The following is a 70,881-nucleotide window of genomic DNA, read 5'->3' on the forward strand; positions in this document are numbered from 1 at the left end:
CTTCTGGACTCATGTCCAGTACAATTTTGGAAGTGCGTGGCTTGGGCTTTGCTAGACAAATTCAAGACTGACCGATTCATCAATGGCCCTTGGCCATGATAGAGAAACGCAACCCCTCAGAAGCACATTGCCTCTGAACGCTAGTTGCTGGGAGGGAACCATGGGGAGTGGGGAGAGGCATGGGCCCTTGATGGCGGGCCTCGCCTGCACTTTTTTACCATTGAGGCTGCTGGCAGAATGCTTCACGCCAGCACTGCTGACTTCAAGCAGCTTTACAGCCTCCCCTCCATTATCTCACAGACAAAAACAGGGACGTATCACCCACAGTTGTGTAGAAAGCTGCACTGCCCAAGCCTCGCTTAGAGGGTAGGGAGCTGTTCCTGTTGGCAGCAGAGGATAGGACTCGCAATAATGGTTTTACATTGCAGGCGGAGAGATACCGGCTGGATATTAGGGTGTGTGGAATTTTTACAGTAAGAGTTGTTCGACAGTGGAATAAGGTACCTAGGGAGGTGGTGAGCAACCCCTCACTGGCAGTCTTTAAGCAAAGGCTGGACAAACACTTGTCAGGGATGCTCTAGGCCAGCAGTTCCCAAACGTTTTGAGTCATGGAGCACTTTTCAGGAGAGAAACTTGTCACGGAGCACTAATTTTCACCAAGCACCTATATACTAAACTGAATGACAGTAGTATTTTTCTTTCCAATCTCTTTACGGAGCACTAGGAGATGTTTCGCAGAGCACCAAGTGCTCCGTGGAGCACAGTTTGGGAACCGCTGCTCCAGGCTGATCCTGCATTGAGCAGGGGGTTGGAGTAGATGGCCTGTATGGCCCCTTCCAACTCTATGATTCTATGAAGGCAGGTCACATTGCCATCTCTCTTGCAAAAGCAAAGTGACCATTCCAGCCATACTGAGCGCAGACAGGTGTGGCACGCTAGCAGAACTGCCATAGAAAGCCCAGCCTCCTCTAGGAATTACTACTACTCAAGACATAAGTAGAAACCAGCAGAATCTGTAACTATTAGGGAAGAGCCAGAGGCCACCCAGACCACACCTACTGACCCAATCTAACTCCCGGTCTCTCAACAGGGGGGAGGGGGGAACCAACAAGCTAGACTTACCAAGCAGCTCAAGTCCAACATCCATGGCTTCTCCCTGGGATCATTGCTGTTCTGACCAAGGGCGAAGTCCAGGTTTCATCAATCCCCAGACCAAAGACCCAACTCACGGCATTCCCCCACCCACAGCAATCAAAAAGGGGAAGATTTAAAAACAACAACACTAAGACCAGGAATAAAGATTTACAAACATCTTGCGTTTTTATTAAGCCAGTTGATGCATTCCAACCAATCACAGTCAAGGTGTGTTATGAAGTCAGGGGGCCAGAGTATATTGCTTCCTCCTCCCGCCATCCCACTCTTGAAAGAGCTTCATGTACGCTCACGTACGGCAATTCGTTGAGCCACGGTGCCTGGGCCACAAACTCACAGCGCACTGAGCGGCTGTATGCACACAGGTGTGCGACCATCCCTCCCACAGACCACGGTGCCATGTTCATCATTTCCTGTGAAGGCCAGGTCTTTGGAAGCGGAGTCATGAGTGGAAGTCCGTTCCCTTTCCTGTAGGGAAACCTGGACTCGTGGCCACTTCTCTCTCGTGGGCTGACAACGAACACACCCGCACCTAATGCTTCAAAAGCGGGTTGGATCCCACAGCCCTGCTCTGCTGCGATCCTCTCCCCTGCAGAAGGAGCAGTCCTCTGATTCAAAAGGCTACCTTGCACCAGGGAAAAGCACCACGGTGAGTGGAACAGAGCCGAGGGATCCAACCCATTGTTTTCACCCATGGCTAATCTCATGCAAAAAGGGCACGCACTAGGTTCAGATGTCAAGGCTTCCAAACGTCACAGCAGCAAATCACCAACCTGACAAGGGTTATGGTCTAGGTAAATTTAATCATCTCAAAATGAAGACAGGTTACCTGGCAGGCAACAGACCCCACGCCCAAAACCAAAAAACCGCTACTCAAAAGCATTAAAGGCGGATAATTTAAACCAGATTTTTTTTTAATTGGTTTGTTTTCTTCCGGCTATGCTAATTACTGGCGTTATTGAACCCTCAGGAGGAAGAGCTTGGTAGCTCTACAGCAAGTACTGCATGGCTGCTTACAGGGATATTTTTCAAAAGGGAGGATCCAGATGTTTTCCTCCCACATGATTTTTAGAACCTAGTGGTTGCCATGTGCTCGCATCAAAGGGAACCAGCTTGTCTAAAAGGGGCTTCTCACACACTTTATGGCTCCCACAGCTAATGCTTCTGAGGATGAATTAGATGTTCATCATTAGTCATACAAGAATCAGTCGTAGACTTCAGCCAGCATTAAAACCAGATGAACAAATCCCCACTGATTCCTGGTGGGGTGGGTGGAAAAAAGACATAGGAGTGTGCCCAGAAAGGCCTTTTCATTTGAGGCAGACCAAAAAGTTTGTTTGCTTTTTGGCTCCATTGCAGGGCAAGCTAAGGGGAGAAGAGCAACAGAAATTCCCTTACCAGCTACCTACTTCCCATCTCAGTTCTAGGAAATGGAAGGTTGGATCCCTGCCAGCATCTGTTGCTGCTGACTATTTGAGGAAGGCCTGCTGAACTGGATTTGAAACTGGAGGGCCAAAAAATGACATGCTGTCGGAAACCAGTGTCGCTCACACGTGGTGCTAGGGAAGCTGCTACTGGCTGAGAATTTGGTAGGATGCAAGCAGAAGAGTTCAGGCGACCTTCGGCTCCTAAATTGGTCACCCAGCAGCCGTAAGGCCCTTTCCCCTTTTGTGCGGAACGCTATCGCATCCTCCAGTAAGCGTTTAGGATTTGAAACGCTGCCAAGGATCACCAAACTGACAAGAGGCATGCTCTGGGTAAATTCAATCATTTAAAAAAATGAAGACTAGTTTCAAAGTCATAAAGGAGTACACATCCGAAGCACAATTTCCAAGGGTTGCGATTCTCTTTTTAAAGTGTATAGCCCAATAGCCCCCACTCCAAAGGAACAGAGAAGACATGTTCTTGTGGGGCTGCCCCAACCACAAACCCTTGGGCAGACTTTCCTATCAGAAGGGTTAAGAGGAGCCGTTCAATTGCCTCCTCACAAACCCACACTCTTAATTTAGCAAGCGCTGTCAAGCCTGTATTTCTGGAAAGCCCCACCCACTCCCAATTAAGCCCCACCCATGGGCGGGGCTTCCCCCGAAGCCACAGCCAGGACAAACTGAGACCCTCCTGGAATGGCTGTACCAGAGAGGTTCTGCCAAACTGTGCGCACGGAGGCCTTTCTGCCCACCTTCCCTTTAAAAGAATCGTGGCTTTAGAATGGCAGGAATTCGCATCAAGGAGGCTTGCTGCAGGCATACCCTTCACAGAACCACCCCCCTCATTTACGTCTCTTAAAGGTATAACATTTATTATGGCAATACAGTTTTTGTTTTTAATAAAAAAGAAAGATCCGTGAACTCTGCAAACGCACACACCAGGCGTGACCTACCAGGCCAGCCAGCCGTGAATCAGGGCCCGCCAGGTAAATCGCCTATTTTTGCTGACTCAGGCAGGCAGCCAAATACAGGAGACCTAATGGGGGCCTCTGCACATGGCTAAAGGGGCTACACACAGTTTGCTAGTTCACGAGTTGTGCAAGCCTTTTTATTTTACTCTTAAATTCCCTTTCCATGTTTCCATGCACGCGCACATACACAACACACATATCCCCCCCCCCACGGTTAACTCTTCAGCTGAACTCCATTTCAAGAAGTCTCTTTCAACTGAGGCCAAACCTCACATTTATCACCCATTAATTATGCCCAAGCAGCTGCCCTGGTCAAGCTTTGCATTTCTGCAGCCTGAGCTCTCTAGATGTTCTGATGGGCATTTCCCCTCCTCTTGCTACTCTTAAGGAGGCCACGCAAGCTCCCACCCTCATCTCCAAGGGCTTCTCCCCCCGCCCCCAGAAACCAAGCCAGGAGTAAATACTCTTAATGTTGAAACAGGACAGGTGACACAGCTGTGGAAATCCCATGGATTTGTTTTGCCTTCTCCTGGGCGCAAGGAGACTTCCCTGCTTGCGTCGGAGGAAAGGCGTATTGAATGGATCTACAGGGCCTGAACCTTTGTGCTTTCGGCAAAGCCTCGCCGTGAGTTCTGCAGGGAAAGAAAGCAGCGGAGTTCCTGCTCTCATATATCTCTTTGTCAGATGTGGACTGAGGGACTGCCACATCTAGAAATACCACACAGGGACAGGGGATTTAACTCCTGCTTTGCATCAGAAGCGCAGGGAACCAAGCCTATTAAGGGAGAGCGACAGAAGTACAGGGCCAAATGCCAACGCCACAGGAATTATAAAAAAGTTTTGCTGCTGTTCAAAATGGTGCCACTGGATGGCGCATGATGCCGCCCAAGGCAGTCTCCCTCCCCACTCACCCCCCAAGAGCCACCTGCAAATTCTGGTCCCCTCTCTCTCAGGATCACAGACTCTACCTGCCTCTCTCCCCAGAATAACTGAAAGTGGGGCAAGTGGAAACGGAGAGAAAATGCATTTTTTTTAAAAAGGCAAGTAGTACACCTGGTTTGCGCAAGGCAATTTGGCCTTCTTTAACTGACTGGAAGGGGAATCTGACTGAATATCTTCTTGGTAGAAACCAGTATCATCGTCGTTCTCTCAGCATCTTCCTATTGTAGAGACGTTAGAGGGAGAAAGGGCAAAAAGAGCTTTGCTTAACGTGTAGGACAAGTGGTATTTGGCCCCAGGACGCCCCCCCACCCCACTCAAGAACCTGGCTTCCTGAAGGAATGATTTATTGTGCCTGTATCACCCATTCCTGAGGTGCACTTCCCCCCGAAATACTGACACTAGCAAAAAGCCAAGATTTGATAGAAGAAGGACACTCGGACACGCTTGCGGGTATTTCCTCCGCAGACCCATTGACATGAGGAATCCCCCCTCCGGACCCTTGACTGCAGGGCAATGCTCGTCCTGTCGGGATCCTTCTCTCCCTTAAGGAAACAGGCACAGAAAGGGAAAGACCCCAAAAGGTTCTCAGGTAGCAGAAGACACCCTTATTCTACAGGCTACTTTCTTTCCTCCCAAAAGCTCGTCCCCGAAAGGACTGGGGTTCACTCTTGTCTTTTCCTGGTGGCAGGAAGCCACCTTAGAGAGGTTTTTTGGGGGGGTCAAAACTGTGAGGGGTCAGGACCATGCTTACATTTTCATTTAATCCCAGGGAAGGAGAGGGGTAATGGGAGGTGGGGGGTTGTCTGCACTCCCTGTCCAAGCAGCCCAAGCCAGATCTACATCACCACTTACAAAAGATGTCAACAATTTTACAAGGAAAGCCAAAAAGGGAAAGAAAAGAAACACAAGAAATTTTTGGACAGAGAGGCAAGGCGCGGAATGGGAGGCAAATGGAGAAATCACTTTTTTTTTTACACCGAACTTTTCTCCTTCCCTCAGCCCCAATAAGGACAAAGGAAATAAATAAGTTTTCTTCCTAAAACTTCCCATATAAAGAGCCTTTTTTATCGTCGCTTATCGTGGTTTTCTTGCTGCCTTTAAATCTTTCAAGCGTTTGAAAGTCCAGAACCCTTTTTAAAGGGGGAAGAAAAACCAAGAAGGCAGGCATTTCTTTGTTTAAAAGCGGGGGGTGGAGGGGGAGAGAAAAAGAGAACATGTCCACTTCCCCCATCACCAGTTTCCCCCCCAAGAGCCATCTGCAAATCCTGGTCCCCTCTCTCTCAGGATCACTGGCTCTTTCGGCCTCCTGTTTCTGCAGCATGGATGTGACGGCGAGTATCGTGAAATTCTCTCTTTTGTGTAAGCGCAGGCAAAAAAAACCCCGAAAAAGCAGCCTGCGGATTTCCAAAGGTGAGAAATCGAGCAGGCTTCATGGAGATGAACGGACCCCCTCCCACTTGCCAACCTCGCCTGTCTCCATCAGCTGGGAGAAAGGAGACCGTCTCTCCTCCATCCGGCCGAGATACGTCTCTCTTCTCAGAGCGGCTGCGTTGTCCACCACGGACACCACCTGTTCTGTGAGAGGGGGAGGTGATGGCGGGGTGCGCACGCGCGCCTGTGATCCATGCGCACGCCCCCCCGGATTGCTCGTTTTCGTGGGTTGTTGCTGCTGCGGCTTCGTGTCCAAAGAGCGCCCGTGTTTTGACTTCTTCTGTTCCAACGCTGCGCGTCGCAAGACGAGGAGACAAAGCTTCAACCAACCCAGCGGCTCCTGCGTCCTCAGCCCATTTCCTTCCACTGCTTGAAGAATTCCAGAACGTTTTTCACCTCGACGCTGGCATTGGCTGCCGCCTGGACTGCAGACTGGGAAATAAAGAACAAGGCAATTGGAGCCCCAAGAGAAGAAGCAGGACTGCTCTCTACATCACTCTGATTCCCATCACTGGCACAAGCCAGTGCTAGACTAAGAGTAGGCTGAAGCCCAATGATCCAAACCACCAGGCTGGATGAGTTCAACCCATCCAAGTCAGTGCTCTTCTGGAGCCCACAAGGGAACACTGGGGAAAGGTTGAGTGGTAAGCTGCTCTGAAGACCTTAAGGACAATAAGTGGGATATATATCTAAAAAACAAACCACTCATTAAGTAAAGGGCACAGTTGGGGGTTTAGTAGCCCCCCTCTTATCAAAAAACCCTAAACGATTTGGTTCTGGAGCCTGCCCACCTGCATGGGTGCTGAAAGTTTGCTCGGGTCATCCACCTGCAAGCCCGTGATGATGGTCACCATCCCAGTGGTGTCGTCTTCGCTGCACCCTTGTGACGCTGTCAGCTGTTTGCAGCTGTCCAGTATTTTAAAGAGGTTCCTGAGTTGGCGTCGAAGAAGGAAGGGGGGGGAGAAAAGGACAAAGGGACGGGTCAAACGTCACCACCACCTTGGTAAACTAACCCTTCCACATCGGTAGCAAGGCTAGGTGTGCACAAACGTGGCTGTGAAGAGCAACCTTGCCGGATCAGGTCTATCTAGTGCAGCACCCTGCTGCTAACAGTGGCCAGGCAGAAGCCCACCAGCAGGCCAGGAAGGCAACGGCCCTCCCCACTGACTGTCCCCAAGCACCTGGCATCCAGAGGTATACTGCCTCTGAGCACGGAGGCTCAATTTAGCTATCAGGACTATCAGGTCCATCCACGAGAATGTGATCTGAATTTTGCTTCCCAAAGGTGGTGAAGGTTGGGAACCACAGTGCAAAGGATAGTGAGCTAGAATGAAAATCACGAGAGCAGCGGAGGACAAAGCTCATACGGAGTTAAAGTGCAGGTAACCTCCTGCAGCGTTTCCCCAAGATTTCTACATTCATGGAGCTCTTTCCACACATTGAACCCATCTTGGAAACCCAGGGGTCTGCTCCGTGCTTCACAACACAGAATGCCCACATAGGCCTCACGATTAGCCACACGGGCGGAGAACTTGAGAAGATCCCAGGTTCAATCTCCAGCATCACCGGTTAAAGGACCTCAGGTCACAGATGGTGGGGAAGACCTCTGGGCCAGAAATCGTGACAGTAACTGCCAGAGCAGACGATACTGGGCTAGATGGACTAACTGCCTGGCTCTGTATAAATACAAAGTGGCTTCCCACCAGTGACTATTTTAAAAACGTTTGGAAAGCAGAAGGTGAGGAGCAGCCAATATTTCATTGTCGCCTACTGAGGACAAAGCAAGGGAGGCTTTTCTTCCCCTTTAAGAACAATTTTCTGACATCACAGTCAAGAAAAAGGCTTTGCAACAGCATCACAATAACACTAGTGAAGTCTCCGAATCCAGAGGGGAGAGCAGAACAGGATTTCCATGGGGAGTCTGAGCCCCGCTTTTGCTGGGGAGGGCAGGGCAAAAACTTGATAAAATAAATAAATCCCCTACATCGCTCACTGCCCCTCCCAATAGCTAAAAAAACTGTGTGAAGCGTACTTTGCTTGCATAATTTACTTTAATAAGATACTGAGCATCGACCTTACCAAGCATCCAAATCCTGCCTCTTCAGCTTATGCCTCTCAAAGCTCTTCCCCACTTCTTTCTGGCAGCGAATGTACCTGGAGACAGAAAAAGCAGACTCAGTCTCAGGAGGCAGCAGGCATCTAACCCCTTCAGCAGAACTTATTTGAATTTGCAAGAAGAAAAAGAAAACTGTGCTGAACACTTGGTAAAGCACAAACAGCAACAAAACAGTACAGGAAGCCAAGAATGTCTCAACCACAAAATAGTCAAAAATAAACTTAGTTACTATAGCAACATGTCTGCGGTTTATGCTGAATGCTTCTGAGTCTAGGAAACAAATTACTAACAAATACCACTAAAGTAATTCTAAACATCCAGTACATGTGAAAACAACTGCTGTGTAGTATACAACCAAAATCAAAGAAAATAAGCATTTCACCACCTCATTAATCTTCACGCTTATGGACTTGTGGTTAGATAAGGACTTATTTAGGATATGCTCGTCTATAAGAACTGCAATTCAACTATTTTTGAGCTCTTTTACTCTTGGGCAGTGACTGTACCCTTGTTTTGATTTTGGTTGTATTCCACATAGCAGTTCCAATTCCAGCTAGCTCAACATAGGCACACTCCATTTTTCAAAGGATAAGAGAAAGATGAAAAACCTACTGAGTCATGACACTTGAAGAGAGTCCTTTCTGACACAGCGCTCTACAGCTAATTTTGCCCTGACTCAAAAAGAAAAGCTTGCCATTTCGCAAGGAATACCACCCACAGGGGAAGGCAGATCAACGCACCTGTTTCCCTTTTTGAACTCTGCCTCCAAGTATCGGATACTGTCGCGAGCTCCTGCATTCTCTTTCTTCAGGAAGTCCAAGCCATCGATTACTAATGAGGAAACAAAAGCAAGCTCCTTACCATTTCCTGCACATGCACCCCCCCCCCAAGGAGCTATGGCCGCTTTCTAAATACATACACACTTATTATACCCTGGTGTGAATTTCATCTTTGCTCTGAATCCACTAGGTCAGAGGTGTGAAACATATGGCCCAGTGGCCAGATGCGGCCCCTTGAGAGTTCTTATCCAGCCCACGAGCCAACTGAGGCAGCCACCGCCACCCCAGTCCCAATCTGGGCTGGCGAGCAACAGCACGGCCCGACCAAGTAACATTTATGTCATATCCGGCCGTCGTAACAATTGTGTTCGACACTCCTGCACTAGGCGGTCTTAACAAAGCTGCTCTTTGCCTGACATCCAGCCCTCAAACAAGGCATAATTAACTTGCCTTACAGGGCTGCAGTAAAGTTACAGTAGCACTACGCTCTCGAAAGCACTGCGCAAACGTTCAAGTCTCCCGATTCCTACGTACCTGTCCGCGGGATGATGACAATGAATCTCCCGCTGGCGGCCAGCTGCCTGATGGTGCTGATGTGCTGGCAGAGCGCCTGGGTGTCAGGGACGAGGTAGGGGGACATCACACACTGCGCTTTGGGCTGCTGGAGACTCCCTTCTAACTGCGACACCTCCAGCTGGAGAAGGAAACGCAGGACTTCAGGGAGGAATTTCCCCGCAACTACCCCAACCTCCCGAGCGTGACCCTCAAATGCAGGAGGCCTCTTGGAAAAGGAGTGGCCAGCTCCAGGCAGAGGGATGTGTTTGGTGTGAAGCCAATCAGTCTGTTGGGTCTCTCCAGCTCAGGACTGCCTATCCCAACTGGCATCAGCTCCTGAGAATATCAGGTAAAAGTCTCTCCCAGCCCAAGATGAACACACATGAACACATGAAGCTGCCTTACACTGAATCATACCCTTGGTCCATCAAAGTCAGTATTGTCTGCTCAGACTGGCAGTGGCTCTCCAGGGTCTCAGGTAGAGGTCTTTAACATCACCTACTCGCCTAGTCCCTTTAACTGGAGATGCTGGGGATTGAACCTGGGACCTTCTGCATGCCAAGTAGATGCTCTACCACTGAGCCACAGCCCCTCTCTTAATGGGAGACGCCAAGGGCTGAGGTTCAGACTTTTTGCATGAAATCAACAGGCTCTCTACTGCTGAACTATGGTCCCTTTTCCTTGTAAAGAACCACGAGATTCTTCTCTGGGCCAGCATGGGTCTCAAAACCAAGTAGCTTGGCATAGAAGTGAATTATTCACAGATATCCTAGGTACTGCGGCCCCTTGTTTGTTTGGCAAATTTTATCAGTATCATTTTGTTTATGCCAATAAAGGTGTTGATTGATTGATTGAATTATTAGAAATGTAAGTAACAAGTTCTAGTATAGTTGTCAAACTTATTGTTATCTGTCTGTTGTAATATTAATAAATTTGTTTTAAACTTAAAAGAAAAACAACCCAAGACCTTGGCACAATCAGCACCATGTTCTGACCAACAACAGCACCTTCTCTCTTGCCAGCCCAGAGGATGCGCCTGCAAGCACGGCCTTCATTTAGCCAAGTGCTTTTCGGTCCCTGTTCATACTGGGATACAAGTGCCACTTTCCCCATATCTCCGTGTAGGGATTTAATGCTGCTATCGATTCCGCAAGCTACATCCCCACCCCCAGTCGTACCTGCAGCCGAAGCTGAGCCATGTCTCTCATGAGCCTGTTCCGGCGGGCCTCCTCAGCAGCCTGGCAAGAAAAGGAAACTCCAATTCAAATTGGCTTAGACACACCCTTAATTATTTCCATGCATCTTAAACGTTGTTGTGTGTGTAAAATCCTGTCAAGTCACTTCTGACTCACGGCGACCCTATGAATCAATGTCCTCCAAAACGTCCTATCCTTAACAGCCTTGCTCAGGTCTTGCAAATTGAGGGCTGTGGCTTCATTTATAGAGTCAATCCATCTCGTTGCTTTTCCTGCTGCCCTCAATTCTTCCTAGCATGATTGTCTTTTCCAGTGACTCTTGTCTTCTCATAATGTGACCAAAATATGATAGCCTCAGTTTAGTCATTTTTAGCTTCTAGGGTCAGTTCGAGCTTGATTTGATCTAGAACCCACTGATTTGTTTTTAGGGCAGTCCAAGGTATCCATAACACTCTCCTCCAACACCACATTTCAAGGGAAATGCTTACAAAAATGGTCTTAAAAGTGCTTTCTCCCCCTGCAAAAGGATGATGTTACTAATGTGTAGTTTTATTGTACTAAATCTCATGATCCGTTAATATGCCTTTAATTGGGGGGGGGGGCAACAGAAATACGAATGCTTCTGCTTCTCCTAAATTTGGGGGAAGAACAAGCTCAGAAGACCGAAGTCACTCCCAGGCTTCTCCCCATCACCCTTCAGAGATTCACAAGACACTTCCTAGAGACTTTAAAGTGACCCCGACTTGACAAGGATAAGGAGCCTGCATTTTGGAAGGAAGAACTGTGAGTTTCTCAGGGTGCAGAATTTTGTGAACACGCTATATTCTGTGATGTGATCCCTGGTTTTAAAAGTATGCAGCCAGGGGTGGGGGCGTGGGAGGAGGTGTCGATTTGGTTCAGAGATAACATGTGTTGGTTCCGCCTCAGCTTCCTTCCCCATAAAAGCTCACCATACGGAACTGGGCCTGGGCCTGCTGCAGCAAATTGTCCTGCTCGGACTGAGCGATGCTGATGAAGATCCCGACCTCGGAGTTGAACTGCAGGATGCTGCCTTGCAGGTGGGTGATGAAGTGGCCGAAGCTCCGGATGCAGCAGATACGAACCACTGACTGAAAGGGAGAAGGGACAGGTGTCTGCTGTATGGGGGTTCCAGCCTCTGCAGACAAAACTGAGGGGCCTGGACTCAGGCTTTACTACTCCAGCCTTGAGGTTCATTTCTGGGAGGGTACGAGCCACTCACAAACTCGCCTCACACCTTTGCTCAAACCAATCAACAGAATATATTGAATACAGAGAGAGTAAAAATAGGCAAACTCTCATTCAATCACAGGCAATAAAAAAAAGAAACTTAAAACAATTAACTAGCCGTGCTAACTACTCACAAAACAAAACTGATTGCATATAGTCTTACTGCCAGTTCCCGTAGCCAAAGACAATAACCTGAAAGGAGCTTCTCTCCATGGAAAAAACCCTCTTTCACATCATGGGCCTCATTAGTTTCAGGTGTTACCATCCCAGCTGTAGTTCCCTAGGGCATGAAGCTCTCAAGGCCAGAATGCCCTTTGAGCCAGCCCAGCTGTTATGATACCTTCTTTCTTACATCTGTAAAGCAGGGAAGTTCAGCAGCAGAGCAAAGGTTCACCTACATGACACGTGGATACAACAACCACTCCACCTTTCAGACCAGAGACTCCCGGCATCTTTGTCCTCTGTTTCAGCAACCAGCTGACACTCATAAGTCGGGCACGCAAGCACCAGTACTGTCCCCTCGTGTTTGCCCCATGGCTACAGGCACTCGGAGGCTCCATTTAGTTACTGGGGCTAGCCATCACTGATAGGCTTGCCCCCTTCATGAGTCTGTCTAGTCGCTTTTTTCAAGCCATCAAAGCTAGCAGCCAGCCATGAACTCCTGCTGCAAAACATGTGCTCATATATACAGGAAAAAAATACCACTATGAAACCGAATGTGGTAAATTATATCATTTCAAAAAGGTGATTTATAATTCCAAGTAAAGACTTACAATATTCAAACACTTATGTCCAAAAAGTGCTAACTATTAAACAAGGTTTCACGATTTTATCCTTGTTTAGCATTAGCTTCATCAGAAGTCTGTATATATGCGCTTTGGGTACCACTCTTTTGATATATTGCAAAACATGTGCTAGCTGCTCTCTTTGTTTTGGCTCACCTCTCCACCGACTAGGATTCCTTTGCCTCAGCGACCAACTACCTGCAGTGTGTGAGAAACAGTCCTGGCCCGCCTTGCAGGGCTGATGGAGAATGTGGCATGTGAAGCGCTCTGAGCACCAAGGAAAGGCACGACATGAAATCTCCAGAATTATTATGGATAGTAGCTCAAGCCAATATGTCTTCATCCTAGCTTACCCATATTTCACGTAGCTGTACAAATGCTCAATGCTCTCTCACATTCCCCATCTTCCAAAATTAGTAATTTTTAACGTGTTTTTGAACTATCAAAAGCCAGGCTCATACCTCCTCCACTTCTGAAAGCACAGGCCTGTCCTGCTCGAAATTGAATCTCTTGTGTGCGCTCTTCAGTGGGGGAAGGTTACGGAGGGCCACGTCTTCCGGAAGGAGCAAGCAGGAGCTCAGGTCTGGAAGTTCGCACCCTGGCAACATGTTCTTCACCTCATTGCAGAAGGCCAGCCCTGGGGGAGGACGGAACAAGGTAACCACTCAACACTTACCTCAGAGACAGAACAGCGACTAGAGACACAGGCCCATCATGGCCCTCATTAGGACCTCCCGTCTAAAACTAAAAACTGGTTTCCCACTCAATTTCTAATGCCAAAGAAAAAAGGTTTCCAACATAAACGTGCTAAGGGATTGAGTGACACACTTCCATGCCCAGCAGAGAACCAGTGACAGCCCATTAGGTGTGCTGGCTGGAGTGATGGACCAAGATCTGAGAAACCCTGGTTCGAATCCCCACTTTGCCATGGGAAGCTTGCTGCGTGACCTCGGACTAGTCATTCTCTCTCAGCCTATCGTACCTCACAGAGTTGCTGAGAAGATAAAATGGAGGAGGAACAATGGAAGCTGCTTTGGGTCTCCACTGGAGTGAGAGGCAGGGTGCGGATGAAGTAACTGACATGAAAATGAGAATCACCAGTGATGGCAACGTCCTGGTTTTACTGACATTTAGGATGCGCAAAACACCAGCCGGAGAAGCCTAGTAAGCAACAAGCCAAAAGAAAGCCCTGCCTAACCTCTAGGACAGGGGTCTCAAACTACAGCCCGCGGGCCGGATCCGGCCCCTCAGGGTCCTGAACCCGGCCCCTCAGGCCGGGCCCAAAACCAGCACTGCACCTCTCCGCCGGGAACTACGAGCCCCATGATGCAGAGCGGCCCGCCTCTGGATGGAAACAGGAGGGGGAGAAAGCCCATTCCCCCTCCCGCTGCATGCCGGGAGCGGTAGTTTGAAGCGGCCTCCGCGCGGGGATGGCCTCCAACCAGCTCCGCTTGGGCGCTACCTTGTGACCTGAGGCGGCCGTCACCGTCTCCTCCTCCTTTCCCCCTCCCTCCCTGCCTGCCTGCCTTCGTCCAGCCCTCCAAGAGGGAGCTGAGGAGACTGCCGCCAACTGCAGCCGCCGCCGGTGGTTTGGGAAGAACCCGGAGGCAGCCGACCCGGACTTCAAGCTGGTAAGGGGGGCAACGGCTCACCTCTGGGGCAACCCGCCTTCCTCTCTTTCCCCCCCCCACCCCTTCCCCTCTGTCTAGTCTCCTCCATCCTTCCCCTGATCCCGAGTGCGCCTACTCAGGAGTAAACCGCATTGACTCCCGATAGAGCTTAGCCCGCCGCCTCCTGTCCAGGGTTGCTCCTGTCTAAGCCGAATTCGGCCAATTATGCACGGGAGGTTTTGCCTTGGATTTGCCGCTCTCTAGAGGCACATTTTCCCCATCTTGAATTCTCAAAACTCTGCATGGAGGGGGGCTTATTGTTCAGCTTTGAGCATTCAGATGGGGAAAATGTGCCTCTAGAGGGGCAAATCCAAGGCAAAACCTCCCGTGCATTAATGGCCAAAAATAAGCCCCCATGCAGAGTTTTGAGAATTCAGATAGGGGAAATGTGCATCTAGAGAGCAGCAAATCCAAGGCAAAACCTTCCACGCATAAACATTTCCCCCCATCTGAATTCTCAAAACTCTGCATAGGGGCTTATTTTTGACTTTTGAGGATTTGGCTGGGGAAAATGTGCATCTAGAGAGCGGCCCTAGGATTGCACTGAGATAGAAATTTTTTTAAATAAATAAGCCCCATATAGCAGCATGCCCAGGAAGCATCAAGCCGACCTCCTGCAAGACTAGCGACCCACCCTGCAGCCCTCTCCTTCAAACTGACCTTTCCCACTTCCTCTCCTAAATTTACCTCTATTTTTATCCTTATTTTCCCTCTCCCTTTTTAAACTTAGCCAAAAGCAGGCCCATACTTCCCACTGAAATATTATAAGTTTATGTTGATTAAAATCGTTCTTCGTTTTAAATATTGCATTGTTTTATTTTTTGTGCACTACAAATAAAATATGTGCAGTGTGAATAGGAATTTGTTCATATTTTTTTCAAACTATAGTCCGGCCCCCAACAGTGTTTGAGGGACAGTGAACTGGCCCCCTGCTTAAAAGGTTTGAGGACCCCTGCTCTAGGAAGTCTCCAGGTCAGGCTTGCTCACTGGCTTGAGCGGGCTGGTTCCCAAGAATCACAGAGCTGGAAGGGACCACCAGGGTCATCTATTCCAACTCCCTGCACAATGCAGGAAATTCACAACTACCTCTCCCCCACACCCCCAATGACCCCTACTCCATGCCCAGAAGATGGCCAAAAAAAAAAACCCTCCAGGATCCCTGGCCAATCTGGCCTGGAGGAAAATTCCTTCCTGACCCCCAAAGTGGCGATCGACATTACCCTGGGCATGTAAGAAGGGGCCACGAGAGCCAAACACTGACACAACCCTTCCCGCCCGCCCTCTCATGATCTGCCTTAATTCACAGAATCAGCATTACTATAGATGGCCATCTAACCTCTGCTTAAAAATCTCCAAAGAAGGAGAGCCCACCACCTCCCGAGGAAGCCTGTTCCACTGAGGAACTGCTTTGTCAGAAAGTTCTTCCTAATGTTTAGCCGGAAACTCTTTTGAGAGCAGTCATCAAATAAGCAGTATGTCCAGGAAGAGGAAAGGGCAGGAAGGAAGGACTGGCCCATTCACTGAAATGGAGCAAGGTGGAGAAAGGTCTGTGCTTAGAGTTTTTTAAAACTGTGTCACATGCTTTTGGACAACTCCATTGCCATCCACCCCTTCTCCCCTATCAGACACAAGTCAGGCCTGGTAGGCTTAAGGAACAAAGAAGAGAGGATGTTAGGTAAGGAAATTCTACCTCCCCAGGCAGGAGTTGCATCCCTTGTGTTTTGTACAATGACCAGCACACTGGCTGAACTAAAGCGTTAACATATAGTACTAGCTATGAAGCCCAACACTGTGGACTGTGCTTCAATGGCAGAAGCCGTAAGAAACATGCGGGTTCCAAAACCTCCAAGCCATTAAAAGTGGGTAGCTCTGTAGGGTCACGGAGATAGGGGATGGGGGTGGCTAGAACCAGGCACCACAGGACTTGCTTTCACCCTCCCCACCCCAGTTATAACAATCGCAGAAGATCGAGGTGTAAATAAGGAAGGCCCCACCCCAAACTCAGGACAATGACATCTGAACGGCAAAGGAAGACTTAAGGGGAGACAGCAATAATGAAGGGAAAGATTTTGCAACATTACCCGAGTCCTGCAAGTCTCTAGCTGAAGGAAGCAGGTTCAGAAGGACAGAAAGTCTGTTCCACAAACTCTGAGAGCTCTAGGGGAATTAAAAATTTTAAAATGAAAATTAGCAAATGGAAATCAAGCTCCCTAGCTGGAATAAGAGCATGATATGTAAGTTTTGGAATAAAAGCATGAAATATATTTTTAAATCAAAATTGTAAGTCAGCAGAGACAAGATTTCTGAAAACTGCAGCCATGTTTCTAGTAGTCCTCACTTTACTGGAGGAGAGTGCTGTGGAATATATGTGGGTAGCAGCCTGCACTGGGGACCAAGGGGAAAACCACTGTGCTCTAGGTGAATGTAGACCTATACATTGCTTGTAGGCCACAATCTGGCTACCCTACAAACTGCAAAACCCACACTCACTGCCCCACCCATTACATCTATCCGTAAGCACGTCACCACCACAGAATGAACTCCCTCGATTCTTGGAGGGTTCAAAACACCCAGATCAGAATTTACAAAAGCAAAAGCGAGCAAATTTTATCTCCAAACCAGGACCTTGAGGTGTACTAAACTCAGTTTGGATTCTTTTGGCAGAATTTGAGCTCAATGGAACTCGCCCTCCTCTCCCCCTAACTGGCACACACGATTTACCTGTGCGCACATAATGATAAGGTCTGTGTTTGTTCTCAGCCAGTCCAGGAACACCTTGACAGTTGGCAGCAGCCCCTCATTGGTTATGATCTCCAGCTTCTCTTGGAGAGAACGCTCGTTCCTGCAGGATTTGTTACTGGCGACACTTTCTTCTGACTCTGAAGCATCTTCTGGAGCCACAGACAAAGAGTGCATTAAAACATGAAAGCTGGGTATGCAAACGATTGTCTCTCTCTCTCTCTCTCTCTCTCTCTCTCTCACACACACACACACACACACACAGAGAGAGAAGAGAACAATATCACTCAACTGTAGGCAAGAGGCGTAATTTCCCCGTCCAGCAATTTTATTTGGCTCCCAGAAACCCTACCAAATTTTAATCAAGGTGAGGCAAAAACGTTCTTGCCCACAGTCACTTAATAAAGGAAAGAAACATGGCTGCCAAAGGACGGGGAAACAGGGATCTCCTGGCTTTCATTGCAATGCCTTGACCAATGGCTACTTTTTGAGTTCAGAGAAAATGATCACTTTTGAAGGTTGCGCAGCAACACACAATTTCCAGCCCCCAGACCATCGCCAACAGCAGCATTCCCCAATGTGGCAGCATTTTCAGGAAGAGGGCAGGACCATTTTAAGGCAGGGCTTGTTATTGGCCTGTCCTCTTTCAGTTGAAAGGGTTCTCCACTGGAGTATTAGGACTGGTAAGCGCCTGGGCTTTCCTTACTCAGTGTGTGGCTTCATTCCCCCTTGAGGATTTCCTTTCTCCCCAGGAGGTGTTGAGGAGGGAGGTATTCTGTTTGGCTCTGCCTCCAGAGGTAGCCAATTTGGGGTGGTGCTCACCACCCTCTCTCAAAATTCCAAAGGTGCCCGCAGTCTCAAAAAGTTTGGAGACCCCTGGTATAGAAGAAGAAGAAGAGCTGGTTTTTATACCTCACTTTTCTCTACCTTTAAGGAGTCTCAAAGTGGCTTACAATCTCCTTCCCTTCCTCTCCCCACAACAGACACGTTGTGAGGTAGGTGGGGCTGAGAGAGTTCGGAGAGAACCATGACTGGCCCAAGGTCACCCAGTAGGCTTCATGTGGAGGAGTGGGGAATCGAACCCGGTGCTCCAGAGAGACAATCATTTGCAGCAATGAACTGGCCGACTATGGGCTGGACACAGTCTCTGAAAGCAACCCCCCACCAGTGGCCTAACACAAAGCATGCTTGCAGGTTGTAGAAACATTCCACATTTTAACCTGTCATGTTCTCTCACGGCTTTTGTACACAACGTACATATTTGGATGCAATGCAAGGTGACTGACTGTTCTATACCTGAAGCGCTCCCTTGGCAGTTCCTCCTTCCCTTGCCACCTGCAAAATTTACCACCCCATAATTTAGAACTGTCTCTTCTTGCCCTACTTGCCTCTTGGCCATCAGAAGCACTTGAGGGGGTGAGGTTAACCAAGTAGATTTTTTTCCTGTCGGCTGTGCCACGGCAGAGGGCTAGCGATTTTTAAGATGTTTAGGTATAGCAGGAATCAGAAGAATGCAAGCCCTCATGCAGGGTGGGGGGAGAGAGAGCTGGGAAGCTCATCATAAGAAAGGCCATGCTGGATCAGACCAAGGTCCATTAAGGCAAGCAGTCTGTTCATACAGGGGCCAACCAGGTGCCTCTAGGAAGCCCACAAACAAGACGACTACAGCAGCACTGTCCTGCCTGTGTTCCATAGCACCTAATATAATAGGCATGCTCCTCTGATCCTGGAAAGAATAGGTATGCATCATGCCTAGTATCCATTTTGACTAGTAGCCATGAATACCCCTCTCCTCCATGAACATGTCCACTCCCCTCTTAAAGCCTTCCATGTTGGCAGCCATCACCACATCCTGGGGCAGGGAGCTCCACAATTTAACTATGCGCTGTGTGATGAAACATTGCTGGGCAGGACATGGACTCCCCCTCCCCTCTAACTGAGCAGAGAAGGTGGGCATTTAATTCACATGTCCACAGACTGAGGGGCTGGCGTAACCCACAGTGAGGACACCTTCCTCCACCGATGGGGAACAACGGTCCACCTGCAATGCCTAAACTCTGGCAATAGCTTTCTCAAGTCTCAGGCGAAGAGCTTCCCCAGCACCACTGGACCAAGGTCTGCAGCAGTCGGGAGAGCTCTAAGAAGTTTTTTCCAGGATGCTAGAAAGGAGGTCTTACCTATGCCAAGTCAAAATGTGTGATTGGTCCTTGAGTTTTGGAAATGGTGACACTAATTGTAAACATTTCAAAAAAAGACTTTTGAACTGCCAGATTCACATTTCAGATTTTTTTTAAAAAGCTTCATTTTCTGACCTCAACACACCCCACCCTCCCGCATTTGACAACTCACCGGCATCTCGCTCACGAGTCTCAGCTCCCTCGCAGTTTTGTGACTAAAATCAACTCCCTCTTATTCCGAACAAGATCCCCGTCTCCCACACAAAATTTAGCAAGCCTGACTGCTCATTAGTTTTGGATGCTAAAGAAACAGAGTTGCCTTTCAAAAACCCACCTAATTGGTCACATCCACTTTCATTAGAAGAGTGTATATCACACACAAAATTACCAGGTTTCTCAGTGAAGCACGAATAATTTCCCTAAGAATGGAGTAGGCTACAGCTTAAAGACTGGTTTTCTTTCTCCAAGATGAAACAGCTTCTCAACTGAGGCTTACTGAATCAGCTTGCCCAGAATCAACACATTTTACCCAAAATCAACACACTTTACAAATGAAAATGTAAGCTTCTATCAACCTCAAATTTGGAGACAGTGTGGTCTAGCAGTTAGAGTGTGAGATCTGGGAGACCCAGATTCAAATCCGCACTCTGCCATGGAAGCTTGCTGGGTGAATGTGGGCCACACACAGCCTAATCTACCTCACAAAACTGTTGTGAGAATAAAATGGAGGAACACTGTAAGCAGCTTTGGGTCCCCATCTGGGAGAGGGTCAAGTATATAAAAAAATATTTCCTTCATTTATACCCTAACTTTTCTCCCCAATGGGGACCCGAAGTGGCTTACAATGTTTTTCCCTTCTCCATTTTATGAATAAATACATTCAGCAATAGTTCACATACCATGAGCAGCCATATCTTTAAAGACAAAATCTCACACAAATGACCATGGTAAATGGACATCAAAAATAAGCTATCAAATATTGTGTGTTTATCCACACATACCCCAAAATCTGTAATCGGTTTGTCGGACGACTTCTTCCAAGAGGGAAATTAGGAGGTGGCAGAAAGTGAGCATGGAGGGGAAAAGGCAAGGAGGAAGTGGGATTTAACCCACTGATATGCTGACTTTCTCTGCCACTTAAGGAAGAATCAAACTGTCTTACAATCACCTTCCCTTCCCCTCCTCACAACAGACACCCTGTGAGGTCGGTGGGGCTGAGAGAGCTGTGACTAGCCCAAGGTCACCCAGCTGGCTTCATGTGTAGGAGGGGAAACAAACCCAGTTCACCAGATTAGCCTCCGCCGCTCATGTGGAGTGGGGAATCAAACCCGGTTCTCCAGATCAGAGTCCACCGCTCCAAACCACTGCTCTTAACCACTACGCCACACTGGCTCTCTCTGTGCAACTGTGGGAACCGAAAGTAAGCAGATCCAGACCAAAGGCTGCCAACTGGAAACCTCTTGTAAATACTTTACCCGTGCCAGTAAGAAATTTCGTTTGTCACCCAGCATGCCTGCTGTTCCCTTACCTTGCTCAGCCACGCCTGGCTTCTCCACGTCCCCGTTGACACAAGGCTTGCTATCTGCCACCTCTTTCTGGGCGGGCGGCTCGCAGTTGGGCTTGAGGAGGACATTGCTGAAAGTAGGGGCCAGTCGGAAGCAGCGCTTGGTCTGGAAGAGCTGCGTGGACATGGCTTGGAGGTTGCTGGCGATGCTGGCGTCGCTGGCGCCTAGCGAGCCCGGCCCATTGGCCACCGGCTCCAAGGGCTCGGTCTTGGTGACGCCGGGGCCTTTGGAGTCCACCAGCCTCCCTTCGCCTTCCACAGAGCCTAAGGTCTCCCGGTCTCCATTCCTCATGCTCCTGGTCCGGCCTCCCCCTTCTGCGTCTGGCTCATCCTCTATGTCTTCCAAGTCCGAGCGGGACTCCTGGCTGTTCATGTCAGAGTCCGTCTCCATGTCGAAAGCTGCCTCGGCCTCCTCATCGCTCTTCTCCGAGCCCGTCTCGGAGCCGTCGCTGCCCTTGGTGGAGTCGGGGCTGGAATCAGAGTCAAAGCCCTCGCTCAGGTCGCTCTCGTCCACCTTCTGGGCATGCCGGCGGCGGCGAAGACAGGAGAGGCGCGAGTATTTCTTGCTCCTCTTGCTCTCGGTCTTCCTCTGATCCTCGCTGGGTCGGTGGTTGGCCAGGTCAGCTTCGGCTTCTCTCTCGATGGAGTTGGATGGCTCCCTGGTCTCGGGCTCTTCTGCAAAGAGTAGCCAAACACACACATGCACGGTAGAAACTGCTGAAAATTTGGACACCCGTCATCGTAAACAATCCTTCTAAGCCCATCCACAGAAGGTACCAGGGCCAAAATTAAGCTTAAAACTAAGAGCAGATATTAAACAGGAGACATCCAAGTGATTTCAGCAGTGGTGATGGCTGGGAGCTGCATAGCTTAGGGAGGAGAGGTTAGCTCTATTAGAATCATAGAGTTGGAAGGGACCACCAGGGTCACCTAGTCCAACCCCCTGCACAATGCAGGAAATTCACAACTGCCTCCCCCCCCCCCTTAACCCCAGTGACCCCTACTTCATGCCCAGAAGATGGTCAAGATGCCCTCCCTCTTATCATCTGCTTAAGGTCATAGAATCAGCATTGCTGACAGATGGCCATCTAGCCTCTACTTAAAAACCTCCAGGGAAGGAGAGCTGACCACCTCCCAAGGAAGCATGTTCCACTGAGGAACAGCTCTAACTGTTAAAAAATTCTTCCTATTAGGGCTGAACTGAACTGGGAGGGGGACAGTTTGCACGAAATTTTATAATAACATGAAGTGTAGCAGTCCCTCCCCCCCCCATTTTAACGATTCACTCACTGCACAATAAGGGTGCCACCAACTGAGGCCACTGTCCTTGGTGTCTTTCATTACCTTCCTCCAGGAGACAAAGCAGCTAAGGCTTGTTCCCAGGCATCTTTAAAGACGGCATGGCAAACCAATGAAATTTCACCCTATGATGTCGGAGGGGCACTAAATGAAGCTAATGTAGAATGCATAACCTCCTGGTTACAGGAAGGAAGATTTTAAAGGAGGACACAATGCCAATGCAGCCAAAAGGATAGGGATTGGGGGGGGGAGGAAGAGGAGTAATAGTTGGTTTTTTATATGCCGACTTTCTCTACCACTTAAGGAAGAATCAAACTGGATTACAATCACCTTCCCTTCCCCTCCCCACAACCGAGACCCTGTGAGGACTGAACAGATGAGAGGAAGGTTTCCTCCAAATCTTAATTCAGTGGCAGCTGAATGACTGGGAGGGGGGGAGTTGCTCGCTATTCTTTGCCTCTCCACATTAGTAAAATAGTTTTAAAACACAGTATTCTATGCAAAGAACATGCAAGTCTGCTTAACTGATAACAATCACAAAATTCAGATTATGCAGATAACTTGGATTACTTTGGCATAGCAGGTGTTTGTCTTGGTACACACAGCAGAAAAAGCTTGAAAGACACAAACGTAACAAACTTGCTCCACTGATCAGATGCTAGCAAGTTTCTTTTATTACAATCCGTGCGAAGGGGTGGGTAGGAGAAGTTTTAGGTTTCTGTAAAGCCTGGATACTTGAGCCTCTAAGGTCAGTCTGCTGCCGAGAAGGTTAAGAAGTTATATGCTAAGACTTAATTAAAAAGAAGCCGACTGCTACTCTAAGTAATCTTGCGCTGGGCTGTTATAATCCTCTTGTTAGATCAATAGCACTTGATGACTTAAAGGAGCTTAACACCACCTTCGGTGTTACACAAAACTCAACAGAGAGACGTTTGAAACCTGCATTGGTCAAGACAGCCCCTCGGCCTTGCAGCTGTGGAACCTTATGTGAGATTTTTAAAGCAACAAGAGGACACTAAGGTGGGCTCTGAGGCTATTCTGAATAAAATGACATAATCCTGTTACCTTCTTCCACCCTGTCACAGAAACTTTTATCCATAACTACAAAGCTTAATGTCACTTAAAAACAAACAAACATGGACACAGTCAAACCTTTTCTCTCAACGGTACACAGGAGAAGACAAGGTAAACCAAGAAGAGCAGAAGAAGAAGAGTAGGTTTTCATACACAGCTTTTCTCTACCTTGTTTACGGCGTCTCAAAGTGACTTACAATCACATTCCCTTCCCCTCCCCACAACAGGCACCTTATGAGGTAGGTGGGGATGAGAACGCTCAGAGAGAACTGTGACTGGCCCAAGGTCACCCAGCAGCCTTCATGTGGAGGAGTGGGGAATTGAACCCGGCTGTCGGAATAAGAGTCCGCCGCTCTTAACTACTACACCATGCCGGCTCTCAAACCAAAGGATCAGGAAACACAGCTCTCACATCTCCCTTTAAGGATTCCCTGACCTCAGAAGAAACATGGAATGAAGGTAAGCCAGTGAGGCCCGCAATGAATATGCTGCTGATTGAACATATCTACAGCACAAAATTGCATCTGCTTTATACCACAAGCTGTCCTGATTTCCTGCAAAGAATCCTGGAAACTGCAGGTTGGTTAGGTGCTGAGAATTCTGTTAGGGATCCTTCAGCCCTCCTTAGAAGGACAGGGTCTCTACGAGTGGGAAGAGCAACTCGCTCGAAGATACCCTCCTCCACTGATAACTACCAGAGAGAATGACTTAAACCAGCCTAAGCATATAGTGTAGATGTGCCAACACTCACTTGTACGTGAAACTAATTCTGTCCCTGAGATCAAGAGGTATGTGCAACCTATTACGTAAATATATTTTAAGAATGAGAAACAGATTTTATTTTATTTTTGCACAGGAAGCTACAATGCTTGGGAGAGCCAAATACCTGGACCAGAAAGGCTGTCCCATCCCACCTAGTCACAAAAGTTCTTGTTGCACACGGCCTGCTGATCAGCTGTGGCAGAAAACCTGGTGATGAAGGGCTGCTGTGGCGGAAAACCTGCTGATGACGAGAACCAGGGTGGTGTAGTGGTTAAGAGTGGTGGTTTGGAGCAGTGGATTCTGATCTGGAGAACAGGGCTTGATTCCCCTCTCCTCCACATGAGCAGTGGAGGCTAATCTGGTGAACCAGGTTGGTTTCCCCACTCCTACACACAAAGCCAGCTGGGTGACCTTGGGCTAGTTACAGCTCTGTTAGAGCTCTCTCAGCTCCACCTACCTCACAGGGTGTCTGTTGTGGGGAGGGGAAGGGAAGGTGATTGTAAGCCGGGTTGAGTCTCCCTTAGAGAAAGTCGGCATATAAAAACCAACTCTTCTGCCTGCTGAACCATAAGAGAACTTAAAATCCTCCTGGGGGATCCCCCTGCCCTTACCTGCGCCATCATTCTGGAAGGCTGGGACTGGGTTCTCGCCTTCTTCCAGCTCCGCCTGCAAGCGAATGTTGACGTGGTTGATGAGGTGCGAGAAGAGGGCCAGCGTGAAAGCGATAGCTGCGCTATACTGCTTGGAGCCTGCAAAGAGAGACAAAGCAGTATGGGAGATACGTGGCAGCAGAGGAAAGGAGCCACTGAGACCAACAGCGGGATAGGAAAGCACCAGACTACACTCTATGGTAGCCTCTAACTTCACAGTGTACACATCCATGCTCACTGCAAGACCCAATTTCTTAAGGTTTGCCATATGATCAAGACTCAGAGATTACAACAATTGTCATCCAAAGATTAAAAGACCCTGGGTAAACTAAGGAACCCCAATCTTCCAGCTGCATGAATATCTGGACTCACTGTATAGAGAAATATGCACACCACCCACCAGTTATTATAACCCTATTTATAAATAGCTTCTATCCTGGGGAGGAGACAAGCCACCTTTGGAAACAGCTGTGACTCCATGGGAGAAAGCCTGCTTTGCATACCGAATTCATTCCCGGGTTCGTTTCCTGGCATCTTCAGTTAAAAGATCTCAGGCAACAGGTGTTGGGAAAGACATCTCCCAAGCCTTTGAAGACTTGCTGTCATAACAACATCCCTGCTGGATCAGATTAGCGGTCCGCCTTAAGCATCCTGGTTCACACAGCAGCCAACCAGTTGCCAGTCAGAGGAGACAGCAACTGGGCTAGACTGACTGTCTCTGTGTAAGACAGCTTCCCATGGATGCCCACAGACTTACCAAGAGGATTCTGACTCTGTTTCAATCTCAGATTCCCCCACCACCACCACAATGCCCTGGGACAAGGCCAATCCTACACCCTCAATTATGTTGCCTGAGAGGTTTTAGAGATGCCAACCTGTAAACTGACCCCAAAAACAGACAAGCCCTTAGGTGGCTTGCAACCAGCGCACCGCTAGAAGCTGGCTATCCTGGAGCTTACTCTGCCCGGGAAGCATCCGCTACAAGGACATGCTGGTTACCTGCCCTCTTGAGGCTGTGGACGCTCATCAGGCAAATGATGACCATATGGAAGATGAGGAGGTCTGGCAGGAACGAGTAGCCGTTCTCGCACTCCTCTTCGTCGTCATTGGCAGAGCTCAGGTTGGGCGAAGAGGGCAAGTAGAACAGACAGAGGTTGAAATCCTCCAGGACTGACTGGCAGAGAGACGTCAGCTCAGAGTCCACAGAGCTAAGGGGTTGGGGGGACAGAAGGAGAAGAGCCAGAAGGATTCCTTAACACGGCAAGCAGTTATCACATGAGTCACAGGAGAACCACCTGAAGTGCCCTTCCCTCCCAACCACATGGCTGGGCATACCTCAAACAGTGGTCATGTGACCCCTCAGAGTAAGCTATTTTAAACAGAGGTCACATGGGCAGTGTGTCGCTTGTCAGTGAAGGAGCGGCTGGGACTCAGTCTACAGACTTTCAGATACACATGGCAAGTCCAATAAGCCACCATGTTTAAACTGGGAGTATAGAATATACAGCATCAAGTAGGACCCAAAAAGTGTGTGTGTGTGGGGGGGGGGGGAAATACCAACACCACATCCTCTATAGCAGTGGTTCTCAACCTTTTTTGCTCCATTCCCCCCTTTCACCATTGTTCAGAATATAATGCTCCCCTTCCCAAGATAGTCTGACAAAAAAAAAAAAAAAAAAAAACAATTTACAGATTGCACATAATTTACAGAACATCACACTTTGATGAATCGTGGTCCAAATTCACCCCTTTGAACCCTAAAATTCCCCCCTGGGGGGGAATTCCCCCCTTGTTGAGAACCACTGCTCTATAGTGATGAGAGGACCCTTTCAAACACCCAGGACACTCACTAACTACAACCAAAATGTAGCATAGTGGGGTAAGAAGTTTTCCCCCCATGAGAATACATCCCAGACTCCGTTAGACATATACCTATGGAAAAATTCCAGGTTTCAGCTCCTTGTTATGCTAATCTATAGTAAGTTTATACACATAGATTCCAGGCTCTTACCTGCTCTTCGGCTGCAGGAGGCTATGCAAGTACATGAAGCTCACCAGTAACCTTTTAATATCTTTGCACCTATGGGGGGAGGGCAGAGAAGAACACAAGGGGAGCAGTTAGCAGACATTCCCCTGGGTTTAGTGGTTGGATCACATGGAAGAGGTATGGAAACAGGAGAGGACAAACAAGTTGGGCTGTAAAGGCAGAAGCCAGGGAAGAGGCATCATGGATGTAAAAGGCAAAGGGTGGTGTATGACCACACGAAAAGCCCCATTCATTAACCATATGCCACCTACCCTTCCCCTGAAATTTCACAAAACGTCATCATATGCTGCCAAATGAGCTTGAGGCTTTTTTTCAGGCTGATGCCTCCTTGCCATTTGGAAGTACATGAGTCCCTCACACTCCTCTTTGGGGACCCGTTCTGGTCACAGTGGCGAACACAGGGGACAGGCAAGCCATTCTGTCCTAAGGATCAGATGGAGCCATGAAGTGGGGATCTGTCACTGCCTGGCCGCTGTCAACTAAGCCACTGTTCCAGCTGGCAGACTGTCCCTTTAACTTCCTGGGGGACTGCTGCCTTGCAGGGCCTCTGGTACCCAAGAGCACTCTAAATGAAACAGAGTCCCAGCAGCACCTGCAGCGCTAAAGAAGGTGCCCGACTTGGACCCGGCCAGTGGCTATGGATACAAGCAGGGGCCACTCAGCTTGGACTCAAACAGTGGTGACAGGTGAGCATGTGCTTGTCATTGACTCTAGCCAGGTCTGAGCTGAGCCGCCTTTGCAGTATTGTCATACTGCATGGACTTTTTAAATAACCTTTTTGTTTGTTTAAATACAGCTTCCACACAAGTTACACTTAACCACAGGCCCAAAAGGTTCCAAGCAGAAGGGGCCAAACCAATTTGTACATCTTACATAAAATCAGAAAGAAGCAGAAGAGAAAGCAATTACAGCAGCCGTCACCACACAATAGTCATTAAAAAGACATTTTAATACCCCAATCTACCCCTGGTTCAGACAGAATGACAGTCTGCTATTGTCAGGAAAGGAGAAGCATCCAATTACTGAGCTGCGTGTCAGGGAGGAAAAGACAGGGAAGGCATGAGCTGAAGGACCCCCTGGGCTCATCCCTATCAGTAAAATGTGAACGCTAGGCTTGGTTATGGCAGCCAAGAGAACAGTGAAAATGTTTTGGCATACTAGAATAAGGTTACTATTAGGAATGCATTCACCCCACGCATCAATTCCTACATGCAACATCACAGAAGTGAGTTTTAGAAGTGTGTTCCTTCCCTTTGGTAAAAAAAGGGCCCAGATTCAAGTTGCTATAAGATAGAACAATCCACACAAAACAAGCAATTCCTGAGTGTTTTCAGAGACACATCTCATTCATCACGGGCCGCTCATTCACCGGTCCCTGTGTTTCCCTACAGAAAATTTCAGGGAAGTAATCATGTTCTGTTTACACCCAGGATGACCAGCTTCTGTATTGAGCTCTATTCTCCTGGTCAGGGGATGAAAACTATGCTACTCAAAGAGAGCTGGCTCAGTAATAAAGTAGGGGCCATCTAGTAGTAAAAGGTTCAGAGTTCTAGTAAATGCAGCCAGAGAATTAGAAAATCCAGGAAAGGTGCACAATTTTTTACAAGTTGAAAAAGTTTATCTGTACAAGTGAAAATGTGGACAGACTTCTGACTATGTAAAATTCAACCGAAGTTGAGCAAGGGTGCAGGGCCAGTAGTGGAGGGATTGTCAGATAAAATTATTTGGAGGTCCAAACCCAGGCCAGGGACCGGCATCTGGCCATGTGAACTAGTGTTTGGGGATTCTTTGGCTCACTTCTCTTTTGAACAAGCCAAGCAGAGTCTAGGGTTCTGCTAATGTTAGGTTTCATCCTGAAGGACTCTTACCTCTTTTTGCTCGGTGACAGTTTCCTGGTTTCGCATTTCTTCAGCTGGTGATACATTTTGGCGGCCTTGTCATAGAGGCGTTTGAGGTTCCCGTAAGCACCTTCAAAGGACACTTCAGACTGGATACTGAGCAGGCACGGGGTTCCACAAAACAGAACTGTTAATTTCTCACAGGCCTTTCGCTCCACCTCCTTTTAAGTCAGAAGAGCTGTACCTCACAAACTAGACAATTAACAAAAACCTCAACAGATTTGTATGTACTTGCTTCTCTCGTATGACACATCCCAAAGGAAGAACTGAGAGTCCCGCAAGGCATTAATATCTTTTCAACCACCCCTACAATTTCATTGACCCAAATGTTTTCAAGCATATGGGCAATATTCTCATGATGCAGCAAGAAAGCCAAACTTTCCCCACTGAATTTTCACTCTGATCCATCCAGTCTCCACTCACATCTCTGAACACCAGGCACTAGTGGGCAAACAGAAGGGATGTTGCCCCCACACCCTGCCTGTGAGCATTCCAGAAGCATCCAACTGCAGAATATACATATTATCCCAACTGCATGTTTCTGTTTTTCACCAATTTGCAGCAAGGTTTTACAAATCGCCCATTTACTTGTGGCCGAGAGGCCATCATCCAGGCCAGTAAGGTTAAGCAGCTGCCTGAGCAGCATTCCAGAGACTGTTGCCCCCAACGGCAATATACAGAGCAGGAAAATAACCGGCAACGCTGCACAAAGAAAACAGTTTTGAGGCCCATGAGCAACAGCAATAGGCAGACAGCTGACACGAATGCGCTCTCCTTCCGCAAGAAGCTCAGTGAGAAATACTCACCAGCGCAGGTAGCAGTAGGTGGCTTCCACGTTGTAGTATTTACTCCCAGCCAGTGTCCCCAGCTGATTAAAGGGCATGCCTAAAGCAACAAGGCAAAGTGAGAGCAATGCTACCTGTACTTGTTCATACGTCCAAACAAAACACGTCATCTGTTAATGCAAGGCACTGCAACCCACCTGCAAAGCACAGGATGCAGTGTTTTTGAAACATGAAAGGTGGAAGGAACCACCCTTGTACTGAAGCAACAGGCTGGGAGGGAGACAGTGCCCAGCAAGGGGGAGGAGAAGACGGGCTCGTTCCAGACAAGGGAAATAAGAACATAAGAAAGGCCATGCTGGATCAGACCAAGGCCCATCAAGTCCAGCAGTCTGTTCACACAGTGGCCAACCAGGTGCCTCTAGGAAGGCCATGAACAGCTGCAGCAGCATTACTCTGCCACAGCACCTAATATAATGGACATGCTCCTCTGATCCTGGAGAGAGTAGATATGCATCATGATTAGTATCCATTTTTACTAGTAGCCATGAATAGCCCTCTCCTCCACAATATGGCACGGGTGCAGCTGCAAGGCAGAACTTCTATGAGCCCACAAGCGGCAGGGCAGGAGAACCAAGGAGCTTGGTGCTGAACTATGAGGAATGTGAGGTCTGAACAATTCTAGACCTTGTGGAGATAGGGCTGATGAGTGGGAACAGGGCTGATGCATGTAAAGCTCATGTATCCAATTAATTATTTTCCAAATAGATGTACAGCCTGTTTACACATGGTGGCTCCCCACATTACTGATCAGGCACACACCTTACTCAGCTTCAGAAATCCTGATGTATTCCAAGCCTACTCCACTTGGGGACCCAGCAGGTCATGTCTAATAAGGGACATAATTCTGCAAGGGCTGACAGGCCGGGAATGTGGGTTCTACCCTCTGACTCGCTCCTACCTTAGTAGAGCAAATGGGTAACAGGAGCTTTAACCCCCTCCTATCCAGAATGAACAGAAGAGAAGCAGTGGCAGGGTCATCTCCTTATTATGCACCTCAGCTGCTGACACCCCCCCCCACACACACACACACACACTTTTGCCTTGCTTTGGGATCCTGAACAGGAGTTTAAAGCCACCACAATGCTTAAAGGGTCGAAAGCCTATGGGGCTGTTCATGATGGAGAGGCACTCCGTCTGCAGCCGTCTTAAGATGGGAAAGCAAGTGAGGTGCACAAAAAGACAAGTGAGGTCCTTGGGATAAGGAGATATGCTCGGGGCTAGACTGGAAGCCCATCTGGGTTGGACTGGGCTCTAAAGCCACTAATTACCTAGCCTGTTTTTCGGGGTGGGGGGAGAGAAACAAGTGGACTACTTGTCCTCAGTTGGAGCCAGTGTCAGAGAGGCAGCACAGTAGACAATGACACCACACAGGGCGGGGAGCATGGAAGGGCGAGGCAGGAAATTCTGCCTGTTGGTCCTGGAACCCTATGGAGACCCCGCTGTGACCGGTGCTTGTGAATTTATTCACAGGGTTATTTTGTAAACAGATTTGAGTAATCCTTGGGCAATAAAGCAGGACTGAAGATGTTCAAAGAGAGGAAGGAAAAAAGAAAAAACAGCTTCAATGGAATGCTTAGAAACGGCTTTCTCCTAAAGAGGGACAGTTTCAGCTCAACCTTGAAAAACAGTTCCCTTCCCCTAAACGCACAACCCATCGACACTCCAACATCTCACCCCAGGCTATGTTAATAACTCCCTTGCAGCTTTGGTATCCGTTTCCCCTACAACCAAGCAGCCTCTTGGATACCCAGGGCTTTCCTACCTCTTTCTGCTTACATCCTCCTCCGCATACTCACGATGCTTCACACTTCCAATGATACTATACATCAGCCTCCTTACCACCACCTCCCCATAACCTTCCTAGCATTACAACAAATCACCTTTTAGGCAGAAACTTGGGCTACGCACTTACCAATTTGCGGTGCAACAGAAAGGGCTTGATAGTAAAACCGCTCGGCAAGCAATTCTGTATCCACACCTGCCAGTTCATTCTGATACCGAGCTGAAAAGAGCATCCATGAAAGAGTATTATGGTTCACAATCAAGCAGAGACTTAGAATTAGTAAATCAGCACAATGTGGCAAACCTTTTGGCAGGCTCGATGGACAAGTGACATTATGAACTTCTATTCAATAAACTTAGTAATTTTGCTTCTCTAGGTAGCTAACAAGTTTAAAGAAACAAATGCTTCATTAAAATCCCAAATAATATCTAAACACAGCATTAGAACCCCCCAACTCTACTGGGTCAATTCTGGCTGCCAAAACCCAACTACAGCTGGAAGAGGCTCAGGATTTGGAGAGCCTCCAAAAGAGGGTGGGTTAACTCAAGTCATTCACTGATTAATAAGCTAGAAAGCCTGCTTCTCCTTTTCCCTGCAAGTCCATCATAGACTGCAAGAACCAGAAGGGTAGCCTCAAGACAAGAACCAGGACATGTTAAAGATTTACCCCATATCAGCTCTCACCTAAATCTCCCAGATAAACCAGACACCGGTGGCAGGCCATCTGAGCCCACTCCATCTCCTTCTCCGATGCAGAGACAGGTTTCTTGCAACCTAGGCGAGAGGTAATTAATTAAACAACCTGGATAAGCCCTACAACCAAGGCACCAAGCTGGCTTCAGCAGCCATATGCAAGATCCAACCTTTCCCAAACAACAACCCCATACAAGCCCTTGCCCACATGACCAAGCACAAGCATTTCCATGATTCCCCAAGCAGACCACATGGAGGGGGAATCAGCTATTGCATGAACCTCAAGTCTTGTTCTTAACAAAGGAAAAGCCCAGTTTGAAATGACCTATGGACCATGATCCTAAAGAAGCCGAGACCCTCTCATGGCCAAGAAGCGGTGCTTCAGACCTATGCGCTGCATAGCCCCACCCCCATGGCTATCAGAATAAATGATACAAGAATCAGCAACAAATTTATTTCCATTGCAGATTTATCAGGTTCTTCTTGGAAGTTTTGGTGCCTGGGATCTTATTGTACACACAGTCCCTGGAAGTTTGATAAGATAATTGTTGTTTTTATGGTTTTGTGTATGCATTTTAGCTCAGTTTTGATTGTTTTAGTGATAGTATTTTTGTTGGCTGTAATGGTTTTTAAGATGTGATTTATTATGTATGTTTTCTCTAGCCACCTTGGTGGACCTTAGGAGAGTAGAAATGGGATGTTTTCTTTTCTTCCAAAACCCCAAAGAGTGGACACGATGGTGGCTCCATTTACTCATGAATGGTGCGGAAAGGAGGATTCGCTCATCCACAGAACATTGTGGGTTACTTAATGAAATTGATCTGCTGTAGATTCAGGACAGACAAAAAGGAAATGCTTCTTCACATGATATGTTTACTTGTGGAATTCACTATTACAAGATGCGGCAAAGGAAAGTAGCTTAGACAGATCTATCAACAACGGTTGTTTAAAGGAACCTTTGTGTTTTGAGGCAGTACTGTTCCAACTATTAAATGCTGGGGCAAACAACAGGGAAAGGCTGCAGTCTTTGTGCTCTGCTCATGAGTGCCTATGAGGCAGGAGGCTCAGTGCTGCAGGAAACTGGATGCTGGGCTAGATACACCTTTGGTCTGATCCAGCAGTCTTGTGAATAATTCACTGTATTGCTGGTCTCAGACATGGCTATTGCTTCAAGGGTGAAGGGTCAAAGTTCATATCCTGGACAAAGTTTTGTCTAAGGAAAACAGAGTAGCCATAGCTGGGTGGTGGAGAAGAAGAGTTGGTTTTTATATGCCGATTTTCTCTACCTTTTAAGGAAAATCAAACCGACTTACAATCTGCTTCCCTTCCTCTCCCCACAACTGACACCTTGTGAGGAAGGTGAGAGAGTTCAGAAAGAACTGTGACTAGCCCAAGGTCACCCATCTGGCTTCATGTGTAGCAGCAAGGAAACAAACCAAAACCGGTTCACCAGATTAGCGACTGCCGCTCATGTGGAGGAGTGGGGAATCAAACCTGGTTCTCCCGATTATAGAGTCCACCGCTATTAACCACTACACCACTCTGGCTCTCCGGGTGGCAAGTCTAGGAAAGCCCCTGCCCAAGACTTTGGACAGCAGCTGCCATAGGAGATGGCATTAGGCTCGGTGGACCAACTGGTCTGGCAGTTTCAAAATGTTTGCGCTGCTGCAGCAGGAGCTAACAGCCACTTGTAAACTGTCAAGGTTACAAGAAACAGAAAGTGCCGCTGCGTTGGCTCTTTCCAGCTGAGAGCTCTTCCCGTGCTGGAAAGAGCGCTGGGGTTTTGCTGAGGCTGAATTGCCTCCCCGTCACCAGTGCAGAAACCCAGAGACAGTACGAGCCAGGCCTGACTGATCACAGGAACATGGGCACGGAATGAAATGCATTAAATGGCTACAACAGTCAAGGGTATGGAAAGTGTTCCCTTTATACCCATCCACTGCTGCCTTCTTTTTAAAAAAACAAAACTGTTGGCCCTCAGAGACCGTTGGGAACAGTTTCATGAAAAAGCCACCTCTGAAACCTTATCAGGAGAGTGGACATCTCTCCCACCCGCTTCTGGGTATAAATCTTACTTTCGAAAGAAGTTAAAATTCACAAAGACTGTTCAACAGCTTAGGCATGCAAAATGCATTTAACGTGCCACAGAGATCATGGTCTGAAAGTCATTCGAAGGACTCCATCAGTTCTGCAGTGATATCACTGCGATTCTCAGGCAACGGTTGCCAAGGACACCAGCATTTCAGCACACTTGTTCAGGGAGACAAGACACAAGGCAATGATAGACTTCCACCGTTCAATAATTGAATACGCCTAATAATCAGCTTGCTAGTCAAGGGGCTTGGGACACCTTCAAGTTAAATATAACCTCTCTCCAACCCCACCCGCTATGGCACAATCATTTGCACAATATCGGAAATTTCTATCCTATTTAATCTACAGAGAATTCTAAGCATTTTATAACGAGTTGGATTCAAAGGTGCCCATCTGCAAGCAGAATGCACTTCAGCTCACAGAAAGAAATTTTCAGAACTTCCCATAATCCCCAGTCCCCCACACCACTCCTGGGGATCCCAGGCTCTCAGGGCAGCTTGGGAGGAGGGAGGGAAATGCAGATGGGAGGGATCTGTTCAGTTCTTTGGATCCAGCCCAGTAAATCTCAACTAAGGCTATGCAGAGTTAACACAACTAACAACCCCAGCATTTTAAAACATCCCATTTAATGTGAAGCCAAATAAGAACTTCCAGCTTCTACTTAAATAACCCAAATTAAAGACAACATGGAAGAAATCCACATCAGCATTCAATCAGTAGTCAATTATTTCTCATTTCCTGTACAAAGTTTCTACTAATTGCCATTTTTAACCTACAGCGTTCAAAAATATTTGCATATAGGATTTCTGCTGTACACTTCTTATTCCAAACATCAATAACCACCTTCCAGTCATGTACAGCCTTAGCAACAGTATTTGGTTTATTCAAACATGTGAGATGGTCGTATTCAGTCAAATCATGTACATCCACAAACTAGCAGCAGGGCCGGGAAACGGCAGACTTCAGAATATGTTCGATCTGCGGAGCAGAAGCCACCAAGGTGATGTTTCCTGCCTGACATTCCAAAGAAAGGAGGTGGCCTCATACCAGGAGATGCCTTGCTTGAGGGAAGTGGGATTCAGGCTCTTTAGGGCTTAACCTGGGCCAGACCCACGTTAGGGGGTCAACTATAAACACTCCCTGAAGAACGACACACAAGACCCAGACCAAGGCCTGTCCCAAAAGAGAACGAGCAGATGGCAGACCTGAAGGAGTCAAGAATGACATAAAACAAAAAGGCTTGGACCCTGCGATTCTAAAGCATCAGGGTGCAGGTCTTTCCCATCGTTCCCCAGCAGTTTCTCAAGACCTCCACAGCACTGATGCTGGAGGCTGAGGGACTTGCATGGACAAAAGGCCAGGCAGTCCAAGGGGCTGCAGTGAGAACCAGGCCAAAAGAACCCACCACCCTTCCCTTCTGCTCTCGTCAGCAAAAAAATTCGCGGGTCCAGGAGAAGCAGCATCCCAGATCCCAGTCCTCAACACATCGCCTCAAATTCCACAACTGCAGGATCAGCGTTTTTGGGGAGCTAGTGGGGGAAGGAAGGGGTTCCTAGCTCCCCAAAAACGCTGATCCTGCAGGGAAGAGAAATGGAACAGCCACTCCCATCCTGATGCATACACAATGTACGATATGAGCCAGTGGAATAAGCCAACACCCGCATACTGACCTATCAGGGGATCTGTTACATGTGTCCAGTCAATACAGCACTGGAGCTCGAGTTGATAGTGAGACTGAATGTAGAGGAGAAGGTGCTGGTAAAACCCGATGCCGGCAATAAGGTGAGTACGGTAGGCACATTCCAGGGTACTGCGACTATGAATGTGCTGTGTGGTAGAGAAAGAGGAGAGAGAGTAAAATCAATAGTTCTGCAGGACTAGACACAGTCCCAGATTAACTCAGCAATATTCTATTTTTGCTTTGGTCCCGCCACACTGCCCCCTTCCAGAACTTCCGACATACGCGCCAGGTGCTAGTAGTTTATCACTGGTTGTGCACCTATGAATGCGGGTCCCACAAATGACCACCTTAGAAGTAAATCCACACTGCATCACTTCCAGGGCTCCTATAGTCACTCAACCAGCAATTCCGGTGCTTCCAGCAAAAGCCATGCTTACAGGAGAAAAACCATTCCTTTCTTCCAAAGAGATGAGGGGCATTTTTTGGCATCCTCCAAAAGTTCGTCATACATGTTCCCCTTAAACAGACGCAGTGTCTCTCCTTTAAGCTTGGCCTTTACAAGAAGCGCCAGCATTTCTACAGAGTTTCGGGTTTCTCTCTCCTTCAAAAACCCAAAGTGTAGTGGAATAACTACTATATTTCTTCCCCAGTGGAGCACTTGCAGAAGACGCCCATGATCTGGCTGCGACATCTGTCAGCCCTGTTGATCGCCCAGGTTGATTTGGCTGATCTACCTCGCTAGGTGGGTGTCCCCTACCTCCCTCACCGCTCCCATGTGTGTCCCTCCTGAAGACACCCGCAGCACTTCCGCTGCTTCCGTCTATCGCAAAAGCCCAATGGCAGAGGAGAGCAACCGTCACTTCCTTTCCTTCCTGCAGAACTTCAGAAAAGGAAAGGAAGGGCGCTTCCCACAGGGCTCTTTCAAGAGCCGGCAGCGAAAGAACACTTCTTGCACCTGCTCCAAAGGCCAAGTGCAAAGACAAACACAACTTTTTCCCAGAGTTCTCTCGAGGCCATGGTCAACTCACAAGCAATGGTTCCGCTAGTAAGCTAAGCCCTAAAAAATTAAGGACCGCTCCAGACTGCAAATGGGAATTCGCATGACTGAATGCTCCCCCATAACTGCCACATCGGGGGAAGACAACTAAGCCAGAGTACCACCTTGACATGCTAGCTTTCTATATGCAAATAATGTACAGACGGGCATTGGATCATTCAAGTCCTTCCCTGCTTGCAGTCTCAACTGAAACAGCTGAGACACAAACTGATCACCTCGGTCAGAACCAGACAAGAGTGGAAAGACATGATTGCTCTCTTAGGTATTTGAAGGGCTGTCAGAGGAGGGCAGGGAGCTGTTCCTGTTGGCCGCAAAGGATAGGACTCGCGCAATGATGGGTTTAAATTGCGGGAGGAAAGGTACCAGCTGGATGTTAAGAAAAAATAATTTACAGTAAGAGTTGTTCAACGGTGGAATCAGCTACCCAGGGAAGTGGTGAGCTCCCCCTCACTGGCAGTTTTTAAGCAGAGGCTGGACAAGCACTTGTCAGAGATGCTCTAGGCTGATGCTGCATTAAGCAGGGGGTTGGACTTGATGGCCTGTATGGCCCCTTCCAACTCTATGATTCTATGAAAGGACGTTTGAGCCTTTCTTGGAACATCTTGAGGCTGGGGGAGGGAGGTAGTACTTTCACGAGAGGCAGCAAAGGCTGAAGTGGAAGGAGCCATGAAGGGCAACTGCAGTAGCAGCAACCAGAACCAGAAGACCTACCAAGAGAGGTGAAAGGAGCCTTGCTCTGGGCCCTGCAGGCAGAAATATCTGTTGGATATCCCCGTTCCCCTTTGTTTCCAGGCCTGCAACCTTCTCCTTCTTTCCATACTGCCTGCATTCAATCAAATTATTCACATACAAGGAGAAAAAAAAACATGTGGCTAGGACCACACCAGCAGCCACTGTGCATGTTCTGCAGCCAAGCCCGGAGACCCCAGCTTAACGATCACTGCCATTGTCCATTCTGTCCTTGATGTTAACCCTATCAATCTAGAACACCTTAGAACAAAGGACTCAAAAGGTACTGATAACCTGCCTTCTTATTCGTTTTAATGAGCTGGATGACCTCGTAGTAAACTTTCCTCCAGAGCAATTCCTCCGCTTTCCTCCCATAATCCACTGGGTGCAAGAACATCAGCTTCACACATAATTCGCGTAACCTGAGGAAGGGGGTTGTTGTGGGATAGGGCGAGAAAAGGAGGGAGCATTATACTTTAAACTTGGCCAACAGAGCCATTTCAAGCCATTAACCCAACCCACAACAGGGACACATGCCTGGTCTGAAGTTACCCATCCCTGCCACAAAACCTAGTTGTGACAAACAAGGTTTCCTAAAGGTTCAGGTGGTAATGGTTCAAGTGGCCAGAAAATCTCCATGCAGGCCGGTAAAATCACTTGACTGGTCACCCAGGGTAAGGAGGAACTGTTTCCAAGAGATCGGGCAGAGCAGCCTTTGGAAAAGAGTAAAGGCAACCTCTGTTTGGGAATTCACCTGCATAAGCCCCACTGACACCATGGAAGATGCACAGGAGCCCTTGGTTCGCCCGCTTTCAGGCTCATGATAAGCCAAATATAATTAATTTAGGCATGCATTTATTTTATCTATCCCACCTTGCCATTGTTAAGACAGCGTTCAAGTCAATCAATACAATACTAGAATTCCAATACCTAAATCAAGTTACTATTTAATAAATCCAACCACAGCTTTTGGAATAGGGCAGAGGTGTCTAACTCATTTGTTACGAGACCGGATATGACAAATGTCACTTGGTGGGGCCGAGCCATGCCTTGCCAGCCCAGATTAAGAGAGGGGGTGGGTGTCTGCCTCACGGGCCGGATAAGAGCTCTCAAGGGGTTGGATCTAGCCCACGGGCCTTATGTTTGACACCCGTTATAGGCACTACATGAAGATAACTTGCCTTGCAAACTTCCTTAGACTATCTATTCCCAATTGCTGAAGCCGTCTGTGAGAAGGCGTTTTTCCATGCAGGTAGCCATGTTGGTCTACTGTAGAAGAGCAATATTTGAATCTAGTAGCACCTTAAAGACCAACGAGATTTCCAATGTATACGCTTCTGAGAGTCAAACCTCCCTTCATTAGAAAGCTTATACCTATGGCCTTTATGGCCCCTTCCAACTCTTATGATTCTATGAAATCTTGCTGATCTTTAAGGTGCTACTGGACTCAAACCTTGTAAGAAGGCAAGTATTCAGCACCATGAGTACCAAGGGTTTGCTTGCTGGGCAGATATTGGGAGATGTGTGGATTAATTTGGGGGGAGAGAGGAATTTGTGAGCCAGGAAGAGTACTGTGGGCTAGTGCCTTTTGTACATGTATTTGTAAGGTTGCTCCTGATCCTCTTTCTGCATGAAAGAGCCACTCCTGTATCGTGAGAACTGACAGTGAACCAGCAGGATCCTGTGCTGGAGGAACCCTGTGGCCTCCTCACTAAGGCTTAGTTTTGAGTTTCTGTACCACAAGACGAGGGGAAATCAATGCGCTTACTTGTTTCTCAGGCTGATGTTCTCTGGTTTAAATACTTCTTGATAAGCTGCCTTGTTCCCAAGAATGAGATCCAATCTATGCACTGCTTCTACCACCGCTCTACAAAAAAAAAAAAAAAAAAAACAGAAGGGTGGAAGACATTACAGTCAGGAGGATATTGTTTCTGGGAACTGCATGGGATGCCTATATTTCATTGACTCCTATACCTGGCCACCAAAGGCTTGTATGAACATTCAGAGATCTGTAACGGGTAACCCCCAAGCTTAGTAATCCAAGACAACCATGCCAGTCTCCAGAAATGTGGGATTCCAGAATACTGCAGTGAAACATCTCAAGCTAATTATTTTGTATGACTCACTCTATATTTATTGCAGGATAAGAGCAAGGTAAGGCCCCCCATTTGTGAACACAGTTCAGCCGGTTCAGACATTTGCAGATTTCTCCAAGCACTACCAGCCCCAAGGGAGCAATGACCCAGCATATTCACCACCTCCAGCACCGCTGCTGCTTGCAGACAGCTGAAAATGCAGCATCTGACACAGGGCTTTAACCCATGAATGGTTCCGCCACAATAACGTCTTAGTTCTGAAGTGTTATTGGGCTTTTGGTTTTGTTACTAACACAGCAACCCTTCTGGAATTTAATTTCATTATCTGAACAGTCCATCTCTGGGGAACAAAGACCATATCTCCAAATACTCGTAGCCAAATCCTGACTGCACAGTTTAATCTAGACGCTATAGGGCTGATTCCTCCTTCGCTTCCTCTGAACTGCGCCTTTCCTGGATGGCCAAAGGAGATATCAGATGCTCACATGCTCTTATGAATGGAAACCAAAGGAAGCTTGGCACTATATACAGAGGACTGCAATTCATTATAAGAAGAACATGTTCTTGGCAGCCACCAACCAGGCAACCACCAACCAGGTTTTGAACTTGCCACCACTGAGATGAAATAGAACCTGCCCATTCTGCCATACGTACACATTAACTCCAAGGACAATGTGTGAAAAGAGTTAAGAGGTAGCACGTCCAAATTAAGTCCCCTTCAGGTATGCAGCTTTTGTAAAGACTTCTGCAAGAAAGATGCCCCATAGGCCAGACTGATCTTAGTAGTAAGGCAAAGCAGAGGGCCACAGGGCGAGGCTGCGCCGTTTCCACTGAACAGCTGGCAGGCAGACAGAGGGGCTGCTTGCCCAGTATTTCCCTCAGTTGCCTGATTGACAGCAAGACAAGGGATACTGCAAGAAAGGCTACTGGGAACAGGCAAATTTCCTTTGCTCAGCCAGGTGGGGTGGGGGTTCAGGACATCATATGCATACAGTACCCACAAAACATGTGTAGAGGAAATATGAGGCAGTGGGTTAATCACCACTAGTTCTGTGCCTGGGTACAAGCAGACCTGTTCCAACTCTCTAGGAAAGCCTAAGCACAGAATAGCAACAGCAAACAACCTTCACCATTTGGTATTTCCACCAGACTTGACAGCAGTGTGACTTCAGGGGCGTTAAGAGGTTGCTTTCGGGTCTGACTGGTGCATTCTGACGTCTGGTGCTGGGCTTGCTCGTTGGGAAGAAACAAATTAGATGCCATAGTCTATTAAAAGATCCTGAAGTGGCATTGCGTGCCAAGCTGCAGGGATGCAAACCAATTACAAGCGTTTTGACATCTTTCCTGCTTCCAAAAAAGCTGCTCTAGTCTAATGTCTGAGTCCATGCCATCCAAAGGATGTACAGCTTGCTTCAGCACAGGGTTCAACAGCAAGCCCAGTTAGTCTCACCTGATGACCTTGGAAATAAGTCAGTTTTTCTCCCAAGCTTCATACAATTTTTCCCCCAAAGGCAAATATCTGACCTGCAAGATGACAGGCAAACACTTAATCCCAGTGCAGTTCTATGGAAGTGTTAGGAAGGAAAGAACCTAATCTCTATGGAGTGGATTGGGGGGGGGGGAGGCACTGCTGAAATGTTAAAATAAACAGGTGTCTTGCAGCACCTTAAAAATCAACAGCAATTTTATTGCAGGATAAGCTTTTATAGACTAGAGACCAATTTTTCAGTCACTCAGATGTGGTGTTCTACAGAAGTGGGTGGAGGAACAGCATGATGCAATGGTTAAGAGTACTAGGATCAGAGAGACCCAGGTTCGAATCTCCACTCTGCCATGGAACTTGAGTGACCTTGGGCCAGTTGCACACTCAGGCTAGCCTACCTCACAGAGTTATTATGAGGATAAAACAGAGAAGAGAAATTGGTTCTTGTAGGTTATCCGGGCTGTGTAACCGTGGTCTTGGAATTCTCTTTCCTGACGTTTCGCCAGCAACTGTGGCAGGCATCTTCAGAGGATTAACACTGAAGGACAGTGTTAATCCTCTGAAGATGCCTGCCACAGTTGCTGGCGAAACGTCAGGAAAGAAAATTCCAAGACCACGGTTACACAGCCCGGATAACCTACAAGAACCAATGAACTCTGACCGTGAAAGCCTTCGACAATATAGAGAAGAGAAATGTTCAGGTCCTCATTGGGGAGAAAGGCAGGGTATAAATGAAGAATATACATAAATAAAAAAGCAGGGCCATTGCATGGGCTAGCTCCTCGCTCTGTGTGTTTCTGGTGCCCTCAGTCTGCCTCTCCCCACCCTCTTTGGCTCCATCAAATAACAGGTGACCCTTAAAATACAAGTTCCCTGTCCCACAATACACTATTAAGGGAGTACAGAGAAATAAACCAATGGAAGGACTAGGAAAGACGAGTCGCCAAAAGGAAGTGAGAAAGAATCCCATAAAATTAAAACAGGACAGGCAGAAATTGCTGGACCTTTTTCAACATAAGGTGCTGCAGTCAACCTAGGATCTGGGTGACCTAGATTCAAATCCACACTCTGACACAAAGCTTGCTGTGTGACCTTGGTTCAGCCGCACTCAGCATAACCTACCTCACTGGTTTGTTGTTAGGACAACATTGTGGCAAGGAGGGCAAAGTAAGGTGCTTTGAGCCCCCAACGGAGGAAGGACGGCACAGTACAAACAAAATAAATGAATAAATGTTAAAGGGATTGGGGGTAAAGAAAGCAACAACTCCCCTTGCATCAGAGACCTCCCCCCCTCTTTATGGAATAGCACTAATATTATGAGGGAGAACGTGCCCACTTTGAATGGGCGCACGCGTGCCCCATTACCATTGCTTTGGTCAAGGGATACCATTGGGGGAGAACTGGCGGGTTGTACACCATAGATCTCCATCCCGCGTGCTGCTGAAAGACGGTAGTGCATCTTCTTACCCTAGAAACCTTTATAGCAGTGGTTCTCAACCTTTTTTGCTCCATCCCCCCCTTTCACCATTGTTCAGAATATATTCCCCCCTTCCCAAGATAGTCTAACTAAAATAATAATAATACAATTTTACAGATTGCACGTAACCTACAGGACATCACACTTTGCTGAATAGTGGTCCAAATTCCGCCCCTGGAACCCTACAACCCCCCCCTTGTTGAGAACCCCTGCTTTATAGGGCTATGGAGGGTCTGTGGGAAAGGGGACGAGAGCCCTGGGCGACTCCTTGAACGCGGGATGTCCTACCTGAGAAACCCTGGAGAGCCGCCGCCGGCCTGAGTAGACAATACTGACTTCGATGGACCCAAGGGTCTGATCCGGTACAAGGCAGTTTCAGGTGTGTTCATGTAGAAAAGGGCAAGAGTCCAGTAGCACCTTAAAGACTAACAAAAATATTTTCTGGTAGGGTATGAGCTTTCGTGAACCACAGCTCACTTCTTCAGATACCTGAAGAAGTGAGCTGTGGCTCACGAAAGCTCATACCCTACCAGAAAATATTTGTGTTAGTCTTTAAGGTGCTACTGGACTCTTGCCCTTTTCTACTACTGCCGACAGACTAACACGGCTACCCACTGTGAATTATACACATGTGTGTGTATGTATATATATATGTGTGTGTGTGTGTGTGTGTGTATATATATCTAAGCTCATACCCTACCAGAAAATATTTGTGTTAGTCTTTAAGGTGCTACTGGACTCTTGCCCTTTTCTACTACTGCCGACAGACTAACACGGCTACCCACTGTGAATTATACACATGTGTGTGTATGTATATATATATGTGTGTGTGTGTGTGTGTATATATATCTAAGCTCATACCCTACCAGAAAATATTTGTGTTAGTCTTTAAGGTGCTACTGGGCTCTTGCCCTTTTCTACTACTGCCGACAGACTAACACGGCTACCCACTGTGTGTGTATGTATATGTGTGTATATGTGTGTATATAAGCTCATACCCTACCAGAAAATGTTTGTGTTAGACTTTAAGGTGCTACTGGACTCCTGCCCTTTTCTACTACTGCCGACAGACTAACACGGCTACCCACTGTGAATTATACATATGTGTGTGTGTGTATATCTAAGCTCATACCCTGCCAGAAAAGGTTTGTGTTAGTCTTTAAGGTGCTCCTGGACTCCTGCCCTTTTCTACTACTGCAGACAGACACGGCTCCCCACTGTGAATTATACATATGCGTGTGTATGTATATATATATATATATGTGTGTGTGTATATAAGCTCATACCCTGCCAGAAAATGTTTGTGTTAGTCTTTAAGGTGCTCCTGGACTCCTGCCCTTTTCTACTACTGCAGACAGACTAACACGGCTCCCCACTGTGAATTATACATATGTGTGTGTATGTATATATATGTGTGTGTGTGTGTATATAAGCTCATACCCTGCCAGAAAATGTTTGTGTTAGTCTTTAAGGTGCTCCTGGACTCCTGCCCTTTTCTACTACTGCAGACAAACACGGCTCCCCACTGTGAATTATACATATGTGTGTGTATGTGTATATATATATATATGTGTGTGTGTGTGTGTATATAAGCTCATACCCTGCCAGAAAATGTTTGTGTTAGTCTTTAAGGTGCTCCTGGACTCCTGCCCTTTTCTACTACTGCCGACAGACTAACACGGCGACCCACTGTGAATTATCAGGTGTGTTCATGTGAGGACTGGGAGAATAGGTCTGCACAGGATCCGGGGAGACACGCCACCTCCCCGCTTCCTCTGCAGGCCCTGCTTGCAGGGGCCCTGCTGCGCCGCCTCCCCTTACTCACCGGTAGAGTCGCTTGGTGTGGAGGGCCTTGGCCTCAGGCTCGCCGCCGCCGCTTCCGCTGCCCTGGCTCATGGCGCCCGGCCTGGCCCTCTGGCTGCCTCGGAGGCGCTCAGCAGCACCACCTGCCGCTCCAAGCCCGCCCCGCCCTGCAGCGCCGCTCCACCCTCGGCTGCCGCTGCTGCTGCCGCATCTCCCGCCGCCCCCTCCTCAGCCCCGGCCGCCGCCACCGGCCCCTCTCGGCCGCCATCACGCCCTGCCTCTCTCCCCTCCCTCTTGGGCTCCTCCGGCGGCTGCCCCCCTCAGCCAGCTCTCGCGGGGCCTTGCCTCGAACCCTCGCGAGAGCCGGCGCGCCCGCCTTGGCGGCGCTCGCCGTCTGCCGCAGCCAACTCCGGGGCGTCCGAGCGGACGTTGTGACGTCAGACGCCGGCTGCTGGCAAGGGAAAGGCGCCTTGGAGGCTTCAGCGGGTGAGATCGTCTTGAATCGTCGCGAGAGTTTGAGCGAAAGGATGGTCGACGACCGTTTGGCGCGCAAGAGTTTGCCAGGACTAGAGGAAGGGCAGCATGGCTGCTCCTCCGGCTTCAAACAGCATTCAAATAAACTTTATTGACAACAGTAATGCCCGCCATGTGTGGTCAGGTTTTGGAAAGGATCGCAGAGAAAGATAATTATTGGTTCTTGTAGGTTATCCGGGCTGTGTCTTTCTATTTATCTTTCTATATTTTATTATCTCTATTTTCTATATTTTCTATATTCTATGTAGAAATATTTTAATATTTCTATATTTTAATATTATCTTTCTATATTTTATAAATTATATACACCTCTCGCTGTGTCTCTCTCTCTCTTTTTATATACACATAGAAAATTATTTAACATACATAATAGATATATAGCTACAACTATCTATTTCTGTATGTATGTGATTCTTTCCTCTGCTCTATTTTACCTATCACATATAGAATAATGTATATTTATGATAAATATGATGATGTTTAGCATTTATATAAACACTGTAGAGTGTTCAGTTCTCTCCATTTCTGCAGAATCCATACAATTTTCCTATAAAGTCACAGTTTAATCCTAAACAGAATTACAGCCTTCAAAATTGACTTGGATCGCTTTGTTATTATACACAGATCTTTGTTTTACTATGAACTTAGCTGGAGAGAAGCCTAGGCTCTTTAAATATTCTTCAAATAATCCCAATTTGGCAACTAAGTTCAATACAAAACTACATCTCTCACTCAAGGCAGTTTACAGTTCAGCATAATATCTACAATATGATACAACACAAAAGGGTAAGGGGACAAGAAAAGGAAATTATTTATATTATGTGAACCTCTGAAAGGGAGTTATTTTCAAATCACAAATAAATCATAGCCCACCATGTCATAGTGAATTATTGCATCTCTCCCCCAAATTATATTTATTCTATTGTGTCTGATCCAGCAAATCAGATGTGAAATGCCACAGCTACCTGATAAGAGGCGGAGGTTGCAGTTCGCAAAACGCTACAATTATTAAAGTCAGCAGCAACATTACAAGGGTTGCCAGGTCTCAAACTTTGGCCTTGGGACTCAAATTTCTTGGTGTCTTACACACGATTGTGACTGCACATAATCCCAGATAACAATTCCTAATGGTGTGTGGAAGGCCTCCAGCCTCCAGGTGGGACCTGGGGATCCCCCAGAATTACAGCTTGTCTCCAGAATACAGAGATCAGTTCCTCTGGAGAAAATTGATGCTTTGGAGTGTGGACTCTATGGCATTATACTCCACTGAGGACCCTGTACTGCCCAGGTGCCATCCTCAAATCTCCAGGAGTTTCCCGACCTGGCAGCCCTACCCTAGGGTTGTCAGCTCCAGCTTGGGAAATACCTGGAGATTTTGGGGGTGGAGCCTGAGGAGGGTGGGGTTTGGAGAGGGGAGGGACTTCAATGCCACAGAGTCCAATTGCCAAAGTGGCCATTTTCTCCAGGGGAACCGATCTCTGTCGCCTGGAGATCAGTTGTAATAGCAAAAGATCTCCAGTCGCCACCTGGAGGCTGGCAACCCAATGCTATTGTGCCAGGGTGAATCTGACAACCCTACCTACTACTATTGTTGCTGTTGATTGAGTCATCCCCAGGTCCTGCCCCTGGAGTTCCAGAGTTTGTGATGCTGGGGACCCGGCAACCTAGCAAGAGGTTAATTAATTAATTTAATCCTTCAGTGTACCACCACTATACCCAACACCTTCGTCTGAGTGAAAAGAGAGAGCTGAGGGTGGCTTTAGTATGTCTTAGTACGGCCAGTGGCTAGAGTGTCAGACTAGTTTCCTGGGAGACCCAGGTTCAAATCCCCACTTCCACTATGGAAACACACTGGGTAACCTTGGGCCTGTCGCAAGCACTCAGCCTGGCCTACCTCTCAGGTTTGTTATTGTGAGAGAACGGAGTAGGGGAGAACAATGTTCTAAGCTGCTTTGAGTCCAACTGGGAAGGAAACTGGGATATAAATAAATGCATCAATCTCCAGACTACAGAGATCATAGAATCAGAGTTGGAAGGGACCACCAGGGTCATCAAGTCCAACCCCACTTCTCCAGCCTGTCAAGATCATCCTGCATCTTGGCTCTGTCTTCTAACGTATTTGCTACCCTTCCCAACTTAGTATCATCTGCAAATTTAACAAGCATCCCCTCTATTCCTTCATCCAAATCATTTATAAAGATGTTGAACAGCACAGGGCCCAGCACAGATCCCTGAGGAACTCCACTAGTCTCTTCTCTCCAAGTGGATGAGGAACCATTAACTAGCACTCTTTGGGTACGATCTGTCAACCAGTTGCAGATCCACCTAACAATAATAGGATCTAAACCCCATTTTCCCAATTTGTCAACTAGAATACTATGTGGAACCTTATCAAAAGCCTTACTGAAATCCAGATAAACTATGTCTACAGCATTCCCCTGATCCAGCAAGGCAGTCACTTTCTCAAAAAAGGAGATAAGATTAGTCTGACATGACTTATTCTTGAGAAACCCATGCTGGCTCTTAGTGATCAGATCCATCCTGTCTAAATGCTCAAGGACTGACTGTTTGATGATTTGTTCGAACACTTCCTGGTATAGAAGTCAAGCTGATGGGTCGGTAGTTACCCGGATCCTCCTTTTTCCCCTTCTTAAAGATGGGGAAAAGATCAGTTCTTCCTTTGTCCTTGGAACATTCACTTGGAGAGTGACCTCATTAAAGAAGGTTGCTTCCTGGAGTGGGTAGTTTCAAGTCTGCAATGTAAACCTGTCTCCAGTTCAGGCTATGAACAATTCTGCAAAGCAAATATTGATCGAACAATGGGACACTTTAGTCAATAATTATCCTGCCAAGTTTATCACAGAGATACGGAGAAACATAAACCAGAGAAATAGCATTGTACATGCTCCCGATTTACAAGTGGTGGGAAGTTGACCCAGCCTTTAGAGGGTGTTTCCTAGGGGAGAGGACTGCAGTGGACCCCCCAGGTGATTTTATAACAGTTTGCAAATGTACAGGTTGAGTAGGTATTAGGAGTGTAGAGAAGCAAGCACACGGGCAGCTGCTGGAAGCTATAGAACAAAGCACCCTGAAATGTAGAAGAAGAGTTGGTTTTTATATGCTGATTTTCTCTACCACTTAGGGAAGAATTAAACCTGCTTACAGTCACCTTCCCCTCCCCACAACAGACACCCTGTGAGGTAGGTGGGGCTGAGAGAGCTCTAAGAGAACTGTGACTAGCCCAAGGTTACCCAGCTGGCTTCATGTGTAGGAGTGGGGAAACAAATCCAGTTCACCAGATTAGCGTCTGCCGCTCATGTGGAGGAGTGGGGAATCAAACCTGGTTCTCCAGATCAGACTCCACCGCTCCAAAAGTTGCTTCACCTCCAGAAACTCTTAGCATCTCTGCCAACAGCTGGGATTAGACCCAATGAACAGGTTGGTGGACTAAATGGACAGCTGGCCTAATCCAGCAGATTTTAAGCTCTTATGTCTTCCATTGGTGAAAAGGGAAAGACACTAAAAAGGGCTGCGCTGAACACTAAAAAGGGCTGCACTGTGAATCATGGGACCTGCATGGATAAAAGTCACATGGAACAGAGGCTGTAATAAGGAGGGGAATTGGCCTCCACTGGTTTCAGCTCCAAACTTTCATAGGAGAATGGACTCAAGGACCAGAGCACTCGTCTTGAAAGAGGACAGAGTCCTGTACCCTTTATAATTATGGACAAAGGGCATTTTGATTCTTGCATTTCTCACATTTGTAGCAGTGCTGCATGACAAACAATGCCAGGCAAAATTCTCTCTTGTTCACGACCAATAATGGTAGAGGAAGCGCCCTGGTCACTGCAGTCTCTGGCCACTGGTTAAATATACAGTCCATGCACCTCATTCAACTACCTCTGTTTACCAGGGAAAATCCCATTTCCTAGTTTCTGCCCCTAGGGTTGCCAGCCTCCCGGTGGTGGCTGGAGATCTCCCACTATTACAACTGATCTCCAGGTAACAGAGATTGGTTCACCTGGAGAAGATGGCTGCTTTAGATGGTGAACTCTATGGCATTATACCCTCCCCAAACCCTGCCCTCCTCAGGCTCCATCCCCAAAATCTCCAGGTAATTCCCAACCCAGAGCTGGCATCCCTATCTACCCCTGATAAATCACAATCTCTGCTTTGGCCTTTTGGATTTATTTATTAAAATATTTGTGCCCTACCATCCAAGGGTGGTTCAAGGCAAGGGTGGTTCAAGGCCTCATTCAAAACTTCATAGTGTGAACTGCTAGTGTTATCAGTCTCTAGAGGTCAGCTCCTTCTCCAGGATCTCTAGAAGTTACATCTTTCAATGGGGAATGGATGGGGTTTTTCTTTAGTGCACATGGATATAAATGCATGCATAGGAACACCAATGTGCCTTGCAGTGCACTGGCTGCTATTTCCCACACTGCAGCTCCTGAGGTCTGTTTTGAATTGCTGATAAGGACAATTATGTTTTTCTAGCATAGCTTGCACCTAAAGAACAAACCGCTCCTTGCTTTTAAACCAGTAATGGCCAGAGAACTGGCAAAGTAAACGAACAAACATATGGCAAATGGAAACTGGCTGATTCTTCAATGGTGTGTGTGTGGAGAAATGCCCTCCACCTGAGAATTTACCCCCAGATACTTAGCCATAGGCACTGCATTTTGTCTGTGAAGTAGAACCCAGCTGCTAATTCATAGCTGGGGGAAAGTGGGGGAAGGAGGTGAGTTATGAAACCCCAAGCACAGAGTACTTTAGCGCTTACAGATACAAATGGCTGTGGCTGAAGTAAGAACAAAAGGTTTACCTTGCTAGAATGTCACACCTAACGGGACATAGACTTGGAAAGCCAAAGACTAGACAGCAATGTCTTCCTTTCAAAGTGGGAAAACCAGAACAGAGATAATGTTGATTGAGAACGTAGAGGTCTTGAAAGACACATCTGATGGGGTTCATCTGACCCTTGCTGACTGTCAAGAGCCTTGGGATCATACTGGATCCAAAATTACTGCTGGAGAAACAAATTAATACAGCTGCAAAGAACACTTCCTTCTAATTCAGTCTAGCCTGCAAGAATGCCCCCAACCTTGGTATGGACGATCTGGCTACCTGGATCCATACCATGGTAACAATGAGACTAGACTACTGTAATGCTCTCTACAAAGGGCTCCCCCCCCCACAAAGTTAATTCAGGGACTCCAGACTGGGCAGAAAGTACTGGCTATCACATACAAACCCTGTGCTTTGTTTCACCACTGTTTTTGATCTTTGGTTGGTTCCAGATTTCTTTTTTTTACAAGTCAGTTCTTATTGCATTGTCTATTGGATGTCTCATCCTATTTATTGAATTGACATTCTGTAATCTCCCTTGAGTCCCAGTGAGACAACCGGACTACAAATAATGTAAATAAAAAAAAAATCCAAAATTAAAATTTAACAAGGTATTTCCCCAAAGGCAAAAATAGGGATGGTCATTTACCAGGGACCAAAACAGACTGATAGAACTCATGCTTAACAGATAGATGTTGTTTCCCTTTTCTTTACTTCCCTGTATGCTCTGGCGGCAAAGAAAATAAGGTCCAAAATGGTTGCTAAGACAGCTGACCCTTCGAGTTGATTTGAATGGTTGCGCAGAGTGTTAAGCTGCAGTACTGCAGTCAAAATCTCTGCCCACGACCCGAGTTCGATCCCGACGGAAGTCAGTTTCAGGTAGCCGGCTCAAGGTTGACTCAGCCTTTCATCCTTCCGAGGTCGGTAAAATTAGGACCCAGCTAGCTGGGGGTAAAGGGAAAATGACTGGGGAAGGCACTGGCAAACCATCCCGCAAACAAAATCTGCCTTGGAAACGTTGGGATGTGACATCACCCCATGGGTCAGGAATGACCCAGTGCTTGCACAGGGGACCTTTACCTTTTTACCTTAGATCTGATTGGCCAATTTGGACACTACTACAATTTTTAGTCATTGTTGCTCTATATGCATCAATTCAGCATAGTTTTATTATGTATATTTATTATTAATCTAGCATTTTATTAACCAAGTATTTTTCCTATTATTATATATTTGTGGCATTGCTGATATATTTGTAATGGCTAGGGTTGCCAACCTCCAGATAGTAGCTGGAGATCTCCTATTACAACTGATCTCCAGACGATAGAGATCAGTTCACCTGGATAAAATGGCCACTTTGGCACTTGGACTCTATGGCAATGAAGTCCCTCCCCTCCCAAAACCCCGCCCTCCTCAGGCTCCGCCCCAAAAACCTCCCGCTGGTGGCGAAGAGGGACCTGGCAACCCTATGACCTAAAGCTATATGCAAATAAACCATCCATTCATTCACCCTTTTCTTTTTTTTCCTTCTTTTTTTTGGGGGGGTGCAAGACTAATAATATAATAACCAGTGTAAAGAAATAGAAGAGAACAACAAAAAAGGAAGAACAAGAGATCTGTTCCACAAGATCCAAGAAATCAAAGGGAAATTTAAAGCACGGTTAGGCATGCTGAAAGATCAGCATGGAAATACATTAACTGAACAGGACAAAATAAAGAAAAGGTGGGAACAATACACTGAAGGACTATACAGAAGAGATGAAAGGACAAAAGATTCTTTCCAAGAAGAATCTTTTGAAGAAGAACCTACAATTTTAGAAAGTGAAGTGAAAGCTGCATTGAGAGCAATCGGGAGAAACAAATCACCAGGAGCAGATGGGATATCAATAGAGCTATTCCAAGCCACAGAAATTGAGTCCATCAAAATCTTGACAAGAATATGCCAACAGATATGGAAAACAAAACAATGGCCCACAGACTGGAAACGATCCATTTACATTCCAATTCCCAAGAAAGGAGACATCAAAGATTGCAACAACTATCGGACCATTGCATTAATTTCTCATGCAAGTAAAGTGATGCTCAAAATCTTACAGCAAAGGCTGTTACCATATATGGAACGAGAAATGCCTGATGTTCAAGCTGGTTTCAGAAAAGGAAGAGGCACTAGAGATCATATTGCAAACATACGCTGGTTACTGGAGAGTACGAGAGAATTTCAGAAGAAAATCAGCTTGTGTTTCATAGATTACAGCAAAGCTTTTGACTGTGTGGATCATGAAAAGCTATGGCTGGTTTTAAAGGAAATGGGTGTGCCACTACATCTGATTGTTTTGATGCGCAACCTGTACTCTGGACAAGAGGCCACAGTTAGAACAGAATATGGAGAAACGGAATGGTTTCCAATTGGCAAAGGTGTCAGACAAGGATGTATTTTATCTCCCTATCTCTTCAATCTATATGCAGAACATATAATTAGGAAAGCAGGATTAGATTTAGATTAAGGTGGAGTGAAAATTGGAGGGAGGAACATTAATAATTTGAGATATGCTGATGACACTACATTATTGGCAGAAAATAGTGAAGTTTTGAAACAACTACTGCTGAAAGTTAAAAGAGAAAGTGCCAAAGCAGGACTGCAGCTGAACATCAAGAAAACAAAAGTAATGACTACAGGAGAATTACACAACTTTAAGGTTGACAATGAGGAAATTGAAATTGTACAAGACTTTCTATTCCTTGGCTCCACCATCAACCAAAAGGGAGACTGCAGCCAAGAAATTAGAAGGAGATTGAGATTGGGAAGGGCAGCCATGAAGGAGCTAGAAAAGATTTTGAAGTGTAAGGATGTGACTCTGGCCACCAAGACTAGATTAATTCATGCCATTATATTCCCTATTACTATGTATGGGTGTGAAAGCTGGACAATGAAGAAAGCTGATAGGAAGAAAATAGATTCTTTTGAAATGTGGTGTTGGAGGAGAGTGGTACGGATTCCGTGGACTGCCAAAAAAACAAATCAGTGGGTTATAGATCAAATCAAGCCTGAACTGACCCTAGAAGCTAAAATGACTAAACTGAGGCAGTCGTATTTTGGTCACGTCATGAGACGACAAGAGTCACTGGAAAAGACCGTCATGATAGCAAAAGTTGAGGGCAGCAGGAAAAGAGGAAGACCCAACAAGAGATGGATTGACTCAATAAAGGAAGCCACAGCCTTCAATTTGCAAGATCTGAGCAAGGCTGTCAAAGATAGGACATTTTGGAGGACTTTCATTCATAGGGTCGCCATGAGTCGGAAGCGACTTGACGGCACTTAACACACACACACACACACACACAAGACTAATAAGGGGGTTACCGCACTTGTATTCCCAGCAATGTATTAGGAGTTTGAAAATGTTATAAAAAAATACTGTTAGCACTTTTATGTATTCCCACTGTTGTATTAAGAGTTTGAAAAGGTTATAAAAAATACTATTCACACTTTGGCCCCTTTAGCTGTGAAGACGTCTTCCAACCATTTATAAGCCGTGGTATCCAAAAACCCTTTTAAAGCTATGTTTTTTATAACATTTTCAAACTCTTAATGCATCGCTGGGAATACAAAGTGCGGTAACAAGGAAGACCGGCTTGCTCATCCACCTGTTTTGCATTTTTGGAATGACATATTGTAGGATTATGAAAGACCGGATGAGTTTATGGCGGTCGAGCTTTTAAAATCCCCTTTTTGGGTTCCATGGAAGTGGCTCTCTTCAATTGCAGGCTGTGAATGTCGTAATAATTGTTGGGCCTTTATAATGTAGTAACACCCATCTTTCTTTCTTTCTTTTCTTTCTTTCTTTCTTTCTTTCTTTCTTTCTTTCTTGTCTTGATCTTATCTATCTGGCGAAACTAGTTCCGCTGCTTAAATAAACACATGTTAAGGGATCGTTTACTTTACGCGGGTGACTACAGCGACATTTTTCAGTCGCAGTATTTAAAAAAAAAAGGGGAAAAAACCCTTTTGGGCTGCCAGAGAGTCCTGGAGGGTGGGGCCAAGCCAGCCAACCCCCTTGCCCTCGTAGCCCCACCTGGGCTGGTTGGACTGGTTTGAAAGTCCAAGGGAAACCAGAGGGAACGCGTTGCAAAAAGAGCTGCCGTCCTTCCGCAACGGCACCGACTGCCTAGCGATCGGGGAGCCAGCTCCGTTGTGTTCCCGCAGGTGGCAAGGTGAGTTGCGAAGAGGGGAAAGGTGGGTTGGGTGGAGCAGGTAGCAGGGCGACGGGTGTGCGCCATGCAGAGTTGATGTACGCGTATCTCCGCCTGGGTAAGATCCGTTTTCTTTCTTTAAAGCAGTCTTTTTCTTGGGGGGGGGGGTCGTTCTTCCCTCGAAATCCACTTCTCATGATCTGCCTCCTGTTCTAACCCGGCTTCAACCCCTTTCCTTTTTTTCCCTTTTTTTTTTTAAAGTAAATTTTTTATTATTTTTCCAAAATTATTAATCACATAGTTTAACAATAACATAAAGAATATAAAGTAAAAACAAATAAGTAACATTGTTTTTATGTGTGTGTGTGTGTGTGTGTGTGTGTATTAACATATATACATATATATTAACAATGTTAAACTGCAGGCCTACGTTTATATATGTAAAATCAATCAAAAATTATTGACTTCCCCTACATCTCCCTTCATCTTGTGATAAATTAGTAATCTCCTTTGCGCAAAATTCTAATCCTATTACTATTGTTAAGATTTATTGGTGTCTTTAACATTTGTATTTTTCAAGAAAAACCCCTTTCCGATATCCTGGGTTTGTCCCTTTCTCCCCCTTTTACGCCCGCCGGGCTGGTTTCTGTGCATGGCACTTTGGTAGGGGGTGGCTGTAAAATGATCAAGGTGCCCCTAAATGAAGTGGATGAGGCTTCCCTTTCCCCCTTGCGGATTAAGCATTCGCCTGGATGCTACTATGTGCCCCCCCCCCAAAAAAAATATTGTTTTAAATTAAGCCAAGGTTTAGCGCTGGGATTTTGTCTTCTGTGCCAGGCCTCAGCACTTAGAAAAGGGCTAGGTGGGCATTTTCAGGCAGGTTTTAAGCTCTAGTACCTCTGACTTCAGGAATTCCCAAACGTAGGGGAGTGAGAATGTAGCCACAGCCTAGACTAGGGCTGCCAACCTCCAGGTACTAGCTGGAGATCTGCTATTACAACTGATCTCCAACCGATAGAGATCCGTTCACCTGGAGAAAGTGGCCACTTTGGCAATTGGACTCTATGGCATTGAAGTCCCTCTCCTCCTCAAACCCCGCCCTCAGGCTCCGCCCTAAAAACCTCCCACTGGTGGGGAAGAGGGACCTGGCAACCCTAGTCCAGACATTCTCCTCCATGGTCTTTCTCAAGTGGCAAATCTGAACATTGTTTACTGGTTTTGGAGTGGGAAGGCTCAGTATTTTCTCTCTAGTTTACCCATCCCCGAGGAAGTCTCTCTTCCATCTGGAAGAAGCCAGTGTGGTGTAGTGGTTAAAAGCGGTGAACTCTAATCTGGAGAACCAGGTTCGATTCCCCACTCCTCCGTATGAGCGGCGGACTCGAATCTGGTGAACTGGGTTGGTTTCCCCACTCCTACACATGAAGCCTGCTGGGTGACTTTGGGCTAGTCACAGTTCCCTCTGAACTCTCTCAGCCCCACTCACCTCACAAGGTGTCTGTTGTGGGGAGCGGAAGGGAAGGAGAGTGTAAGCTGGTTTGATTCTCCTTGAAAGGTAGAAAATCGGGGTTTACTTCCAGGAAAAGTGTATTTAGGATTGTGGTAGCATCCCACTAGGGATGTGGGAGAGATATGAATTGGGAAGTACCTCATTTGAATCTCTGCTCTGGAATGAACTATGGGGCTTTAAGCACGCTAGCTTTTCAGGTCTCAGCCTGCAGTGAAGGTATTGACCTACCTAACAAGGCTGTTGTGGAGATTATGGCTCAGTTCAGATTTTGCAGCAGGCCACGGTTAAGGAAGCGTAACTTTGTTGGGCATGATATTTGAATTGGCAGAGCATAATTTCGCTATTTGTCAGCAATCCAGAATTGCAAGTAATGGTTTGAGGTGAATTTACAAGCAATATTTTGTGCTGGCTGTGGTGACACGCTGATGTCCTGTAAAGGCATGTGCAGGTGCACAGTCTGGTCTTTAGTATGTGTGGAGCCCTGCTTGTGTATGTGTGGTGCTTTGCAAGAAAAATAATACGTATTCATTTACTTTATAGCCTGCCTTTCGCTGAAACTCAAACGCCCCAAATTTGAGAGTTTTGACTTTGGGGGAAATAACAGTTAGAGGAGGGTAAGGATAAACAAATATGAGTAAATGCAGCGGTAGGTACTTTAGAAGCTACAACTGTCCTTATTTACCAAGCAAAGTTCCAGTTTTTTTGTTAACCATCCTTAGCAAATTGCTGTTCTTGTCTGTATTTTGTCTTTGGGGGATGCTTTGTTAAAACCCTGTGAGTGCAAATCACTTTCACGGCTTCAGGGTTCAGTTCCCTCCCCAGCATCTTTGTAAATGAATTTTCTGTTGGAGCTGATGCATCTTGTCTTAAGGGCCCAGGTCAGTGCCTGCGCATGAACACTAAGGCGCCAGGTGACAAATGCACGGCCTGCAGTTTAACACCTTGCAGTTGCCAAGTTCTCTTTTGAAATGTTATAGCACGTTATCAGGTAATTGTGCTTTTCTAACCTCGCCTGAACAAACACCGTCTTGACTCTTAAATCAACGGAGGACCAGCTATGGCAGAGTAGAGTCTTCAGCAATGTGTTGGAGCTAAGGGAGATGTGAGCAGTGCTTCTTGGTACAAGAACAGGGGTGTTGCAAACGTCTTATTTTCATCTATGACACATTGGTGGGAATGGAATTGCAGGTCTGGGGATGAGGACTAAGGAATGCAGGCAGATAGGCAGACGGACTTCTACCTGCAGTGTGTGGTTTTCCCATTTTCTCCCTCCCACAGCAGCAGTAAAAGCATCCCAAATCTCCCAGAAAAAGGATGAGGGGAACATTTTGGGCTGCTGCAGGAGGGAAAATTGCATTCTGCAGGTGGAAGTCCTTTCGCCTATGGAAGTATTAGTCTAGACCAGCGGTTCCCAAACCGTGCTCCACAGAACACTTGGTGCTCCGCGAAACATCTCCTAGTGCTCCTTGAAGAGATTGGGGAAAAAATACTATTGTCATTCGGTTTAGTATATAGGTGTTAGGTGAAAATTAGTGCTCCGTGAGGAATTTTTCTCCTGAAAAGTGCTCCATGACTCAAAAGGTTTGGGAAACTCTGGTCTAGACCAAACCCAATAACATTACAAAAGAAATGAGTTTTGATGATGGGTTTGAAAAGGCAGAGAGATGGGCGTGGGGCCACATTTGGGAAGAAGTTCCAGGAATAAGGGGCAGCATAGGTAGGGAGAATGTGTAGAGTTGCTTAAAGGAGCAGGAAACTTTTGGGTGGCGTAGCTACATTCCCCCCCCCCCCCAATACACATCTTCCAAGCTTGGCAACGGGCCAAGAAAACATTCTGGTTAAATTTGGTTCTGGTTTCTGGCGTGGCAGTAGCTCTACAGTAGCCGGAGCCCGTTCCTAACTCCAGTTGAAATTAGGAGCAGAGAAGTCCAGACCGGATTGTGTAGCTTCCACTCCAAGCTTGATGTTTGACATCTCTCTTAAAGATTAACCATGGACTAGAACTCCTTTTATTTATTCTTTCATAAACTCCTATGGGGGGGGAAATTGGCTTGGTGATTTCTTTGCAAGCGGCAAGGTTGGCTTGTCTTGGAGGCCGAATTTACAGAATGTTGACGGCATCATCTTATGTATGCATGCCTTTAAATCTTTTGTGTGTTTTTCCGCTCCTTTTGTAGAAGAGGGACTGCGCCAGAGAAAATGAGATGGCTCACAGCCTGAACTTTCCACCGCTGACCACCTCTCCTTCCCAAATGTACACAGAGAATTTGTTGCTTTCCTGAAGCACGTTGTTTGTGAGTTAAGAAGAGATCACAGTCATGGACATCTAGCTTGATAAACCTTTGTGGTACCAGGGCTTGCCAGAGGTTGGAACAGCCCTGAAAGGGTGTGAGGCGAAAAATGGCAGCTGCCACCTCTGTTACCTCTTCTGAGGAGGTGGCATTGGTGGTTTTGGGGAATGACTTGCCAAGAGACAAGGTGAACCAAAGCTACCCTCAAGAGCAGAGTTCTGGGGATCCTGAGGCTACCCTACGATGGAGTGATGCCTGTCGCAGCTCCGCTTGTGAGACTGCAGTGCTTGTACCCAAGAGTGACATGAGGCCCAGTCCTGAGGGGAGCAGAGAAGATGCCAAAGAAGGGCCTGTTGTGGGTGAAGAAGCCTTCTCCAAATCTCCCACCACCAGGGAGGAGGACGGGGAAAGCAATGGGATGCCTGAGGCGGCCGCTCATGTCTTTGTCCCCATCGATCCCTGTTGCATCCAACGCACCCCAACGGGGGATGAAAAGAGGAGGAAACAGGAATACGAAGAGGAAATTGTGCGCTGCGAAAAGGAGAAAGGGGACTCCGAGAAGCAGAATTTCATCGCTCGTGGGTATTCTGCACACCTCGATGACTTGCCCAGCTGTGAGGGAGAGCGAGCCAACACGTGTTCTGAGAGACTGCGGTGCCTGCAGTGCCGCAACTGTAGCCCTATCAACCTTAAGGCTGTGGCCTCCATGGTTGGAGCCACAATCATTTTCCCTTGCCTGATTTATGGCGCATATGTCTTCCTGCCCTTTGACGCACCTCTGATGCCTACCATGAGTGCCCGTTTGGTTTACACACTTCGCTGTGGGGTGTTTGCCACTTTCCCAATCATTATAGGTGAGCAAAACGTTATGGTTTGTGTCTCTTCAGCATGAGAAGGATGGTTATGGGAAAGGAAGGCAGGATTTCCTAGCGAGGCCAGTAGCTCAGCGTCCTGTCCACTAATAGTAGCCATAGAAAAGAGCAAGAGTGCAGCATCTTGAAGACGTAACAATTTTTCTGGCAGGGTATATGAGTTTTCGTGAGCCACAGCTCACTTCTTCAGATACAACGAGAATGTGAGTCCATTTATCCTTAAGTAGAGAAGAGTGAATTAGACACGCAATGGCAACGCACATTAGCAGGCATGATTGGATTTGGTGTGATATGCAGAGGGGTAGTAGGCATGGAGAAATCAGCATTGACAATGAGACAAGAATCCGAGATCTCTATTCAATCTGGGAGGATGCATTGTCTTGAGCTTCATTATAATTCATTATTCGTTGTAATTCTCCCTAATCTCCCTTTGAAATCCCTTTGTAAGAGAATCAGCAACTGAATGTCCTGGAAGGTTAAAATGTTAGGTTTCTGAATAGTAGCTAGTTAGATGCCCCAGGTTGGGGCTCATGAACAAAGTATGATGGGAGAATCCCAGGATACATCTACTCACACATTTACGGCAAGCTATATTCTGCCGTCTTCATTGACGGTACAAAAACGTTTTCAACTATTTATTTGTTTTGCATAATGTATTCATTTCCTGCTTATTCTGGGGAGAGGAAAAGCTGTAAGGCCCCACCCCAGCTCCTCTCGCATATTTTAGTTGTTTATCTTTGGTGTTCATAAATATTTGAGCCATGCTTTTATTGGGAGTGGGGAGATTCTCAGTGTTGAATCCTGTGCCCAGTACCAGACATTGCTTTTGTGTAGGGAGGAAGCTCATACTGTTCTAAGGTGATGCCTGCTTCCTTCTGATATTTTTAAGGATATTTTTGTTTTCCTGTTGAGAATCTTGTGTTGTTTAGGAACGTGCATTGTCTAGGTAGTCCAGCAGCTTTTGAAGCACACTTGCTCCGTTGTAGTGAGTTTTGGGGAAACCTGTTCTGTCAGTTTGCAGCAGAAGCCAGCTTAGCATGATTGGCCAGTGTTTGCAACAGCACAGTTCCATCTGTCCCCACTCACATTTTACAGATTTGTTAAAATACATTTTCCTTCTTTAAAAAAACAACTGCAGAGTTATCGAACTGCATTTGGAAGAAGTTTAGAAGGTTGACAGCCCAACTTGAAGAATGTGGGAACAGAACCAGATGACTGAAATCAGTGTTCGAAGTACTGTTAAGTACATCCGTCAGATAAATTGTGAAGGCTAGGAAAGCAGGAAGTCGATCCCAATGGAAGTTGGTTTCAGGTAGACTGCTCAAGGTTGACTCAGCCTTCCAGCCTTCCGAGGTCGGTCAAATGAGTACCCAGCTTGCTGGGGGTAAAGTGTAGATGGCTGGGGAAGGCACTGGCAAACCACCCCGTAAACAAAGTCTGCCTAGTGCATGTTGGGATGTGACGTCACCCCATGGGTCAGGAATGACCCTTTACTTTTAGGGAAGCAGGACACACACACCAGAAGAGGGGGAAACACACTTTGGAGTTCTGTTTTAAGAGTATGCTCCTTCTTAAATCTTCAGCATGTGGTATGGAGTAGAGCCTGTAAACACTGAAGGGTGTGTCCATGTGTGGAACAGTAATAGAGCAGGACCTGGAAATTCCCACTCTGCCATGCATCTCACGGAGTGACCTTGGTCTTGTTTGTTTAAAATATTTCTGCCCCACTTTTCTCCTGTACACACAACTCTATTACTAACTCCCAGCAACATATTTTGCAGAGTGTCGTGAACATAAGAAGAGGGAGTGCTGTGTTTGCTACTCTGAGCTGTTTAGAAGAAGGGCAACATTAAGATGTCAGAATGAAATATCCTTCTGGCAATGCCCAAATAGCCACTGCCTCCTTCCCTCCCTCAAGGAGCTCAGAGACTGTTGGTTTCATAACACACCAGTGAAATATGAGGCTAAGAAGATCCAAGTATCTCAGAGATCTAGCTTACTATAAAGCTGTTTAACTGGCTGCCTTTTGTGAACCAATTAGGTGGTATATAACCAACCGGATTACATCTATGTGTTGCACAACCTCAGTAATGCCGCGGCAGAGAGAGGTGCCAGGACTGACTGCTACCTTCCTCTGAACTTCAGAAATGTTTATTATATTTTATAACTTTCTCTTCCGCTAAAGTATGACTCCAAAAGTGATGAAAATAAAGTGTAAGACATTAGGGATATGTAGGCGAGTGCTTGGCCATAAGATAGTGGAAACATTTGTGTTGGCAAGGGGAAGTGCCCTGCACATGCTCAGAAAACCTCTCACAATTATATGACAATGGTCAAAGGCACTATAAACACATCCTGAATCTAAGCCCTGGTAAAACAGAACTGAGTTGTGGTAACTATTGTAGCTAGGGTCGGAGTTACAACTTCTCTGCGCCAGGGAAGCTCACACAGAAGTGGGTGCCATTTCGTGGCTCCGCTGCACAGCTGCAGAATTGAAAATTCAAACTAAGAAATACATGGTCTCGCACAGGGGTCCCTGATGTGGTGCCCGCGGCACCCGCTGGCACTTTTTCTTGCACTCCCCATGTGTTTTTAGGAAGTAGGTGGGGCCAGATAGGGCTTTTGCCCAGCAAGGCTTCTAATTGACCAAGAGAGATTTGATTGGCGATGCAGATTTTTTAAAATGTTGCTTTGGCATCAGCTGCCAGCACAGCACAAGGATCAACACTGTGTTACTGAAGCTAACGTATGGCAATCATTTTGTGGTTGGCTCTGCCTCCTGCGGCAGCCGTTTTGTTGCTGCGCTCACCATGCCATGTCAGAATTGCAAATGTGTCCGCAGGCTCAAAAAGGTTGGGGACCCCTGGTCTAACAGCAGGCCGCAGAGTTTCGTTTGAAAAGGCACAGGCAACCCCGGGTGGAACCTCTGAGCTGGCACTAATTTAGAAGGCAAGAAGGGGGTTGTTCTTTGGATTAAATGTATTCTAGAAAAGCACGATTGGGCTGAAATAGTAATTGCTGCATGCCTCACATGTATATCCCTGAGGGGCTAGGGTAAGATACAATGATGGGCTGATTCCACTTTTCCCTCCCAACACCCCCTATGAGATGGGTTAGGCAGGAGGCTAAGATCGTTCCGTGAGCATCATGACTGAAATGGGGATTTGAATCCAGATCTGCAAGTCCAGCACTCTGATCCCTATTCCGAGCCTATAAACCTGTTTTTAATAGTTCAAAATATAATATACCGCAGCGACTGCTGTGTGTGGAATGGGAAGCTGTGTGTTCTGTGGCGCTCTTAAGTCTTCATGCACAGGTACTAACAGATCCGTTCCCAACTCTGAGACTGAACCCTCTGGGTCCCTGGGGAAGAAGCTGAACCCTGAAGAAGGACATGTCTAGCAACTCTCATTTTCAAAAGTGAAAAAGGTATTCCCAAAGGCAGGAATAGGAAACTGGATCTGTACCTGGTAGCTTGGTACCGTTAGAACATATCTGAAAAGCAGAGCAATGCACACTTGTATTATTTATGCAGGCCTCAGAATCCAGTCAAGAGCCCCGTGGCGCAGAGTGGTAAGCTGCAGCACTGCAGTCCAAACTCTGCTTATGACCTGAGTTTGATCCCAACGGAAGTCGGTTTCAGGTAGCTGGCTCAAGGTTGACTCAGCCTTCCATCCTTCTGAGGTTGGTAAAATGAGTACCCAGCGTGCTGGGGGTAAAGGGAAGACTGGGGAAGGCACTGGCAAACCACCCCATAAACAAAGTCTGCCTAGTAAACGTCGGGATGTGACGTCACCCCATGGGTCAGGAATGCCCCTGTGCTTGCACAGGGGACCTTTACCTTACCCAGAATCCAGCTTATCTTAGAGCTGAACGAGACAGTTTTTCATAAGTTGGGTGTGGATTTTCTGACCTGATTTTCAGGCTATCAGCCACACTTCATGCTGCTGGGATCATGACTACGGAAGAGGGGAGAAGTTGGCTTCAGCCTCCCTCTGTGCTGTTTTCCCAACACGTACAGCTCCTCAGTAGGTCTAATAGCACTCCCAGTTGGGAGAATTGTGTAGGGGAGGCTAAACCCGTTTCATTGTGCTACAGTCCTGCTCCCAATTGGGGCCCTGCACACTTGGCAAAAGAGCAGCAAGAAGTTCCCAGAAGTGATACATGTTTGGTTCAGGAATGCTGATTGCCACTTTGGGGTCAGGAAGCAATTTTCCTCCAGGCCAGATTGGCTAGGGTTCCTGGAGGGTTTCCCACCATCTTCTGGGCATGGAGTAGGAGTCACTGGGGGTGTGGAGGGGAGGTAGTTGTGAATTGCCTGCATTGTGCAGGGGGTTGGTCTAGATGACCCTGGTAGTCCCTTCCAACTCCGATTCTATTATTTTAACCCATATCCAATCCACATCCTTGTCTCATTTAGCCCTTAGTGCACAACTTGGATTGCCACTGGCCCAGGAGTCTGCCACTTAGCACAGAACATATCCCGGTGTCTGCTAGAAAAATTATGTCTTGATGTTCAGATTTGCTCCTTTTGCCTTGCCTTTCCTCTCCAGGCATGGTTGTGTATGGGGTGTCCCGCCTCTGCTTCTCCTCCCTACAGCCCTTTGGGGAGCTGCGGCGGGAAGTGGAGATCCACCGGCACTACGTGTCCCAATCGGTCAACCTCTTCATCCTGTATTTCTTCAACATCGCCGTTCTCTCCACTTACCTGCCTCAGGAAGGCCTCAAGCTTATTCCTCTCCTGACGGCCCTCTTTGCCATTTCACGGTAAGAGAAGCGGTCCTGCCAGCATCCTCCCACAACCATGGCTATCATAGTAAATTCTCCCTGGAGAGCCAGCGTGGTGTAGTGGTTTGGAATGGTGGACTCTGATCTGGAGAACCGAGTTTGATTCCCCACTCCTCCATGTGAGCAGCGGAATCTAATCTGGTGAACCGGGATGGTTTCCCCACTCCTACACATGAAGCCAGCTGGGTGACCTTGGGCTAGTCACAATTCTATTAAGAGCTCTCTCAGCCCCACCTACCTCACAGGGTGTCTGTTGTGGGGAGGGGAAGGGAAAGTGATTGGGGAGAGGCTGTGGCTCAGTGGTAGAGCATCTGTTTAGCATGCAGAAGGTCCCAGGTTCAATCCCTGGCATCTCCAGTTAAAGGGACTAGGCAAGTAGGTGATGAGAAATCCTCTGCCTGAGATCCTGGACAGCTGCTGCCGGTCTGAGTAGACAATACTGACTTTGATGGATCAAAGGTCTGATTCAGTATAAGGCAGCTGCATATGTTCATGTGTTCCTTATGTGGTAGAGAAAGTCAGCATATCAAAACCAACTCTTCGTCTTCTTCCCTGGTAGGTCTGATGGCTAGCTTAATTTGGGTATCTGATACAGGGGTGGAAGAGTTTAATCCAGACCATTACAATAGAGGAAGCGTGGAACTGTCTGTCTGATGCATTATGTGGTGCAGCCAAGGTTGAGTTATTTAACTTATATGCTGCTTTTCTCCCCCATGAAGACCCAAAGCAGCTTCATTCAAACATGGTTCTCTCTTGTTTTATCCTCACAAGCACAACCCTGTGAGACAGGTTAGGCTTAGAATGGGCCTACAGTCACCCAGTGAGCTTTCACAGCAGAGTTTGAATGCAAATTGTGTCTCCTAGATCCTAGTCGAGAACTCTAACCACTACACCATGCTGAGGAGAGGTATTGTGAAGAAAGTGCCCGTGAAACCAAAGAAGGATCTAGTAGCTGTATAAACAAAAGATACTCTGGAAACAGGGCCTGTGATAATTCCACAGATTAGCGGGGGGAGTGTTTATATTTTGTTCTCTTTCATGTACAAGTCAAACCCCTTTTCACGCACTGACCTGTTTCTCTCTGGAGAAACAACCGGACTGGCTAAGCTGCCGCAAAGCTGTGTAATATTTTTGGTGTTTAGAAGGATCCATAAAGACACTCCTTCCACAAACATCCAAATAACTCCAAGGAGTAATGGCTGTTCCCTCAAATATTTCCTCACCATCTTTTTACTCCTTGAAGCTATTGAGGTCCTGCAGTTGGGATTATAATTTTATTTACCCCGTGATTGTGTTTTTACTGTGTGGCAAAATTCTTGTTCCCGTGAATGGTCTTTATCACTCATGAGCTGCCTCAAGATTACTCATTTGGTTAACCTTCCCCCCTCCGGCTGAGGCATCACTAAAATGAATTAAAGTTCCTCTTGGAGGAAAGGTCTGTTATGGAGTGCTTTGGCATCTTTTGACCATCTCCCTGTCTTTACTCTTTTTCCCCCCTCCCTCAGGCTTCTCTACTGGCTAGCTTACGCCATGGGCCGCTCTTTCCGGGGCTTCGGCTTTGGCTTGACGTTCCTGCCCCTTGTCGCCATGCTGCTGTTCAACCTCTACAGCATGTTTCTCTTGGATCCAGAGAATATGTTCGCCATAGGAGACAACAGCGCAGAGACGTCATTGGAGAAGGAGACGCGGCTGGCAGGCTCCAAGCCTAGATACTGGGGGTGAAGCGAAATTGGTGGGGAAGGAAGGAGGCTGAGATGAGGGAGACACACAAACAGCCTTTGATGGCTGTTGCCTTTAGCTCCAGGCAAGAGGCCTTAAACTAGTCCTGCAGAATATAGAAATATTATATGGAGATGCTCATGTTCTACTGCATGAATGACTGATGGGTTGAAACAGGTAAGGGACTTCCTCATGAGTATTAATTTGGTAAAAGGCGTAGGCTAAAATATGCCAGCCATAAGAAGAATCTCCAACAAAAGAGGTAGACTCAGGATATGCCTCAAAATAGGAAACATCTCTGCTGTTAGCTCCAAAACTGAAATGTGGAACACTTTGCCCAGAAATCCCTGCTTTCATAAAATGGCTAACCATAATGGTGGGAGGCCCTGATCTAGATAGCCCAATCTCATCAGATATCAGAAGCAAGCAGGGTCAGCTCTGGTTGGTTCTTGGATGGGAGACTACGAGGGAAGAAGGGTTGCTATGCAGAGGCAGGCAGGCAAACCACCTCTGAAGTCTCTTGCCTTGAAAACCCAGAGTTGCCATAAGTCAGTTGTAATTGGATGGCTAAAAAGTGGGGGGGAGCCTTATATAAATCTGTCCTTACAAAGGGGGTGGGAGGCCAGCAGTAGGGTTACCAATGTCAAGGTGGGGCCTGGACCTCTCCAAGGATTCTAGGTGACCTCCAAACTACGACAATCAGTTCCTCTGGAGGAAACAGGAGCTTTGGAGGGCAGACTCTATGGTATTGCATCTCTGCTGCACACTCTGCCCTCCCCACTCAGCTCCCCCAAATCTCTTAAGAATTTCCCAAGATGCCGTTGGCAACCTTAGCAAGTGATGTCCCTCTAGGTAGTATGCATCTCTGGCCCACCTGGAACGCTGAACTGTGGTATTCCTTTCATGCCAAGGCTCAGTAAATTGTGAAAACTTAACTAGGAACCGCTTTCTAGCTCAGACCAAGCTGCATCAGATCCAGGGTGAAATAGTGGTTGGATTATATTTCCTCTTCAAGATTTTGAAACTTGGAAGAGAGTATTTTCTGGCAGAAGCCAGAACCAATCACACGTACCTGTACTTGCCCGATGCAAGTTTGTTACAAAGAAGGTGGTCTCTTCTGCTAAATTAGACCAGTTGTCGACTTAGTCCAGTACTGTTTCTTCCCATCTGGGCACAACTCCCACAAGGCCTTTTCCTGCACTACCCCTACAGATCACATAAAGGCAGGGCAAACTTTGTCTTCTCATGTTAAGGTTGCTCCTTATCTCATTTACCGGCTTTGAAGGATTGCGTTGGTTTGATGTATCAGCTTCCTTGAGCTGCAGATAACCTTTGCAGAATGAGCTCAGCGAGAGAAGGGTATACTGTTCCAAAAAAGCACCTGTCTTGCTACCTAAAACAATAGGGATAAACACAGTTGTCTTTCCACAAAGACATAACAGCATTAAATGCCACTTTGTATCTTACTTTGTCCTACAGTTCCTTTTGAGTCTACGTTTCCTGAGAGGAAGGGGGAGATTTTTTTTCCCATGGAGGGGTGTCTTCTTTCCCCCTGTTTCAGTCGGAAAGTAGACAGGTATCTAAGCTGGTATTCAAGCAGACAGGTATCCTTGCATGCTGGCTGGCTACAGCTGTAACCCCTCCCCCCCCCAAAAAAGAACAAGGGCATCAGAGAAAGAGTAACCCACAGGCACCCTTCTGTCCCTTCTCCAAAAACATTTGTACTGAGTTTTACTGTCGTGTATGTGTATACTTAATTATGGTTAATACTTTGAGATTCAATTCTGGCTGAAAAGAATAAAAATATCCTCTGTATAGTTCCCGATTCGCAGTCGAGGGGGAAGGGGGGGGACAGTAGCAGAACAACACCACTTCCTGTTCCTAATGCAAGTTAAGATGCAAATGAAGGGTGGGATAAAGAGATATGTCTACCTGTGTATCTGGGATAGGGTTGTTTTTTAAACATAAGGGCTGCTTTGAACTTGATAGTTAAACCCTGCCCCTTAGTGCCAGCCTCCCAGTTTAGGTAGGGAAAGGGGGAGGAGTTTAGCTATTCTCACCCACAGGTTCTTTTATACCCCACCTATGTATCCTACAAGAATACCCCCCCCCCATGATGTCTAGTTGGGCCTGCTGGACCAGAGGCACCATTTCTAGGCAACATACTACAGGCCGAAGACAGCAGGAACCAGCCGCTGTTAAGACTGGCAGTAGATTTTTCTTTTTAAATTTTAGCTTACAGCACATGTTCCCTTCAAGCAAAGTAACTTGCCCAGTGATGTGTGGGAAAGAACAAAATCTGAGCCGCCCATTTCACATTTTTTAACTGCAATTTCCTCCTAGCATAACCTTCTCATGTAACATACCTGTAAGCTTTCATGCCCTGCACTCATGCAAATCCAGAAAGAAACCCCTCCCTGATAGTTCCGAAACAGCTTTGCCAATTAACAAACATCTAAGGCAGCAGGAACCTGCAATTCTACCACCATAGCAGGAAGTTTCTGGCTTGTTCTCCTGCTTTTTTTTTTATTTCCCCAAATGACATCCGTGCTCACTACAGAAAAGGGTAGTGTGGTTTTGTTAAGTGGTAAGAGTTGTTCAACTGAAGGACATGCCCAACTCAAAGGACACCGTGGATGCCTATTCTCAGAGCTGTGCGTACTCGGCCATTTCCTGCAAGTGCCGATAGAGCCAAGGTGTGAAAACAGCTGAAGAGCAGGGCCATGACAGAGTTTTATGAAAGCAAAAATGGTACAGAGGAAATAGGATACAGTCACACATGGCAATTGATAGACAACAGAACTAACTGTATAGTAAGCATAACTGTCTTAAGGAATGTGCTGTCTCAAGACTAGCTTCTATGGGTATAAATGATTAGACAAACTTATAGGGGGTTAGATAGCTGCCATCCAGGTTGCCTAAATGGAACCTCCACATTCAGAGGCAATGTACCTATTAGTACCAGCTGCTGGAGGGGAGTGATGGACTTTCTGGAGGATGCTTGACTAGCTGGACCCTTGTCTAATCCAGCAAAATAACTATGTGCTTTGTTCAGCATCCTGAGTTTCATTGCATGACCCTTTCCCCTCCCCTTTAAATATTTCCGGACAGGGTGAGAAAAGATTCTTACCACTTTGTCCATGATTTTAGAGAACCCTCATGTCCCTCACACACCTCTCCACATTCACCTTTCATAAATTAAAGGTGTGTAGTACTTCAGCAGCAAAGGTACTTCTTGATCACTTTGATTGCACTTTTCTTGAAACACCCCAAGAAGAGTGTTTAGACTGGAACCAACTAGTGGTTAAAAACTGGGGTTAAATAAATTCATCACAAATAGTTATCTGGGCTGGATGGCCCCTTGGGATAACACAGCTGCAAAATCAGGCCTTGTACATACAAGATGAGAGTCACTTGGGGGCTGCCTGCGTATGCAGACAATGTATTAACTTTGTGTGATACAGTGGTTAAGAGTGTCGGACTTAGTACCTGGGAGATCTGGGTTTGCATCCCCACTCGTGCCATGGAAGCTCACTGGGTGACCTTGGGCCAGTCACACACACTCAGCCTAACCTACCTCACAGGGCTGCTGTATGGATAAAACAGAGAATGGTGTAGGCTGCCTTGGGCCACACTGGGGAGAAAGGCAGGGTATAAATTAAGTAAATAAATAGTAAAATTAATGAAAAACACACTGAAAAATGATCTGAGGATTAAATATTCTTTCGCTGGGACAGAATGTTGAGAGCTGGGGGGGTATTGTTCTGAGAGCTGAATCAATCCTGAAGGGGGTGGTAAGTACTGTCAAGTCGCTTCTGACTTACAGCGACCCTATGTATTAATGACCTCCAAAGCTTCCTATTATTAACAACTTTGCTCAGGTCTTGAAAACGGAAGGCCTTGGCTTCCTTCATTGAGTCAACCTCATCTTATGCTATGTCTTCCTCTTTTCCTGCTTCCTTCAACTTTTCCCAGCATTACTGTCTTTTCCAGTGGGCCTTGTGTTATCATAACGTGCCCAAAATACGATAGCTTCAGTTTAGTCATTTTAGCTTCTACGGGGATATTTCCAAATTGTTCCTTCTTTACACAATTCCTCATAGGCTGCAGGCTTTCTTAGAGAACATTTCACTTCCATTAATAAACTGACACGCAGCAACTGAAAGAAAACGGTATGAAAAAAATAAACTTCTTTTAATTGGTCCAAGACAGATAAAATGGGAGAAAAAAACCCCAAAAGCCCACCTCCTCCAAAAACCACAGAAAGGAAAAGCATCAGTTTGACTACATTACGAATCTGTGCAGAGCTGAAACCACAAGTACATCCATCCTGAAAGGCAAAAAAAAAAAAGTTACCACTGCTCAGTGGAAGTCCACATCTCAACGGAGGTTTCTAGGTCATCCGGTACCTTCTAGAAACCTGGCCTCAAAGGACCCCAAATATGCTGAGATTGAGATGCAGGGCTAGTAAAGAGCATGCTGTACCACCAAGGACCCGGCTAAGAACCATGAACACATGAAGCTGCCTTATCCTGAACCAGACCCTTGGTCCATCAAAGTCAGTATTGTCTACTCAGACTGGCAGCGGCTCTCCAGGGTCTCAGGCAGAGAGAGGTCTTTCACATCACCTACTTGCCTAGTCCCTAACTGGAGATGCCAGGGATTGAATCTTCTGCATGCCAAGCAGATGCTCTACCACTGAGCCATGCCCCTCCCCAAGATGGTGGGAAAGTCTTCTAATGGGCCAGGGTCTATGAAGCAGGCCCATCTGCAGGCATCTGGCACCAGTGCCTCAGGGTCCTACGTTAAGCTCTGCAGTGCTGACAGGTATTCCTCTGGGAGAAAAACAAAATGGCCGACACCAGCCCTCAATAAACTGGCAATTACTTGACTCCCACCGAGGCTGGAAAGGTTTGACCTGGCCTGGGCACAAGCTCCAATTCAGCCTTCCGCTGGTTCAGGAGACCAGTAGGAGGGCCAAATGGAACAAACTAGCCATTTCGCATAGGATGGGGGTCATTAATAAACCAGTATATTTGGTGGGGGCTAACTTCTACAAGAAAAAAGGTGCACGTCTTCCTTATCAGTGCAAGTTTGTCTGTCCTAAAGGCAGCAGCCTGTAAACACAATTAGTAGTACGGTAAACCTTTTCTATTTAAAAAATTGCCAAAAAATAAAAAGCCAATTTCCACTCCCTGACTAAGGTACCAGCACTTTTGACAGTTATACAAGAGGGGAGGAATTCAAAGGTTGCTTTAAAAAAGTCATTCATATCTATAGGAACTGTTGCCTTGACAGGTTATTCTACGAAGAAGAGCTTCATCTCTTAAAGATACAGGAGCCTCATTTGAAGAAGCTGGCAGTCATCCAAATGAGGCATTTTACAGCAGCAGTATAAAAATATTATCAGTTCAGCATGAATGTAAACCTTGCATTAAAAAGACAAAGTTTTGTTTTAAAGGCAAAGCCAAAACTTTTTTTGGGGTGGGGGGTTAAGAGGAGGTCTGAATGCTGATTGAAAATACGACTCAAAGCTAAGGAGAGGAACAATTTCCAAACCCACTTTTGAGAAGGAAGAGGAAAAATGGGGAGGGGGAAGTCCCCTGCCTGCTTTCAGGGCAGAAATATCAACCGAGAGGCAAAAAAAATCATGTAAACATTTTCAGCTGAATGTCTATGTGAACTGGGAACAGAGGCCCACAAATCCTGCTTCCCTTAGGGCCCAAAACTTCTTGGGTTATATGGGAGGGAGGAAAGTAAATCCAACCTGTCCAGTGTACCTAATTTAAAACACACATGAGACAAAAAACCCGAACCACATCAACTGTTTTGGACACACTGTTATGTAGGATCAAAGTCACGCTGAAACTGAAAACTGCATCCCAGAGGAACACGTTAAGTGGTGCAT

At 46.9% G+C, this 70,881-nt stretch overlaps 2 protein-coding genes and 1 non-coding gene across 3 annotated transcripts; 2 read left to right on the plus strand and 1 right to left on the minus strand.

Annotated features, from left to right (window-relative positions):
- Positions 1-5,882: 5,882 nt before the first annotated feature.
- On the minus strand, positions 5,883-44,532 carry SMG5 (SMG5 nonsense mediated mRNA decay factor). Its single transcript, XM_056852792.1, has 22 exons — positions 44,246-44,532; positions 39,133-39,231; positions 37,663-37,786; positions 35,568-35,724; positions 31,795-31,884; positions 31,240-31,329; positions 29,289-29,367; positions 28,453-28,578; positions 26,549-26,617; positions 25,537-25,745; positions 24,499-24,636; positions 20,717-21,427; positions 16,994-17,163; positions 16,354-16,429; positions 13,064-13,239; positions 11,520-11,678; positions 10,552-10,611; positions 9,353-9,512; positions 8,780-8,870; positions 8,003-8,077; positions 6,715-6,853; positions 5,883-6,355 (listed from the first exon to the last, which is right to left on the minus strand). Exons 1-22 carry the CDS (start codon positions 44,314-44,316, stop codon positions 6,272-6,274), a joined length of 3,153 nt encoding a protein of 1,050 aa, XP_056708770.1. The 5' UTR covers positions 44,317-44,532; the 3' UTR covers positions 5,883-6,271.
- Positions 44,533-57,703: 13,171 nt separating this feature from the next.
- Positions 57,704-64,976, plus strand: TMEM79 (transmembrane protein 79). Its single transcript, XM_056853630.1, has 3 exons — positions 57,704-58,448; positions 63,020-63,233; positions 64,760-64,976. Exons 1-3 carry the CDS (start codon positions 57,704-57,706, stop codon positions 64,974-64,976), a joined length of 1,176 nt encoding a protein of 391 aa, XP_056709608.1.
- On the plus strand, positions 63,537-63,611 carry TRNAA-AGC (transfer RNA alanine (anticodon AGC)). Its single transcript has one exon. It is a non-coding gene; the product is annotated as a tRNA-Ala (tRNA).
- Positions 64,977-70,881: the final 5,905 nt, after the last annotated feature.

The sequence above is a fragment of the Euleptes europaea genome, chromosome 7 (genome assembly GCF_029931775.1).
Source record: "Euleptes europaea isolate rEulEur1 chromosome 7, rEulEur1.hap1, whole genome shotgun sequence".
NCBI lineage: Eukaryota > Metazoa > Chordata > Lepidosauria > Squamata > Sphaerodactylidae > Euleptes > Euleptes europaea.

Bases quoted from the DNA above. Each gene is read 5' to 3' on its own strand.
- SMG5 (XM_056852792.1), bottom strand. From the start codon at position 44,316: ATGAGCCAGGGCAGCGGAAGCGGCGGCGGCGAGCCTGAGGCCAAGGCC. The intron at 21,428-24,498 runs GTAAGGGCAGGG...TACTCTTTGCAG, and splicing joins CTTCCAGAATGATGGCGCAG to AAGAGCCCGAGACCAGGGAG. The intron at 13,240-16,353 runs GTAATGTTGCAA...GTCCTCCCCCAG, and splicing joins TAGAGACTTGCAGGACTCGG to GGCTGGCCTTCTGCAATGAG.
- TMEM79 (XM_056853630.1), top strand. From the start codon at position 57,704: ATGGCAGCTGCCACCTCTGTTACCTCTTCTGAGGAGGTGGCATTGGTG. The intron at 58,449-63,019 runs GTGAGCAAAACG...TTTCCTCTCCAG, and splicing joins CACTTTCCCAATCATTATAG to GCATGGTTGTGTATGGGGTG. The intron at 63,234-64,759 runs GTAAGAGAAGCG...CCCCTCCCTCAG, and splicing joins GCCCTCTTTGCCATTTCACG to GCTTCTCTACTGGCTAGCTT.